General features: G+C 28.7%; 1 protein-coding gene across 2 annotated transcripts; it reads left to right on the top strand.

Annotated features, from left to right (window-relative positions):
* Nucleotides 1-13,987: 13,987 nt before the first annotated feature.
* On the top strand, nucleotides 13,988-39,863 carry LOC119600146 (brain tumor protein). 2 transcript variants are annotated; one of them, XM_037950234.1, is made up of 3 exons: nucleotides 13,988-14,264; nucleotides 33,959-34,159; nucleotides 35,667-39,863. In XM_037950234.1, the coding sequence occupies exon 3, from the start codon at nucleotides 35,813-35,815 to the stop codon at nucleotides 38,933-38,935; it is 3,123 nt and encodes a 1,040-aa protein (XP_037806162.1). In that variant the 5' UTR covers nucleotides 13,988-14,264; nucleotides 33,959-34,159; nucleotides 35,667-35,812; the 3' UTR covers nucleotides 38,936-39,863. The 2 variants fall into 2 exon arrangements, with proteins under 2 accessions (XP_037806162.1, XP_037806163.1); XM_037950235.1 differs by lacking the exon at nucleotides 13,988-14,264 and adding an exon at nucleotides 15,404-15,577.
* Nucleotides 39,864-66,165: the final 26,302 nt, after the last annotated feature.

Below are 66,165 nucleotides of genomic sequence, written 5' to 3'. Positions count from 1 at the left end.
TATAGATTCTGATATCCCTATTGAATATATATAATATATAATAGTACCTAAGCCAATTAGATGCCCTTTTTATCGCAGAAATTTCCGCTTGCAAGATGGTGCATTCATCATTGAGTCATAAAGAGATTTTCGTTCCAAGTTCTTCAATGAGGATTCCACCGCCGACACCTATAGTTGTTTTAGAACCATCTGTATACACATTTAGGCCGTCAACACCTACAGGTGAAGGTTCATTATAATCAGGGATTATGCTTTCTCGTAATGCACGGTTCCGGAATGCAGTAGTCAGAGACATGTTGTAGATTTGGGAAAAGATCAATAATCTTTGCATGACCTCTGGATCTATTTGTGATACTTAATCTGGCTGCAGTACTCATTGCCATTTGTTTAGCAAGGATATCCACAGGAAGACAAATCATCCAACAGATGAACATCTGTTGGATGATTTGTCAAGTGCATGTCACCAGACAATTACACCATACATCATTATCGGCTTAATCACCGCCTCATATAGCCAATGTACATTTCCTGGGTTGATACCCCAATGCAGACCAATAGCCTTTCTACAGACATATGACGCCGTAATAGCTCTTTAAGATCTGGAGTTAATATAAAAACCCCAAGACAACTTCGTATCGAGAATAACACCTAAGTATTTTGCATTATCCGACAGCGTAAGAACCTCGTCGTTTAAACGAAGAAGAGAGAATTGAGGAATTTTGTATTTGCCAGAAAATAATACAAGTTTCGTTTTTCCTGGGTTAACACTGAGAACACAGTTTACGCTCCATGAGCTTATTACCAGTTACCGCTACTGCAACATCGTCAGCGTATCCAACCGTTTTAAACCCTAATGAATCAAGTCTAACTAAGAGTCCATTTATAGCCATATTCCATAAGAGTGGGGATAACATCCCTCCCTGAGGAGTACCCCGTATGGCTCTTTTGCAGATTGTTGTATCACCCAGTGAGGATACAATAATCCGTTGTGATAGCAAGTTCCTCACAAAATTCACAGTGAGTTGGTCCACACCCATCTGAGAGAGGGATTGACAGATGGATGAGGATCTGACATTTTTAAAAGCGCCTTCGATGTCAAGAAAGGCAACTAGAGTGAAATTTCCATAACTCATGTACTTTTCAATATACCCAACCAGGGAATGTAATGCCGTCTCAACAGATTTTCCCCTCATATAGGCATGTTGAGAGTTTGAGAGCAGAGATCTCAGTTCAGTTTTACTTCAGTTCTACTACAGTTAGAATTGTTTTGAACTGAGCTGTGTGCATGAATACTGCTATTCTGGTGACCAACATTGTAATACAGAATGTACATATCTACACAACATTACAACCCGTTGTAATCGTCATCAGTGTCATTAGTGCGTTTATGAAAAATGTAAGGGGAGAAAAAAGAGAGTGTGAGAGTACAAAAAAATTGTTCATAAAAATTACGTACTTATTCAAATGCTTACTTGCATACATATGAATGTATGTATGTATGTATTTTGCACTTAATACAATTTGGGGGAATTCATAGTTTATTTTTACATATTGAATTGAACTCCCTTCCTGGTATTTTGTTGCACCCTTTTCATTATTATTATTTTTTTAATATTGCATCGTTTCGTTCGTTTTTCAGTATTTTAAATTTCTTTTCATTTCAATAAGCCTTATGATGACGCACAATGTCTTTAAACTCTTTGTAACAGTATAATTTATTAGTTCTTGTCAGATTCTTTTACATTTCATGTTGTATGAATATAATTTAAAAAAAAATATGTATATTTAACTAAAGAAATGCATACGAGAAGAAAAACTTGGCTAGGGAAATATGTATTACAGTACTGCATACATGAACATACATATGTATGTATGTGTGTTAAATAAATATGTATGCATTAGTGTAGTAGTTAGTTCCGGTGTTTTTATTTTCTTTACAAGATTTTTTTTATTAAATAAAAGAAAAAATAAAATGAAAAGTGTTGAATCATTTTCTAAAATGCAATTTAACAAAGACTTGTCGACAGTGCATTTTAGTGGCAAGTTATATTCGGGTAGATGAAAAAAGTTTTAGAAAATTTTATTAAATTAAAAATAAGATTTTTAATATTTAGAAGCTCCTTAACTTTACATTTTAAATTAAAAACAATGTGTTGAAAATTATAAAGTTTTAAATCCATTACAAATTAAGCATTAAATTTAAAAGTGTAATTTGTTTTTAAATCAAAAAATGTCTTAATACAGAATCTCTACAAAATTCTAAGTTAGTTTTAGTTCAGTTCTAGTTTAGTTCTAGTTCAGTTTTAGTTCAGTTCTAGTTCTAGTTCTAGTCTAGTCAGTTCTAGTTCAGTTCTAGTTCAGTTCTAGTTCAGTTCTAGTTCAGTTCTAGTTCAGTCTAGTTCAGTTCTAGTTCAGTTCTAGTTCAGTTCTAGTTCAGTTCTAGTTCAGTTCTAGTTCAGTTCTAGTTCAGTTCTAGTTCAGTTCTAGTTCAGTTCTAGTTCAGTTCTAGTTCAGTTCTAGTTCAGTTCTAGTTCAGTTCTAGTTCAGTTCTAGTTCAGTTCTAGTTCAGTTCTAGTTCAGTTCTAATTCAGTTCTAATTCAGTTCAGTTCTAGTTCAGTTCTAGTTCAGTTCTAGTTCAGTTCTAGTTCAGTTCTAGTTCAGTTCTAGTTCAGTTCTAATTCAGTTCTAATTCAGTTCAGTTCTAGTTCAGTTCTAGTTCAGTTCTAGTTCAGTTCTAGTTCAGTTCTAGTTCAGTTCTAGCTCAGTTCTAGTTCAGTTCTAGTTCAGTTCTAGTTCAGTTCTAGTTCAGTTCTAGTTCAGTTCTAGTTCAGTTCTAGTTCAGTTCTAGTTCAGTTCTAGTTCAGTTCTAGTTCTAGTTCAGTTCTAGTTCAGTTCAGTTCTAGTTCAGTTCTAGTTCAGTTCTAGTTCAGTTCTAGTTCAGTTCTAGTTCAGTTCTAGTTCAGTTCTAGTTCAGTTCTAGTTCAGTTCTAGTTCAGTTCTAGTTCAGTTCTAGTTCAGTTCTAGTTCAGTTCTAGTTCAGTTCTAGTTCAGTTCTAGTTCAGTTCTAGTTCAGTTCTAGTTCAGTTCTAGTTCAGTTCTAGTTCAGTTCTAGTTCAGTTCTAGTTCAGTTCTAGTTCAGTTCTAGTTCAGTTCTAGTTCAGTTCTAGTTCAGTTCTAGTTCAGTTCTAGTTCAGTTCTAGTTCAGTTCTAGTTCAGTTCTAGTTCAGTTCTAGTTCAGTTCTAGTTCAGTTCTAGTTCAGTTCTAGTTCAGTTCTAGTTCAGTTCTAGTTCAGTTCTAGTTCAGTTCTAGTTCAGTTCTAGTTCAGTTCTAGTTCTAGTTCTAGTTCAGTTCTAGTTCAGTTCTAGTTCAGTTCTAGTTCAGTTCTAGTTCAGTTCTAGTTCAGTTCTAGTTCAGTTCTAGTTCAGTTCTAGTTCAGTTCTAGTTCAGTTCTAGTTCAGTTCTAGTTCAGTTCTAGTTCAGTTCTAGTTCAGTTCTAGTTCAGTTCTAGTTCAGTTCTAGTTCAGTTCTAGTTCAGTTCTAGTTCAGTTCTAGTTCAGTTCTAGTTCAGTTCTAGTTCAGTTCTAGTTCAGTTCTAGTTCAGTTCTAGTTCAGTTCTAGTTCAGTTCTAGTTCAGTTCTAGTTCAGTTCTAGTTCAGTTCTAGTTCAGTTCTAGTTCAGTTCTAGTTCAGTTCTAGTCAGTTCTAGTTCAGTTCTAGTTCAGTTCTAGTTCAGTTCTAGTTCAGTTCTAGTTCAGTTCTAGTTCAGTTCTAGTTCAGTTCTAGTTCTAGTTCAGTTCTAGTTCAGTTCTAGTTCAGTTCTAGTTCAGTTCTAGTTCAGTCTAGTTCAGTTCTAGTTCAGTTCTAGTTCAGTTCTAGTTCAGTTCTAGTTCAGTTCTAGTTCAGTTCTAGTTCAGTTCTAGTTCAGTTCTAGTTCAGTTCTAGTTCAGTTCAGTTCAGTTCTAGTTCAGTTCTAGTTCAGTTCTAGTTCAGTTCTAGTTCAGTTCTAGTTCAGTTCTAGTTCAGTTCTAGTTCAGTTCTAGTTCAGTTCTAGTTCAGTTCTAGTTCAGTTCTAGTTCAGTTCTAGTTCAGTTCTAGTTCAGTCCTAGTTCAGTCCTAGTTCAGTTCTAGTTCAGTTCTAGTTCAGTTCTAGTTCAGTTCTAGTTCAGTTCTAGTTCAGTTCTAGTTCAGTTCTAGTTCAGTTCTAGTTCAGTTCTAGTTCAGTTCTAGTTCAGTTCTAGTTCAGTTCTAGTTCAGTTCTAGTTCAGTTCTAGTTCAGTTCTAGTTCAGTTCTAGTTCAGTTCTAGTTCAGTTCTAGTTCAGTTCAGTTCTAGTTCAGTTCTAGTTCAGTTCTAGTTCAGTTCTAGTTCAGTTCTAGTTCTAGTTCAGTTCTAGTTCAGTTCTAGTTCAGTTCTAGTTCAGTTCTAGTTCAGTTCTAGTTCAGTTCTAGTCAGTTCTAGTTCAGTTCTAGTTCAGTTCCTAGTTCAGTTCTTAGTTCATTTAGTTCAGTTCTAGTTCAGTTCTAGTTCAGTTCTAGTTCAGTTCTAGTTCAGTTCTAGTTCAGTTCTAGTTCAGTTCTAGTTCAGTTCTAGTTCAGTTCTAGTTCAGTTCTAGTTTAGTCTAGTTCAGTTCTAGTCAGTTCTAGTTCAGTTCTAGTTCAGTTCTAGTTCAGTTCTAGGTTCAGTTCTAAGTTCAGTTCTAGTTCAGTTCTAGTTCAGTTCTAGTTCAGTTCTAGTTCAGTTCTAGTTCAGTTCTAGTTCAGTTCTAGTCAGTTCTAGTTCAGTTCTAGTTCAGTTCTAGTTCAGTTCTAGTTCAGTTCTAGTTCAGTTCTAGTTCAGTTCTAGTTCAGTTCTAGTTCAGTTCTAGTTCAGTTCTAGTTCAGTTCTAGTTCAGTTCTAGTTCAGTTCTAGTTCAGTTCTAGTTCAGTTCTAGTTCAGTTCTAGTTCAGTTCTAGTTCAGTTCTAGTTCAGTTCTAGTTCAGTTCTAGTTCAGTTCTAGTTCAGTTCTAGTTCAGTTCTAGTTCAGTTCTAGTTCAGTTCTAGTTCAGTTCTAGTTCAGTTCTAGTTCAGTTCTAGTTCAGTTCTAGTTCAGTTCTAGTTCAGTTCTAGCTTCAGTTCTAGTTCAGTTCTAGTTCAGTTCTTAGTTCAGTTCTAGTTCAGTTCTAGTTCACGTTCTAGTTCAGTTCTAGTTCAGTTCTAGTTCAGTTCTAGTCAGTTCTAGTTCAGTCTAGTTCAGTTCTAGTTTCAGTTCTAGTTCAGTTCTAGTTCAGTTTCTAGGTTCAGTTCTAATTCAGTTTCTAGTTCAGTTGTAGTATCAGTTCTGAGTTCAGTTCGTAGCTCAGTTCTAGTTCAGTTCTAGTTCAGTTCTAGTTCAGTTCTAGTTCAGTTCTAGTTCAGTTCTAGTTCAGTTCTAGTTCAGTTCTAGTTCAGTTCTAGTTCAGTTCTAGTTCAGTTCTAGTTCAGTTCTAGTTCCAGTTCTGTTCAGTTCTAGTCAGTTCTAGTTCAGTTCTAGTCAGTTCTAGTTTCAGTTCTAGTTCAGTTCTAGTTCAGTTCTAGTTCAGTTCTAGTTCAGTCGAGTTAGTTCTAGTCAGTTCTAGTTCGTTCTAGTCAGTTCAGTTCATTCTAGATTCAGTTCTAGATTCCGTTCCTAGTTCAGTTCTAGCTTCAGTTCTAGCTTCAGTTCTAGCTCAGTTCTTTTATTTTAGTTCCGTTCTAGTTCAGTTCAAGCTTCAGTTCTATCTTCAGTTCTAGCCTTTCAGTTTTCAGTTCAGTTCTAGTTCAGTTCTAGCATTCAGTTCTATCTCAGTTTTAGTTTAGTTCCGTTCTAGTTCAGTTCCTAGTTCAGTTTCTATCTCAGTTCTAGCTTCAGTTTTAGTTCAGTTCTAGTTCAGTTCTAGTTTCAGTTCCTAGTTCAGTTTCTATTTCAGTTCTAGTTCAGTTCTAGTTTCAGTTCTAGTTTCAGTTCTAGTTCAGTTCTAGTTCAGTTCTAGTTCAGTTCTAGTTCAGTTCTAGTTCAGTTCTAGTCAGTTCTAGTAGTTCAGTTCTAGTTCAGTTCTAGTTCAGTTCTAGTTCAGTTCTAGTTCAGTTCTAGTTCAGTTCTAGTTCAGTTCTAGTTCAGTTCTAGTTCAGTTCTAGTTCAGTTCTAGTTCAGTTCTAGTTCAGTTCTAGTTCAGTTCTAGTTCAGTTCTAGTTCAGTTCTAGTTCAGTCCTAGTTCAGTTCTAGTTCAGTTCTAGTGCAGTTCTAGTTCAGTTCAGTTCTAGTTCAGTTCTAGTTCAGTTCTAGTTCAGTTCTAGTTCAGTTCTAGTTCAGTTCTAGTTCAGTTCTAGTTCAGTTCTAGTGCAGTTCTAGTTCAGTTCTAGTTCAATTCTAGTTCAGTTCTAGTTCAGTTCTAGTTCAGTTCTAATTCAGTTCTAGTGCAGTTCAGTTCTTGTTCAGTTTTAGTTTAGTACTTGATCAGTTCTAGTTAAGTCCCAGTTAAGCTCTTAATCCGTTTTAGCTCAGCTTTATTTGAGTTCTAGTTTAGTTCAGTTTTGGCTTTAGTTTGCAACAATTGAATTCAGATTTAATTTTTCAATGATGTTTCAGTTGAACATCCGCTTTACTTCAATCCATACATACATACATATATATCTAAGGACATTAAGCGGTTCTTAATATAACTACGAATACCTCACCCGAAACAATTTAATATTGAAAATATACAAGAAATTGTATTTTTTAAGGTATTTTCAGACTACAATACTGAGTATTAATACTTGTCAAAAATGTTTGTATCATAATACAATTTACTAGTCTAAATATAATTTGTAATTTGATTTTCAAAAATATTACTGATTTTTTTGGCATACGGTCGGTATTCATAAATTTTTTAAAACAATTCAAAAACTTTTTATTTTTAAACGTATTCGGTATGTATTTTATAAATACAATAAAAAACAAACAAAAAGTGTAAAATACATTAAAAATAAGAACGAAAAGTGCATAAATAATTGAAAATTGGATAAAAAATATTACAAATATTATAGTGTAAACATAAAATGTATTTTTCGGATTGATTTTTTGAAAATGCGAATTATTTTCATAATATTTTTAATTTGAAGCGTGTTAATACTCAGTATTGTAGTCTGAAAATACCTTAAAAAGCTATAAAATGAAGTTTTGTCTTGCCCGGCGAAACGTTTCCTTATTAAACACTTCAACCAGTAACATTTACTTTTCATGTCTCTACATTATAATTCTATATCAACAACAAAAGCAGCCAACATAAATTCTACCTTATTTTCATTTTGAAACTTTTATCCACCAGCTCAATAAACATGTCTGAATTCCCTTTCTACAAATATGTACATAACTATGTATGTATATGAACAAAACAAAAAATTCCAAGCCAACAAAAAGAGTTCCCTTCTCCCTCCGTTGTGTCCCATGGAAAAAAGAATCCCTTTAGTTTAAAATTGCTCCTCTCATACCAGACCAGAAAGCTAAAATAACAAAAATATGCAGGCAAGGAAAATAAGAAGCCTGCCACAACCTCACAACCTGGCAACCTTAAGTTTAACGACCTAGGAAATATATATATATTTTTTTTAAATTTTATACATACATATTTTTGTTGTTCTTGTTGCTATTGCTGCTGCTTTTATGTTGTGCATAAAATGCTCTGGTTAGCACTGCATGTTGTCTGCTGCCTTTTGTTGCTGAACCCTTTTTCATTCCATTTTATGTATTATTTTCGCTTTATTTGCTTTTTTGTTGTAGTATTCCCTTCCATTTTATACTTTTCTAGTCATGTAAACACATCCATACATACATGCTTATGTACATCGGAATACAAACAAGTACCCAAGCAGTTTTTGTGTGCAATTCTTTTGAGCAGAATTGAATTCTGCAAAAAGGACCCCTTTAACCTGGCTGTTTGGTACTGGGACTGTGGCTGCAGACTGCAGCACAATAATAATAGCTCTACGGCTGGCTGACTGGCTCTGTACGTGAGTGTTTTTGTATTTGGTAGATCTGAAACTTGTACCGATAAAAAGCAAAAAAATATTCAGCAACTGGATTTGTCATGGTAAAATACAAGAAATGAAATATTTTATTTTTTACTGAGTCATGCTTATTGAGTGTTGAGGTACAGTGGAGGCGATTTGAAAATACATAATTCATAAAATGAAGGTTTGCATGTTATGAAATTGAGTATGTATTGGCAAATTTTGTTGATGTACTACATAGTTCTGTTCAGTTGTAGTTCCGTTATTGATTATTTCTAGTTCAGTATTAGTTCAGTTCTAGTTTAGTTCTAGTTCAGTTATTGATCATTCCTAGTTCAGTATTAGTTCAGTTCTAGTTTAATTCTAGTTCAGTTCTAGTTAAGTTCTGGTTAATTTATAGTTCAGTTCTAGTTAGGTTCTAGTTCAGTTCTAGTTCAGTTCTAGTTCAGTTCTAGATCAGTTCTAGTTCAGCTTTAGTTCAATTCTAGTTCAACCCAAATTGAGTTCTAGTTCAGTTTAAAACACAATTCTAGTTCAGTTCCTTTTCATTTATAAATAGTTCAGTTCCAGTTGACTTCTACTCACATATGTTCTAGTTCAGTTCTGGATCATTTCTACTTCTATTTTTGTAGTTCTAATTCAGTTCTAGTTCATTTCTAGCTCAGTTCTAGTTCGGTTTGACTTCAGTCCTAGTTCAAATTCAGTTCCAGTCCATTTCTACTTCTGCTCTACTTCAGTACAGTTCTAGTTCAATTTTAGTTCAGTTCTAGTTTATTTCTACATATATCAGTTGTAATTTAGTTCTAAGAAGGTCAGTCGTAGTATAGATCTTGTTCAAATATAATTCAATATTTAGTTCAGTTCTAGTTCAGCTTTAGTTTATTTCTAGTTCATCTCTAGTTCAGTGCTAGTTCAGCTCTAGTTCAATTCTAGTTCAACTTAAATTGATTTCTAGTTTAGTTGTAGGTCAGTTCTAGTTCAGTTCTAGTTGATTTCTACTAATGTTCCTGTTCATTTCTACTCTAGTTCTAGTACAGTTCTAATTCAGTTCCAGTTCATTTCTAGTTAATTTCTAGCTCAGTTCTCGTTCGGTTCTACTTCAGTTCTAGTTCATATTCAGTTCCAGTGCAGTTCTATTTCAGTCCTAGTTAATTTATACGTCTGTTCTACATAGTCCGGTTCTTATGCAATTCTAGTTCATTTCTAGCTCATTTATAGTTCAGTTCTAGGTCAGTTGTGGTATAGATATTGCTCAAATCAGATTCAGTTCTAACTCAGTTTTTAGTTGGGTTCTCGTTCAGCTGGTATGCTAGTATTGTTCTATTTCAGTATTATTTTAGTTCTAGTTTAATACTACTAGTTCATGTCGACATTAGTACATTGTCAATTCAAGTTTAGTTCATTTTAAATATAATGTTCAATTCAGTTCTTTGTATTAGTTTAGTTCTACTTTTGCTATAATTCAGTTCTAATTCACTTCTAGTTCGGTTCTAGAACAGTTATAGATCAATTTTAGAAAAGCTGTGGATTATTTCCATTTAATTCGTAGATCGGTTCTGTTAATGTTCTAGTTTCGTATGTCGAATTTCTTTCTAATTATTAGCGAAATATTTTAAGAAATCACTTTGGCAGTAAAAATATTTAATTGTTTCTTCCATGACCGAAAAGATCAACAAACTTTTGGTGCTCAATATGTTTAACAGCAATTATCTACATACTGTTTTACCAAATTCTTTTTCGGGCGGTCCCACCGTCTGATGTGTTATATTTGTATTTGTGTCTGTCTGTCGGATGGTCTGTCCTCAAGTCTGCATACTGTACAAGCACACATACAAAAGAGAGATTTAAAGCAATAAAAGGAATAAAACCTTGAGGCAAATTTTACCAAGGTACGAGTTCAAACAAACTCACAGACAAACACTTTGTTCTGCTCTAGCTGGGCTCTGTCAACGACTAAAGAAAGAACAAGGTAAAATGGTAAAATGTGTGAAGAATGCCTTTTTACAACAATAACAAAAACATACACAAAATTATTGTAGATTTTTATACATACATACGTGCACGGATGGATAAATGGTTGCTGGATGGTTTGGTTATTTGTTTGGCTGGTTGGCTGTCTGACTGGCCCTTTTGTACAACACGGTGAATTCTTTAAGCCTGATTTTCGTTTTTTACTGATTCGTTCTTTCTTTTTTTTTTGTTGTACAATTTTTAATTTTGTTTCGATTTAAAATAAGAAGAGTTTCATCATGGTATGAAATTTGATGATGATGATGGCTTGCAGGTAAAACGTTTCTTTCTTGTTGTTTTATGTTTTCCTTTGTTCTTTTACAAAAATACTACATCTACGGCAACACCACCACCAACAACAGTAACAATTTTTTTTAATAGTTTTAAATGTTTTTGCCGTTTTTATTGTTGTACTGCTGTTGCTAAAAAACCATTGAACTCCCCTTCATTTAAAATGAAATTATTAAATATATTGGGTGTAGTTATAAGTTATTAGCCCTGCTAGTTGTGGTAGGTAAAATTTGCAAAGAGGTACACATAGGTATATACATACTAGGGTTCTATAGACCTGGTCCACACTAGGAAACTTTTGTTGAGAAACTTTTTCTTAATTCTCTTTTGAAGTTTCCTTAATGTCCACAAATAGAAACTTTTGTTTCAGAAACTACGTATTAATTGCATTGATTTGTTGTTGTACGAATGAGAAGAATAACAAAACAAAACAAGTTTCCGAGTACGAGAAACTCCGTACCGCGAGAGAGATGAATGATATTGTTTCTCTTTCTCTCTCACGCAAAATCAAAAGTGTCCCAAAAAAAGTTTCCTAGTGTGGACCGGCAGATAGTTGAAACGAAAAGTCGACTTTTCGACTTCATTTAATTTAAAGTCGACTTTTAGACTTTTCGACTATAAGTATTTTATAAATAGTCGACTTTTCGACTTTTTCAGACTTTTCGACTTTTTCCGACTTTTCGATTTTTTTCGACTTTTTGACTATTTTCGACTTCTTTCGACTTTTTTCGACTATTTTTTGACTTTTTTTCGCGTTTTTCCGACTATTTTAGAGTTTTTTTTATTTTTTTTTTTTTACTTTTTTAAAATTTTCGACTATTTTTGACTTTTTTCTACAATTTTCGAGCTTTCAACTTTTTCCGACTTTTTACGACTTTTCGACTTTTTTCGACTTTCTTCGACTTATCGACTTTTATTAACAAAGTCGACTTTTCGATTTTTTTCACAGACGATAGTCGAGTTATCGACTTTTTTGGAACAAAATAGTCGACTTCGACTTTTCGACTTTTTTCGACAAAAAGTCGATTGTTCGATTATTCGAAAGTCAATTTATAGAACCCTAATACATACATATACCATTTGAAAACAATAAGATTTTATATATTTAATCGATTAGAAAGCCCCAATATCTTTATATATAATTATCTATATATTCGATTTTCTGAGCTGAAAATTTGCTTCAGCTCAATTCTTGTTATATTCCACCATTATTTTACTATTTTAATGAAGACCAGGACCTAGATTTATTTCGGAACACTTCTACTACAATGGAATTCAATAAAAAAAATCGCTTTATTTTTAGATTCTACTGTCCAAAATTAATCTCACTTTCTTATTTATGTTCAGTTTTGAATCAATTCTATAATTTAGTTATAGTTCAGTCCTATATAAGTTTTATTTCCTTTGTAGTTCAGATCTGGATCAGCAGTAGGATTAAGGATTACACCTAAGGTACCACGGTACCTTTTACCAGGAAACAAGGGAAACATTAAGGCATCTCGGTTAAGCCCAGCTTACACAAGTAATTTGATTTAATTTTCCCTTAAAAGTATTACGACAGAGTCTGCAGACATGACTGAGTCCTTTCTAGGTTAGGGTTCTTAGGAGGGTATTAATCATGGTTTTCCAGAGTAAAAACATTTTTCTGGTAATTATGTCATACATCTCGTAGCTTATCTATCTGTTCCATAGCATGTAGTTAATCCTGTTGCGGATCAACCGGTCAACATCAAACAGGTCTAGTTCGAAACTATGGTACAAAAATTCTAGTGGAAATTTTGAAAGTTTTTACTTTTTTCATTTTTGATCAAAGAATGAAAGCTTTGAGTATTCTTGAAATCAGCTCATTATTTTACCTAGCCCCCATACAACTAGATCCATAGTTTTACCTCATATATTGAGCCCATTTTCATAATGGTTGACCTCATTTGACCTTAGTCCTCATACAGAAAATGACTTAAATCTCCATAATTCACTTATAAATACTGGAGCATAAATACCTCAAACAAATTTTATGACCTTTATTATTATTACAAGGATGTAATAAAAGTGTTAGGGTATGTTAAAACTCATTCAGATTAGCCAATTGAAAACTGGGACAATGCTATTTGAGCAGAGAAGTCCAACATTATTTTTTTATTACCTAAAAAGTCCTCCAAACATCCTTATGCAAATTATACGGTCGAATTCCACCATTTTGGTCATGTAATAATATAAAGGCCCACATAACACCCGAAGAAATGTTAAAAACTGGATTCTGAACAAAAGTGCCGCAGTAATTGAGATATTTTTAACACATTTTCCAATATTTTAAACCAATATACAAATACCAGATTTAAATAATATACTTTTAATTTCAAATTAACTGAGGAAGTAGTTCTATTATTCTGACAGCAGCTGTATTAGAAATTATTTTTTAATAGTTGTTGCGGTCTATGCTGTTTGTAGGTTGTCCAAATATAAATAAATATAACTTTTAAAGTGACATTGTTTTCAAAAAAATTTCGAAATCGATTGTAGTACTGTGTTTTATTAAAATTAATCCTAGAGGATCTTCCTAGATCTATAATTTCAAAAAACATTTCTTATGGATTTTTTTAATGTAAACAAAATCGACCTAATTCCAATACTGTTAAAATAAGCGATAACAAATCGAAGATACAATTCATAAATTGTTCGGAAACGTGTCCACAAGTCTACAAGACGCACCATAATTATTTTTTTACAGCCTAAATTCTTATATACGGGGATGTCCACTTAGCTTTCTTGATAGGTGTCTTTATAATCCAATTCTTGAATTATTCCTCCGGGAAGTTTTTTCTAATTATTTAACTTGTAATATAATACAGTCCAAAAAAAAAAAAATATTGAAAAAAGTCGAAACCCGGACACCAGAGAATTTTACATTTATGAAGAATTTAGGAATGCTGAATACGAATCTGGGCTCTTCTTTTTGTATGCCTCATTGACAGACAGGACTTTCAGATGACATAACAGATTTTATCTTTGTTGTTGTTCGAGCTATTATAACGTTGTTAAATGTAGGCAAAAATGGCTATTTTTCATTTCCTAGGGAACGATACCACAAAAACCTGACGTGATAGAGAAATTCGAATATAGCGATGTTCAATCAAAACTATGCTTTGGACTGTATGTTAAAATTTGTAGGTCCGTGTAATTAAACGTTGTATATTGTAACTATAAAATAATTGCTACTAATTTTGTATTCCTTCCATTAAAAGGACACAAAGACAAATATTACATTTACCCCCAATATTTTACTTTTAGGCAAACTCTCAATAAATTCTTCTTCCTCCTGTTCTCTCTCTTACTATGACAAAAACAAATTGTAAAGCTCTTTAGAATTTTGTTAAACGTTTTTTTGTTTTGTTTTTCTTGTTTCTTGAAATGCTCTCTCGCACAAAGAGAATTTACTCTTTGTGTGTTTGTTTTTGAGCTGGCTATATATGAGTACGAATGTGTATGAAAACGTGTGTGTGTTTTTAGTTCTTCATATTATTATATGTGTTGTTGTTGTTGTTTTTACTACTGCTGCTGCTGTTGATGGAGTTCTTTTCAGTGTATTTTGTTGTTGTTGTTTTATGTTCTGTGCTTGGGTTCTTGTTTTTTTGCTGTTCCATCCGTCTGTCTGTTTGGCTGACTGGCTGGTTTTATGTCTATACAACAAAATTTACCATTTTATACATCATTCTGTTGCCGTTCTTCGTGGTCGTCGCGCGTATTTTCATACGCCGTTGTCCGTTGAATTTTGTATAAAAACATTTTTTTGTTGTTTAATCGGCGTCACCCCTACTAAAAAAAAAACTTTACAAAAAAAGTAAAAAACAAAAATTCAAATACAAAAAAACATCAAACAAATTTTAACAACGCTTTTTTTAACCAGAAAAAAAAGCAGGAAATTTATTAAAGTTTAAACTAAAACAAAGATAAAAAATTAAAGAAATTTAGAAAAAAAGGTGAATAAAAAAGTTTTATATTTATAATTTTTGATAAAATTAAAGAAAAATAGAAATATTTATTAAAGTGAAGAAATTTACTAAAGGAAGAGCAATATTAAACAAAAAAGAATTGTTATTAAGTGTTTGAACAAAAAAAATATGGTAACATATTAAGTCTATTAAAAACCTAACAATAACTTAAATATTTTTAATAAAACCCACGAACAAAAGCTAAAGTTAAAAGAAAAAAAACTATTAATTAAAAACAAAACCTTTTCTAAAAGAAACAAATTAAAAACATGGATTATCTTCTGCAGACTTAAAAAAAATTACAGAAAAGTTTATTATGAAAAGAAACAAATTTATAAAATATAAACAAATACTAACAAAAAATACTTAAATTTAGAAAATTTTTTAAACAAAATTTAGTTTTTAAAAAAAAAAATTCTACAAATTATGGCAACTCTTAAAACAAGCTGAAGAAGAAAAAAACTTGTACAGTAAAAATGTATAAATTTTGTATTTGAGTAAGCGTTTGTGTGTTTTCCTTTAATTCTCCTTATTGTTGTTGTGGCTGTTGTCTTTGCTGAAATAAAAAACAAAGTTCTTAACGAAGAAAAAATGAGTAATTTCCTACTTTAACCAACTCTTTGTTTAAAAAAAAAGAAAACTTAAATTCTCTTGTGTTTTTAAAATATTTTGCGTTTGTTTTCTCTTTAATAATTTGTTCTGTTTTTTTTTTATACTCTTCCCCTTAAACATTTGTTTTGTTAATATTTCGCGCAAAATACACAAAAAAAACAAAACATAAAGAAGGAATAACAAAAAAATATAACAACAAAAACTTGAAATAACTGAAATATGAAGAAAAGTATAAAATGAAATAACAAAAAAGCAACAAAAAAAAACCTACACAATTTTTATATTCATGAACTCTGTGTTTGAACCTTTGTGTGTGTGTGTGTTTGTTTGTAGGTATAGGCGTGTGTGTTTTGTTTTTGTTGGTATGATTTAACTGATGTATGGATGGATATGAACTCTACTTGAAAAAAAAAAACACAAGAGCAGAAAGAAAAAACTGTTTTTTAACGTTTTTTCCTTTTTTGCTTTTCTCGTCTTTTTTAGAACTCTGATAAAAAAAACTGCCAAAGAAATAAACTGCTGAATGTGTGGTTTCTTTTATAAATTTTCTTTTGAATTTTATGTTTTTTTCTCTATAAGTGCTGCTTATAATTTAAATTTGTTTAATTTAAAGAAAAAAAGTTTGAAATTTAAATCAGTTTTAATAAATCCCGATAAAAGAACAAAAAAGAAAAGAAATAAACTAAAAGGTGATGTGGTGTGTTTAATAAAATTATGTTTGGTAAAACGTAATTGCGAAATTATTAAAAAAGTTTTAAACAAAAAACATGCTGTTGTAAAGAAGTTTCTGGTGTTTTTTTTTTTAAAGAACTTTTTAAAAAAAAGTTTAAAATTTGCATAAGCATTTAAAAATATTAAAATTTAATTGTTTTTTTACAAATTTTTAATTCTTTTAAAGATTTTTTAAAATATTGTTTATTATTTAGAAAGAACTAATTGTTTATATCAAAAATTTATTAAATTATAAAAAAATCTAATTTGTTTTATAACATTTAAATTTTTTTGTTAAATTTTTAGCTTTTTGTGGTTTTTAGTAATTATTGCCACATTTTTTATTCTAGAACAAGAACTCAATGTTTTTATGCGATTTTTTGCTGTTAATTTAGCGATTTTTACTGATTGTTTTGGGAATTTTGCATATTTTTACTTAAATTTTTAATTTAGTGAACTAAAATATAATGAATATAATAAATATTGCAAAATTTAATGATATTCTTTTTTAAATCTTAATATTTCTTGAAAATTTGTTAAATTTTTAATTCATAATTTATAATAGGTATTTGTTGATGTTAAATTGCAATATTTTTAAAAAATCACCTTAAAATATTTTTTAAAATTAACAATTTTAAAGTATTTTTCCCGTTGTTAAATAAAATTTTGAATAGTTTTTTGTTAAAATTAATTTAGTTCTACTAGAAATTAAGCAAGCAATCAGTTTAAACAGTTTTCAATTTCTTTGAAATTCAAAGGATATTGTTTATAACCCTTTTTCAAACGTTTAAGGAACAAATTTTGACTGAAAAGTAGTTCTAAAAACTTTTTATAAAGGATTATGAATAAGACCCCAAATTTTTAATCTTAAAGGCAATTTCCAAATTCTAAACAATTTTCTAAATACATACATATTTTAAAGCAAAAGTCTTCAATACTTAACATCTTATGTTTTTAAAACCAAAATAGAAAAATTGTTTAAACCTCTTCAATAATTTTTAACCTCAAAATTTCAACTTATTTTTAAATTTAACCTTTACCCATTTAGAATTTTTGGACATTTTAAACATAATTTTGTTTTAAACCCAAACAAGCTTTAAATTAAAAAAATATATGTTAAAGTTTAACTATTTATAAAATTAACAAAATTATAGTGTTTTATAATTTATGCTCATTCTAACTCAATAGGCCTTAATTATAAATTCTAATCAGTTATAAAATTGTATTTCCTTAAACAAACTACATACACGTTTAATGTTGGTTTTTATTTATAAAAAAAAAAAACAAACTTAATAATTGTATTTTTGTTTCGGTTTTAAAGCGGATATGTATAGAATAATTATTTTACTAGCAAAAATATAAAGATTTTTATCTAGATAATTTCTAGAAATTTTCTGGGAAAACAAATTAAATTTTAGCTCAAAAAGTCAATGAATTTAGCAAAATTTCTAAAAATTAGTTTTTTAAATAATAAATAATATAAAGGGTGTGAAGTTAAATTCGTCGGCCAGATACGTCCCACACCACATATGTCAAATACGTTCCACATACTATAAAATTCGTTTTCAAATGAATTAAAATTTATTTTTTAATAAAACGAGCACCAAATAAAATGTTTTTTAAGAAATAAAGTAAAATTATATTAAAATATATTAAAAAAATTAATATATAAAATAAAAATTAGTTAAAATAATTTTATACTCGTCAAATATGGTAGTAAAATATAGAATTTTCAAATGCAAAAAACAGACACTTGGAGAAGACATGAATCGGGGTACCGGCAGAGTGGAAGTAGCCCAGGACTAGTTCTTTCCAAAAACATATAGTTTGTATGCAATTCCAGCTCAGGATAATTTTGGGGTACCGAAAAACTGGAAGTAGCCCAGGACCAGTTCTTTCCAAAAATATATAGTTTATATTTTGCCAAAAATAGTGGAATTTTCAAGTGGCTCCAAAGAGCATTTGGAGAAGACATGAATCGGGGTACCGAAAAACTGGAAGTAGCCCAGGGCTAGTTCTTTCCAAAAATGTATAGTTTATATGCAATTCCAGCTCAGGATAATTTTGACGATTTTTTGAAAAATCATCAAATTTTGCCAAAAATAGTGGAATTTTCAAGTGGCTCCAAAGAGCATTTGGAGAAGACATGAATCGGGGTACCGAAAAACTGGAAGTAGCCCAGGGCTAGTTCTTTCCAAAAATGTATAGTTTATATGCAATTTCAGCTCTGGATAATTTTAACGATTTTTTGAAAAAGCATACAATTTTGCGCAAAATGTAGGTAGTTTCAGGTCGATACTATTATTCTTATTATGAAAAACATTTCAAAAATCAACTTCTGTTGCTCAATATTTGATATTTGATTTGAATTTTCGTTAACAGTTTTTACGTGTAAAAACTTTTGTTAATATTAAATATCACTCAATGAACTCTTTTTAAAGAATTATCTTGACGGCAGTTCAAAATTTCATTTTGTGAATAAATAATGAGAGTGATGGAGGTAGCAAAATATTGTTGTAAGTTAATTTGTTAATTTGTTGTTGGGATCGCCGTTTTAATGTGTTTATGACAGCACAATTTTTTCTTGTGTTTTTTATATTCTCAGGTAATAATAATGTAAAAATAGAGTCCCTTCGACTCTACTTGACCGTTCGCGCGTAGTGAACTACCACGATAACCATTCTTAGGTAATATTTTTCGTATTCGTTGTGAAAATTGAAAAAAAACTCTACAATATCTCAAAAAAAATGAAGCAGAAGAAATTAAAAATTTTAAAAGATTTCATAAAAACACTTGTAATTCTTTGCGAATATTGGGAAATGTCTTAAAAAATTAAAGATTTCACAAAAACTCTAGAACAAGTCGAAAAAAAGTTAAGCTCTTTGTTGAGAAAATTCTCAAAATTCCCTACACAGTTGCTATGGTGTCCGAAGTTTTGACCCTATTTAGGGATCGATTCTTTTATTGATCGTTTATAACAACACAAGTGTTGAGGATTGAAAGGTAATTTTTGTACGTATGTATGAATGTATTTTATGATTTTGTGTAACATATGCTTTTTATGTTTTTTTCAAAAAATCGTCAAAATTATCCAGAGCTGGAATTGCATATAAACTATACATTTTTGGAAAGAACTAGTCCCGGGCTACTTCCAGTTTTTCGGTACCCCGATTCATGTCTTCTCCAAATGCTCTTTGGAGCCACTTGAAAATTCCACTATTTTTGGCAAAATTTGATGGTTTTTCAAAAAATCGTCAAAATTATCCTGAGCTGGAATTGCATATAAACTATATATTTTTGGAAAGAACTGGTCCTGGGCTACTTCCAGTTTTTCGGTACCCCGATTCATGTCTTCTCCAAATGCCCTTTTGATCCACTTGAAAATTCCACTATTTTTGGCAAAATTTGATGATTTTTCAAAAAATCGTCAAAATTATCCAGAGCTGGAATTGCATATAAACTATACATTTTTGGAAAGAACTAGTCCCGGGCTACTTCCAGTTTTTCGGTACTCCGATTCATGTCTTCTCCAAATGCTCTTTGGAGCCACTTGAAAATTCCACTATTTTTGGCAAAATTTGATGATTTTTCAAAAAATCGTCAAAATTATCCTGAGCTGGAATTGCATATAAACTATACATTTTTGGAAAGAACTAGCCCTGGGCTACTTCCAGTTTTTCGGTACCCCGATTCATGTCTTCTCCAAATGCTCTTTGGAGCCACTTGAAAATTCCACTATTTTTGGCAAAATTTGATGATTTTTCAAAAAATCGTCAAAATTATCCAGAGCTGGAATTGCATATAAACTATACATTTTTGGAAAGAACTAGTCCCGGGCTACTTCCAGTTTTTCGGTACCCCGATTCATGTCTTCTCCAAATGCTCTTTGGAGCCACTTGAAAATTTCACTATTTTTGGCAAAATTTGATGGTTTTTCAAAAAATCGTCAAAATTATCCTGAGCTGGAATTGCATATAAACTATATATTTTTGGAAAGAACTGGTCCTGGGCTACTTCCAGTTTTTCGGTACCCCGATTCATGTCTTCTCCAAATGCCCTTTTGATCCACTTGAAAATTCCACTATTTTTGGCAAAATTTGATGATTTTTCAAAAAATCGTCAAAATTATCCAGAGCTGGAATTGCATATAAACTATACATTTTTGGAAAGAACTAGTCCCGGGCTACTTCCAGTTTTTCGGTACCCCGATTCATGTCTTCTCCAAATGCCCTTTTGATCCACTTGAAAATTCCACTATTTTTGGCAAAATTTTATGATTTTTCAAAAAATCGTCAAAATTATCCAGAGCTGGAATTGCATACAAACTATATGTTTTTGGAAAGAACTAGTCCTGGGCTACTTCCACTCTGCCGGTACCCCGATTCATGTCTTCTCCAAGTGTCTGTTTTTTGCATTTGAAAATTCTATATTTTACTACCATATTTGACGAGTATAAAATTATTTTAACTAATTTTTATTTTATATATTAATTTTTTTAATATATTTTAATATAATTTTACTTTATTTCTTAAAAACATTTTATTTGGTGCTCGTTTTATTAAAAAATAAATTTTAATTCATTTGAAAACGAATTTTATAGTATGTGGAACGTATTTGACATATGTGGTGTGGGACGTATCTGGCCGACGAATTTAACTTCACACCCTTAATAATATAAATACCTATAACTCTACTAAAATTTATCTGTTTAACTGAAATTTTATTTTTAATTCATAAATTTTTTTCTCATATTTCTTTAAATATTTCTTATTTGATTTGAATTTTTAAGTATCTGGTATTTATTTTTCATTAATATTTTATTAATATAAATGTCAAAAATTAGAAGATTTTTTAATTTAGATGTTCAAATTTGTTTTTTTTATTATTAAACAAATAAGCATGTTTGTGTTAACATAACAAAAAGACCATTGACTCTTTTTTTTTTTATTCTTGTTCGTTATTTGTAAAGAAATATTAACAAAAAATTTATAATTAAATAAATAAAATAAAAATACGAAAAATAAACACATTTTTTTATCATACAAATACAAAATTATTTTTATAAATTTTGTTGTTGTTATTATTGTTGTGAGTTTGAAAAAAACGTGTTTAATTTATGAGTATTAGAATTAATTTTGCATTTGATTTGAGTTGAGTTGTATGTTATTGTTGTTGTTCCGTTGAAATAAACTTTTTTCAAATATAATGAAATGTTTTCTACTATTTGTGGCAAAATGACGAAGATAAAATTTTATTTCATATAAAATATATATAATTCCCGAAAAATTATGAGTCAGACTTTGTTTAATCAAAAGAGAATTTCCAATAACTTGAGATTTTTATAAAAAAAAACTATTAGAACTTTAAGTGATAAATAAGCTAAAAATAAATTTATAGGGAATCTAATAAACTTTATTTAAATATAAAGTTTACTTAACTAACTTATCAATTTTGTTTAGTTTGTTTAATAATTTGTTTAAATATTGATTTAAGTTCAATTTAAAATAACTATAATAAAGATATGTATACTGAGTCCATTGTTAACCAGAATTAAGTGTTAATTTTAAAAAAGATATTTAGTTTTAAAATAGAAAAGGTTGGTTTATAATGGAAATCAAAAGTTGTTATTAACAACTTCAAGATAAACTTATTAAAAAAGTTCTAATATTTTTCTGATTCATAACTAGATCAGTTCTAGTTTAGTTATAGTTCAGTTTTCCTACAATATTAGTTCAATCCTAGTTCAGTTCTAATTCTTTTCTAGTTCAGTTCAAGTTGAGTTCCAGTTCAAGTACAGTTAGTTCAATATTTCAGTTCAAGTTCAGATCTAGTTTGGTTCTAGTTCAGTTCTATTTCAGTTATAGTTCAGTTTTAGTTCAGTTCTTGTTCAGTTCTTGTTCAGTTTTAGTTCAGTTCTAGTTCTAGTTCAGTTCTAGTTCAGTTCTAGTTCAGTTCTAGTTCAGTTCTAGTTCATTTCTAGTTCAGTTCTAGTTCAGTTCTAGTTCAGTTCTAGTTCAGTTCTAGTTCAGTTCTAGTTCAGTTCAGTTCTAGGTCAGTTCTAGTTCAGTTCTAGTTCTGTTCTAGTTCAGTTCTAGTTCAGTTCTAGTTCAGTTCTAGTTCAGTTCTAGTTCAGTTCTAGTTCAGTTCTAGTTCAGTTCTAGTTCAGTTCTAGTTCAGTTCTAGTTCAGTTCTATTTCAGTTCTAGTTCAGTTCTAGTTCAGTTCTAGTTCAGTTCTAGTTCAGTTCTAGTTCAGTTCTAGTTCAGTTCTAGTTCAGTTCTAGTTCAGTTCTAGTTCAGTTCTAGTTCAGTTCTAGTTCAGTTCTAGTTCAGTTCCAGTTCAGTTCTAGTTCAGTTCTTGTTCAGTTTTAGTTCAGTTCTACTTCAGTTCTAGTTCAGTTCTAGTTCAGTTCTAGTTTAGTTCTAGTTCAGTTCTAGTTCAGTTCCAGTTCAGTTCTAGTTCAGTTCTAGTTCAGTTCAAGTTCAGTTCTAGTTCAGTTCTAGTTCAGTTCTAGTTCAGTTCTAGTTCAGATCTAGTTCAGTTCTAGTTCTAGTTCAGTTCTAGTTCAGTTCTAGTTCAGTTCTAGTTCAGTTCTAGTTCAGTTCTAGTTCAGTTCTAGTTCAGTTCTAGTTCAGTTCTAGTTCAGTTCTAGTTCAGTTCTAGTTCAGTTCTAGTTCAGTTCTAGTTCAGTTCTAGTTCAGTTCTAGTTCAGTTCTAGTTCAGTTCTAGTTGAGTTCTAGTTCAATTACAGTTCAAATTCTGTTCTTGTTCAGGTTCAGTGGAGTTATAGTTCAGTTCTATATCACATTATATGACAGTTTTGATATAATTTGAAAATAATTTTGAATTAATTTGTTTAATATTAAAATTTTTCAAATTTTTGAAGTCAAACTTAAACTACAAAGCTTTTAATTTAATTTTAAAGAATATAAAAAAGGCAAGATTTTAATAAAAAATACTAAATTTTGTGCCAGGCTAATACAAAACTTTTCAATTTACTTGATTTTCAATAAAATTCATATCTATTTTTACCTTGGGAAAAACATAAACGACTCCTTAACTAATTTGTTTGTTGTTCGGAAATAGTATTTTCCCAAAAAAGAAAATCACTCAAGTGTAAATGGTTTAATTTGGTCTATTTTACTACTACTACTAGAACATATCGTTAGAGTAAATTGTTCTCAACTTATTGTACACGCTTCATGCCCAATTTAATCAACGTGCTAAGAAACAATTTAGTTTCCATATTTTCCTCAAAAGGATTAGTAAAAACAAAAAACTAACAACAGGATAATTACATAAACAACAAGTATTTATAAATTTCGTAAGAAATTGTTCAAATTGTTTATATATTCAAATCTTTTAAATCTTTCACATGTTTCTAAGTAATTTATATGGTTTAAAAAAATGTAGTCTTCTCCTTTAGTTATAAAACTAGATATTTCTAGTTTCTTCTATTGTTTACAGTTGTTATTGTTATATAAAATGTTTACTTACAACTTACTAAAGTTACTTGTATTGTTTTTTCCCTTGGCCTTAAGTGAGAAGAAATACAGGTAGAAAACAATATGTGTAAACGTTTAAAGACGAAATAAAAAGATTTCAAAGGATTCACCACAATTACTAAAATAGTTTTCTTGTACAACATAAAAGATTTTTCTAGGAATTAACAAAAAGAAAATAACCATAAGACACACACATACACATACAATTGATGGCTACAAAACAAATAACAATTTCACCGTAAAAACAGGGGGAGAACAATTTTTATGTTGTTTTAAATAACAAATTAAATAGTATAAAGAAATTGTTAACATTTTACTGATAAATGAATTTAATTGTTTCAAATACAATTAATCTTATTTTGGGTTAAGGCTATTAATTCTAAGAAATTGTATTTTATGACTTTTATTTGTACATACAAGAATGAAGTTAGGTAGATAATGAGACATTAATGTTTAAAACATGAGATGAATTTTTTGAATGTCACTGGAAATTTACAGAGTCAAGAAAATCACAAAGTTGAAAACTGGATTACTGTTTTTTTATTTGAAATAATTGACGTTTTTAATGGACTAGTGTAATTTAGAACAGTATTTTAGGGAATATCTTAATTTTCATTTAATTATATTAAAGCTTAAGAAAAATGTTGGAAAATTGGAGAGTTCCTCTTTGTAAAAATCAAGCAATTTTTGAAATATGTAAGTTTGTGTGTTTTTCAAAGTCTTAGTTCAGTTCTAGTTTAGTTCTAGTTCAGTTCTGGTTCAGTTCTAGTTCAGTTTTAGTTCAGTTCTGTTCTAATTCAGACCTAGTTCTAATTCAGTTCTAGTTCATTTCTAGTTTAAATATAGTTCATTTCTTTTTCAGTTCTTGTTTAGTTCTAGTTCTGTTCTAGTTCAGTTCTAGTTAAGTTGTAGTTCAGTTCTAGTTCAGTTCTAGTTCAGTTCTAGTTCAGTTCTAGTTCAGTTCTAGTTCAGTTCTAGTTCAGTTCTAGTTCAGTTCTAGTTCAGTTCTAGTTCAGTTCTAGTTCAGTTCTAGTTCAGTTCTAGTTCAGTTCTAGTTCAGTTCTAGTTCAGTTCTAGTTCAGTTCTAGTTCAGTTCTAGTTCAGTTCTAGTTCAGTTCTAGTTCAGTTCTAGTTCAGTTCTAGTTCAGTTCTAGTTCAGATCTAGTTCAGTTCTAGTTCAGTTTTAGGTCAGTTCTAGTTCAGTTCTGGTTCTAGTTCAGTTCTGGTTCTAGTTAAATTTTAGTTCAGTTCTAGTTCAGTTCTAGTTCAGTTCTAGTACAGTTCTAGTTCAGTTCTAGTTCAGTTCTAGTTCAGTTCTAGTTCAGTTCTAGTTCAGTTCTAGTTCAGTTCAGTTCTAGTTCAGTACCAGTTCATTTCTAGTTCAGTTGTTGTAGAACAGTTTATGAACAATACTTTAACTTAATTCCATTTTAGTTAAAGAGACTTTTTCCAACTTAAATTAAAAAACAAATCATTTGTGGTCAATTTTAGCACTTCATTCCTTAAGACATTTTAAAAACTTCTTAATTAAATTTTATACTCTTTCTGTTTCAACCATCATCTACTTCATAACTTAGTAAATTTAACAACTTTACATACATAAATTATGTATTTTTTTCATTTTACAAAATTTAAGCTTTTTTCATTTTCAAATGTTGTAGTAATTGTTGTTGTTATTTTAGCAGTTATCCTTAAGGGCCATCAACAACAATACATAATGAAATAAAAATGCAAAACCGTTAAATAAGAGGGGGTTTTAGAAAAAAAAAGAAATGAGAATTATGTTGTTGCTGCAAAAAAAAAAATACAATGTAAATTTTTTTATATACAAGATTTAAATTTTTGATTTGAATACGCTACAACACACACACACGCTAACAGCACAACACAATCCAAAATAAAATAAATTATGCATAAATTTATGCTGTTAATGTCCTGGGATTTACAAACAAATAAAGGTGTTTAACGAAAAAAGGTTCCCCCTCTCTCTCGATCTAGACTTTTCGAGCAACAGCAGTCGCCGCAATAACAAAAAAACATATTTTTTATACACATAAAAATTTACCACTTCCTTGTCGTTATGTTTATGTACAAATGCATAAATGTGTGTGTGTGCTTGTGTTTTGTATCTATGTGAATTAAGTCTGCGTTAGTTTGATTTTTTTTATTGCTGCTACTGCTGTTGTTGTGCAGAAAAGTAATTGAACTCTATTTTTAGAATGAACGAATTTTACCTTCCCTTCTAACACACATAGACACACAAATGCACACACTCCCTCTTTTTAATAACATTTTGTATTAGATTCTATCAGTTCCTAAATACATACCCAAATTCACACACATACACACACTAACAACCTGGTATAGTTAAAGGACATTTCGGTACAGTAGGACAGTGCGAAAGAGAGCTGTAAGAGGAAAAGGGGATTTGAAATGTTTAACTGAAATAGCAAAAAAATAAAAGGATTTAGTTGGAAAAGAAAATCATCGGTTGCATTTTTGCTAGATACAGAAATTTTTGTTAAACAAAACAGACATTTACACGTACTTTCCATACGTTGTAGATACATTTCAATAATTCCTTTGAGTGTATTTGTATTTCCTAGGTTTTATTTTGTTCCTGCTGCTACTGTTGGTTGTTTTTGGTGTTGTTGTTGTTAGTGTGAGTACATATTTATTTTCGGTTATTGCCATTTCTCTGATAGTTTACGTTTATTCCTGTTTGTATTCTACATACATTTTGTGGGGAAGAGTACAGTATCGATTGTAAAGATAGCGAGGAGATATTTAGTTATAGTGTTCTTGTAGAAACAAAATTAGAATTTTATTCCAAAGGCTGGTGTATAACTTTGAATTTGACCTCCAAATTTCTAGTCAGATTAGATCTAGTTCAGTTCTAGTTCAGTTCTAGTTCTGTTCTAGTTCAGTTCTAGTTCAGTTCTAGTTCAGTTCTAGTTCAGTTCTAGTTCAGTTCTAGTTCAGTTCTAGTTCAGTTCTAGTTCTAGTTCAGCTCTAGTTCAGTTCTAGTTCAGTTGTAGTTCAGTTCTAGTTCAGTTCTAGTTCAGTTCTAGTTCAGTTCTAGTTCAGTTCTAGTTCAGTTCTAGTTCAGTTCTAGTTCAGTTCTAGTTCAGTTCTAGTTCAGTTCTAGTTCAGTTCTAGTTCAGTTCTAGTTCAGTTCTAGTTCAGTTCTAGTTCAGTTCTAGTTCTAGTTCAGTTCTAGTTCAGTTCTAGTTCAGTTCTAGTTCAGTTCTAGTTCAGTTCTAGTTCAGTTCTAGTTCAGTTCTAGTTCAGTTCTAGTTCAGTTCTAGTTCAGTTCTAGTTCTGTTCTAGTTCAGTTCTAGTTCAGTTCTAGTTCAGTTCTAGTTCAGTTCTAGTTCAGTTCTAGTTCAGTTCTAGTTCAGTTCTAGTTCAGTTCTAGTTCAGTTCTAGTTCAGTTCTAGTTCAGTTCTAGTTCAGTTCTAGTTCAGTTCTAGTTCAGTTCTAGTTCAGTTCTAGTTCAGTTCTAGTTCAGTTCTAGTTCAGTTCTAGTTCAGTTCTAGTTCAGTTCTAGTTCAGTTCTAGTTCAGTTCTAGTTCAGTTCTAGTTCAGTTCTAGTTCAGTTCTAGTTCAGTTCTAGTTCAGTTCTAGTTCAGTTCTAGTTCAGTTCTAGTTCAGTTCTAGTTCAGTTCTAGTTCTGTTCTAGTTCAGTTCTAGTTCAGTTCTAGTTCAGTTCTAGTTCAGTTCTAGTTCAGTTCTAGTTCAGTTCTAGTTCAGTTCTAGTTCAGTTCTAGTTCAGTTCTAGTTCAGTTCTAGTTCTATTTCAGTTCCAGTTCAGTTCTAGTTCAGTTCTAGTTCAGTTCTAGTTCAGTTCTAGTTCAGTTCTAGTTCAGTTCTAGTTCAGTTCTAGTTCAGTTCTAGTTCAGTTCTAGTTCAGTTCTAGTTCAGTTCTAGTTCAGTTCTAGTTCAGTTCTAGTTCAGTTCTAGTTCAGTTCTAGTTCAGTTCTAGTTCAGTTCTAGTTCAGTTCTAATTCAGTTCTAGTTCAGTTCTAGTTCAGTTCTATTTCACTTCTAGTTCAGTTCTAGTTCAGTTCTAGTTCTAGTTCAGTTCTAGTTCAGGTCTAGTTCAGTTCTAGTTCAGTTCTAGTTCAGTTCTAGTTCAGTTCTAGTTCAGTTCTAGTTCAGTTCTAGTTCAGTTCTAGTTCTGTTCTATTCAGTTCTAGTTCAGTTCTAGTTTAGTTCTAGTTTAGTTCTAGTTCAGTTCTAGTTCCAGTCAGTTCTAGTTCATTTCTAATTCAGTTCTATTTTAACCTAACCAAAATTAAAACATATTCCAGTTTATGTCTTAAGCTTACATTTAGGAGCATATAAAAGCTTAATGCATAAGCTCTATTATTTTGCAAATACATATGTACATAAAAACCTTTGTTACCTCTTAATCTTATTTTATTAAGGGAAACGTTCCTTTTATTCCTCCATTGCCCCCTGGGGAAAAGCGTTTTTTATTAGCAATTACATTTTTTAAAGTATTTTTATGAACATAACTGTTTAGACTTAATCCATACAACCATAAGAAGATACATAAATATATTTGTTATTCATACAACTAAAGCAACAGCCAGTTTTTTATAACCTGGCCATAAGAAGAAGAAAAACAGCAATACAACAGGCAAATATTTTATTATGAACAAGGACCCTCTCCACAAAACTGTAACAACACAAACATTCACTACTGTTGAATTGTTTGTATTAAAATGAAATTGCGCAAAATGTTATAATTGTTTTTGTTGTACGTAAGAAGAGATATTGAACCCAACAACAAAATAACAATAGAGAAAAGCAACCGAACAGAAAAAGAATTTTCCAAACTTTTTGCTGTTTGGCTTTTTGTATTTCAACAACTTGCTTTACAACCTGTAGCTTAAAAGCAATTAGACTAAAAACAACTCAAGAGAGTAGAATATGGCAAAAGTATCCTAGAAATAAAAAAAGAGTACTAACAGGATATTATAGAGTAATGTCAAATGCGCAAGTAAACATCTCTACTCTCTCGAAAAGTAAAGAGAAGTTTTTTAAGCTTAACTGCTAACATCAAGAGGGTGTTGTAAGGATTTTATTTGTTAAGGAAAATCTATAGTTTTTTAATCCCTAAAAAAGTATACACACACTTTTAAACAAATATACAATATTTTTATTTTCGTTAAATGTATGTATATTTTTTGCGTCTTTTTATTTTTTTTTGATATGTTAAAAGCAAAGCGGCATTCAACAGTTCGGCTTTGGTATAACAACATATTGTTGCTTATTTTAATGGTTAAGAGCTTTTTATTCTTGTTTGTTTAGGGGGGTGGCACAGGAGTGGGAGTTAAAGATTTTATTTTCCAACATACTTTGGCGTTTAATAACCCTCCAATATTTGCTATCTATATAAGAGTATAGTGAATAAGTGTGTGTGTCTATATCTTTTATAGAATTTATTGTATAAGGGCGGTTTTTTGTTAGTTCTACTGGTTGTTATATATTGCCTACAAGTGGTGGGTGGTTGTTTATAACAGCCCCCTTGTTTTATATTCATTTTTACTGAAAATTTTCAGCAAATAGTAGAAAAAAATACAATTTCATATATATTTAGTGGCGTACGTGATTGTTGTCTCTATGAGTACTAAAACATGCTGCTAGGAACTGTGTAAGTGGATGTAAGGAAAGGTATTAAATCATGATCGAAATAATAGACTTTTTTTTTGGAGAAAGATGATCGTTTTTAGACATAAATCGAATTTTTATAGAAAATAATAAGTTTGTTGAACAAAATACTTTATAATAGGCAGCAAACCTCCTTCTGATCGACTACTTTAAGTCCTCTTTACCTTCAAGGTATCCTCCATTGGATCAACTACTTTGAGTACGAGGGGATAGCTCTGATACATATAATATGCTTATGCAAAGGAACCTTGCGAACAAGCATGGTGTCCTCGACTACGTTGAGTCCTTATTTTTAGGGCTTGATATTATACTTCCTATTCGAAAAGATTGCCGTATTCTCAAACTTCTGAAAGGTGTAAGATTCGCCAAAGAAATCTTTGTTCCCATAACTTTTTTCTGTACTAGGCAGCTAACCTTTTGCTGATTGCACAAATTTATACAAAGGAGTTTTTGCTTCCACTCTAACCGGCTCTCGATATGAGGTAACACTCTTAAGCTTGTTACCTTATATTGCTGTCATTACCTATACAGGATGATCAACATTTCTTATACATTCCTTTAAAGTTAAAACCACCTTCATACAGACGAGAAGTTCTAACACAACGACAACGAATTTCTATAAAATATTAAAGAAAGTTACGACGCGACGCGAGAAATTTCTATAAAAAATTCAATAACCTGACAGAATTTTTATAAAAAATCCAAGTATTTTGTTAATTATACATTTGACTTTACCAAAGTTTACATTTTATTGAAAATCTCTTTAATCTAATTAAAAACTTTTAATACCTTTACAGCACTTTTAATTTTCTTCTACTTAATTTAATTGTATACGTTGAGTACGAATATTGATATGTATTTATGTTTCTTGTTATAGTTGTTGGTGATTTTCCTCTTGCATTAAAACACAATCACGCACACAACGTTTACACCAAACAACAACAAATCATCCATTTCAACTCATCCTTCATCGTCTATACAGTTATTATACTGTTGCTGAGGAGTCATTTGTTATTATTATTTTCTTTTTTGTTTATTGTTGTTTTTGTTATTGTTAAATTCGTTGTTGTCGTCACACACTCTCCTAGGAAATTTGTATAAAAATTTTATTGATTTTTTTTTCTGAGTTCTTTTACCACCACCAACATCTCCAACATCTCACCTCTTCAAATAGTTAAAACAATTCTATTTCTCTCTTTCTGTTATCCATCAAATTTTGTTTATTGTGTGTTGTTGTTGCTATTGTTATTTACAACTTTGTGTGCGTGCGTTCGTTTTGATAAAAACACATTTTTACACTTTTATTTATATTAGTCATTCTTAGGTGTTTGTTTATTTAATTATTATTGTTTTTATTATATTTTATTTTGAATTTTCCTTATTTTTTCTTTACATTTAGTTGTATGCGTGAGTGAGCTTGTGAGTGTGTTAAAAATGAATTTTCCTATTTTTCATGGTTATTTGATGGAAAATGAAATTAAAAATAAAAAAAATTTTCCAAAGTTGTACACGCGAGTGAATATTTTTATATTCTTTTATTTTGTTGGACGATTAATTTGATTATTTTGTCTTGTGCTTGTTAAGGGAAAAATACGTAGTTTTCTTTTACAGGATATTGTTGTTATTAGATTTATAAAATTAACCCCTTAAGGTATAAGGTTACACTTTTGGTTAGATTTTTTTACAATTTTCTAGACTTTCATTAAATTACTCCAAAGAGCGATAGATTTTCTAAGGAAACAACAAGTTAAAGATAAAATTTATATAGGATATTTAAGTTTCTATACAAAATTAAACAAAGAGAACGAATTTTTATAGAAAATTATATTTAGATTCGAGAGAAATTTTAAGAAAGCAACAATTTATTGAAAAATTTAAAAAAACATGCTATTTCTTATAAAATATAACAGATAATAGAAAATAGAGCAATAGAAATTTCAAAAATTCCAAAATTGTTCCCTTAACATTAAAAATATAAAAAAAATCCCAGAAGTATAAAATGTATCACTTAATATTCTTCAAATATTTTAGAATTTTGTTAAACATTTTCTATAGAGAAAAATATTATTTTAATTTTCCAAAATCCTCTATTAAGTTTTCCTTTTTTTTCTATAATTGTCTAAACACCCTCTTTAGAAAAAAAGCCTCTCTTCTCTGGTTAATGTCAATGACCTTTGTGCCAAAACAATAAAATTAGTAGTAGTCCCATTTTGGGGTTAAAAACAGAGAATACGACTCATTCATACGATGAAATGTTGTATGTCGTACCCTTTTTAAAATAGAATTGCCTACTACTATGGTGTTTATATGTACATACTATATAAAAAATATTTTGTTGTAATTGTTGTTATTGTTGTAGTTTTTGCTGTTTATTTTGCATTCACAGTTGTTGTCGTCATCTCAACACTCTGTGCTTTTATATGTGTGAGAGTTTGTATGCGAGATGTTTGTGTAATTGTATTGTTATCACTCTGAAAAATACAAAACAAAGCCCAAAAAACAAACGATAACGCAACAAGAGCAAACGTTTTTCTTTTTTTTTTTTTGTTCTCTTCTCTACAGTTTTCCATTACAATACACTGTTTGAGCCAGTTATGGAAAATTGAGATTTTGAACTGGAGTAGGCTTGACTAAACTAGACTATAGACTAGACTATAGACTAGACTATAGACTAGACTATAGACTAGACTATAGACTAGACTATAGACTAGACTATAGACTAGACTATAGACTAGACTATAGACTAGACTATAGACTAGACTATAGACTAGACTATAGACTAGACTATAGACTAGACTATAGACTAGACTATAGACTAGACTATAGACTAGACTATAGACTAGACTATAGACTAGACTATTGACTAGACTATAGACTAGACTATAGACAAGACTATAGACTAGACTATAGACTAGACTATAGACTAGACTATAGACTAGACTATAGACTAGACTAGACTATAGACTAGACTATAGACTAGACTATAGACTAGACTATAGACTAGACTATAGACTAGACTATAGACTAGACTATAGACTAGACTAAAGACTAGATTAAAGACTAGATTAAAGACTAGACTACAGACTAGACTATATACTAGACTATAGACTAGACTATAGACTAGACTATATACTAGACTATAGACTAGACTATAGACTAGACAATAGACTAGACTATAGACTAGACTATAGACTAGACTATAGACTAGACTATAGACTAGACTATAGACTAGACTATAGACTAGACTATAGACTAGACTATAGACTAGACTATAGACTAGACAATAGACTAGACTATAGACTAGACTAAAGACTAGACTAAAGACTACACTACAGACTAGACTATAGACTAGACTACAGACTAGACTATAGACTAGACTATATACCACACTATAGACTAGACTATAGACTAGACTATAGACTAGACAATAGACAAGACTATATCACTCTGAAAAATACAAAACAAAGCCCAAAAAACAAACGATAACGCAACAAGAGCAAACGTTTTTCTTTTTTTTTTTTTTGTTCTCTTCTCTACAGTTTTCCATTACAATACACTGTTTGAGCCAGTTATGGAAAATTGAGATTTTGAACTGGAGTAGGCTTGACTAAACTAGACTATAGACTAGACTATAGACTAGACTATAGACTAGACTATAGACTAGACTATAGACTAGACTATAGACTAGACTATAGACTAGACTATAGACTAGACTATAGACTAGACTATAGACTAGACTATAGACTAGACTATAGACTAGACTAAAGACTAGATTAAAGACTAGATTAAAGACTAGATTAAAGACTAGACTACAGACTAGACTATAGACTAGACTATAGACTAGACTATATACTAGACTATAGACTAGACTATAGACTAGACAATAGACTAGACTATAGACTAGACTATAGACTAGACTATAAACTAGACTATAGACTAGACTATAGACTAGACTATAGACTAGACTATAGACTAGACTATAGACTAGACTATAGACTAGACAATAGACTAGACTATAGACTAGACTAAAGACTAGACTAAAGACTACACTACAGACTAGACTATAGACTAGACTACAGACTAGACTATAGACTAGACTATATACCACACTATAGACTAGACTATAGACTAGACTATAGACTAGACAATAGACAAGACTATAGACTAGACTATAAACTAGAGTATAGACTAGAAATATGCAACATTCATTAAGGTAGACTATAGACTAGGTTATATACCAGACTATACAATAGACTATAATCTAGACTACAGATTAGACCATAAAATAGATTATGGACTAGACTGCAATCTCTACATTAGCTTATACTATTCTAGTTCAGTCTATAATGTTGTCTAGTCTTTTTTTATATCAAAAACTACTGAATTTTCCACCCCTGGTTTCAACAACTGCTGCTTGTTCTTGTAATGAGTGTTGCATTTTTCAACAAACTTCAAACATTTGTTATTGGATATGTGTATATGTAGTTTTGTTAGAAAACCATTTTGTTGTTGTTAAATTTTCTATTTTTCCTGCTTGTTGTTTTTGTTTTTCTTTTATGTTTTTTTTTTGTTTTGTACGTTTGAAAATTGTTCTAGCCTGTTTTCCCGGGTCGTTTACTGCACAATGCGCATAGTTGAATATTTTTGTTCCTCATTTTTGTTGTTTCCATACTCGTTGTTGTAGTTGTTGGTGTATTCAATATTGTAACTGCTGCCTGACTTGACTTGCCTGCCTGCTGTTGCTTATTTGCTCCTCTGCTGTCTTTTATAGTTTGTTTGAGTTTGTTGTTTGAAGGAAAACCAACAACAACAAGTACATTTACACATACATACACACATTAACAAAAATAAACTACACAACAACAAGGAGGAAAGCAATCAAATACAAATGTCCCAGTTGAAAAATATCCTTTTCATATACAAGACACATGTAAAATTTAATTTTTACACACGGACAGTTTGTTGGTTTGTTAAAACTGAAAAAAAAAAAATTAAGAAAATAAAATAAAAACATGGTGTTACAGTAAATTTATTAAAATTTAAATGGTAAATGTTGTGTTATTTGTAAAAGAAAAACAATTAATTGCTCTTCTTTTTTTACAATTTCCTGAAAATAAAATTTAATTTTTATTCTACCTTAATATTAATTAAATAATTTCTTTTCCTTTAATTACAGGACTTTTTCATATAATTGACTTAATTATAAATGTAAATTTGTGTTGAGAATTTAAACAAAAAAAAAAATACAATAAAAAACAACAAGAAGAAGAAAACAGCAGCAAAATATTATAATATAAATTTTATAACTTCATCACGAAAAATCTCATCATCATATAGCAAACAAAATAGAGAAGAGAAAGAATGTTTAACGAAGAGAGTATGTATAATTAATTTTTTTAATATTGTATGATAAAAACATTAGCGCCTAAACATATACTACACTTATAAATGGATTAATTATCTCATACAACGTGTAATAATTCACAATAATAGAATAACTGCAAAACACACGCAAATTAAAAAAGAAAACAAACAGAAATCTAGTAATATTAATAGATCATTTAAGAACAAACTAGAGGACAAAAACAACAATAATTAATAGAAATATGTTTAATAATAATTTTTGTGACCATAAGGAAAAAAATAAATTTTAACTTTACACAAATAAGGAAAGAAAAACTTAAATAACAGATGGCTTTGTTTTCAGTATTTAAATAAAGTTTTTATAAAAATTAAGGATTCTACTTTATTAACGTGATATTTAAAACGAAGTTTAAAGTGTGTTTAGCTATTAACTTTTTAAATCTATTGAGAACATTTTTATAGAAAAGAGCAATTATTAAAATAAAGTGTTAAATATTTAGAAAGTTCTTAGAATTTTAATGTTGAAAATGGTGCAAATATTGATATAAATTAAAAATATAGCAGAGTGTTTTATACAAATTCATAAGATCGGAAGGTTTTATTTCAAAAAATCAAAATATCGATATTTTTGAAGAAAGTGAATGATTTTTTTCTACAAGTTTAGGAGAACAATAACTTTTTTTTAACATTTCAAGAGAAACGCAGATAATTTAAGAACGCGAAAAAAAATTCTAGAAAAGCTGCAACAATTACAACAATTTTTTATTGAAAATTTAAGAGAGAACGACAAACTTTCTATAGAAATTTAAAAAAAACTACAAATCTTTTATAGAAATTTAAAAAGAGCGACAAATTTTCATAGTAAATTCAAAAGAGCTGCAAATTTTCCCAAAAAACGAAATATTTTCTTTATAGAATACAAAAATTTGCATATTTCATACAGAGAAATGAAGAGAGCGTTATAATTTTTATAAAAAATTTCAGTGAGCAAAATATTTTCTAAAGTAAATCTCAATGAGCGATAGAATTTCTAAACAAAATCAAGAAACCAAAAAAGATTCTATAGGAAATCAAAAAGAGTGATTAAAATCTATAGGAAATAAAGAGAGCAACAAAATTTTTATAGCAAATTTTTATATAAAATATATATGAGATTACGATCGGCTTTCTCTTGGAATTAAAGATTTCTCTTGGAAATAGAGATCAATAAAAGTTCTAAAGAAACTTTAATATATAAACTTTTTCATTCAAAAATCAAAAGAGCGACCATAGTAAATATAGTAACTAAACATGTTTTTCAAAAAATTCCAGATTTTAAACACTATTTCTTAGAAAAATTTATGGAAAACATTGTAAAAAACATTCATATAAGTTAAGTTGATCAATGTCATATCTTTGGAACTAGAAGGCTTACCCCGACTAGACTGAAATATCCGCCTTTTGTTTTATTCAAAATCAAATAATTTTTCCTCTTAATTTCCAATAAATTTAACAAAATTTCTCTCTATTCCACATTTTAGGTATTCTTTTCCGGATTTTCTATTAAAATACAACAAAAACAAACACTCAATTAAAATAAATAAAAGAACAATTTCATTTCGAAGCGATTTTTACAAAACAAAGCGAAAATAAATTCATACAAGATTTTTAAAACGTGTCCAACAAAATGGCCACATCTCCCACACCATCATTAGACTCCATACGTGGTACAAATTCCATTGAATCCTATATTGAACATAATGGTTATCTATCCGATTCACCACTCACATTAAGCGGTTCCTCGCCACCGGTCAGTGACTCAGCCATTTGTGATGATTTCTCAAATGTCGTAGGACAAACAGTTGTGGGACAACATCCTATATCAGCGTCAGTATCATCATCCGCTTCGAGTACATCATCAGCATCGTCCTCTTCGTCATCGTCCTCATCATCGAGTTCGGGTTTAAGTGGTTGTGGCAGTACATCTAGCAGCGCCTCAAGTACATCATCCAATACGGGTGGTGGCGGCGGCGGCGGTGGAGGAGGTGGTGGAGGTCCTGGTGTAATAGGCAGTGGTAAAGGTAGTCCCTGTAATAATCTCTTGGGTACATCGGCAAATGGCAATGTTATAAATGTAACTACGGCAAATGGCACAAGTGCTGCACCACGTTGTACAGCCTGTAAAAGTAAACAATCCGATGCTGTGGCCAAATGCTTTAATTGTGTAAGTTTTTTGTGCGGTAATTGTTGTACAGCTCATGAATTTATGCATTGCTTCAATGGACACAATGTTTGTTTGATTAAGGGTTTTGAAAGTGGAACCACAACACACCCCGGCAGTAATTCACAATTGAGCAGTAATCCTATGGATTTTAAATTCTCCAGTTCTTTGACCATGATGTTGCAGCAACAACAGCAACAACATCAGCAACAGCAGCAACAACAGCAGCAACAACAACAGCATCAACAGCAGTCACAGCAACAATTACAAAAGGCTCCCACACAACAGCCTCTATCGCAGCTGTCAAAGATTGTCTTGAGTTCAGCCGCCGCAGCCGCTGCTGCAGCAGCTGCCGCTTCTTCTTTCAGCAATGATTTGAATTCCAACGATTCCTCGATTATGGGTCAGGAAGATATCTTCTCCAGTATGTTGCCCTCTAGCATGCGTTCATCCCAACAATTGTTACCAGCTTCAATGAGCCAACAACAAATGCAACCCCCACAACAGCCCTTGTATTGTCAGCGCCATAAGAACGAGTACTTAAAGTTCAGCTGTCGTACTTGCTGTACTTTGGTGTGCAAGGAATGTGTTATCTTAGAACACTCCTCGGGCATGCATGAAGTTGAACATGTACAGGAAAATGGCTTGGGTTCATTAAATCAATTAGCCGGCCAGTCTACACCCGAGACAGTATTACAAACTGTTTTAGCTGATTTGCGTGGTAAAGTAGGCGATATTGTCTCTATGGTAGGCAGCCAACAAACACCCGGAGATAATCAAATCCTAAATGGTTCGAAAATTAAAATGCAGTATCAAAAAGCCCACAATGAGGTTAATGAAACCTATCAGTTCTTCTGCTCTATGTTGGATGAAAGAAAACAGGAATTACTTAAAGAATTGGAAAGTCTATACAATGCCAAGATGAATACCCATTCAGCCTGGATACAAAGATCCAAGGAGTTGATTGAAAAGACTTTACAGAGTTGTGATGCTATTGAAAGATCACCCAAGGCTCATTCCATTACCGAAGTTTTAATGTTGCGCAAAACATTGGAATTACAATTACAGGCAGCTATGCAGGAATTACAAATGCCCTTCGAATTGGAATTCATGTCAAATTATCAATCCATACAGGCTGGTGTGCGCAATACTTTTGGCTATATCAGAGCTTCAGCTGGTGATATGGTACAGCAACAGGTTAAACAACCACCCATTGCCAGACCCTCACAGTCTACATCATCATCGTCATCTCATGGTGGTGGCTCTTCGAATAGCAGTGTTACTGGAGGCTCACATTTGCCCGGTGGCTTAGGTTTGTCCGCCAATCTTTTGGAATCTTCTTATTCCAGCAGCTTGTTGGGCAATAGAGCTAGTGTTTTGCAAGCAAACCATAATAGTGGTTCCACTTTTGAGGATTTGATGACCAAACGTTTTAATGCAGCCAATTCCAATAACAACACACCCTTTGTGGGAGTACCCGTTACCAATCCCTATGAGAAATGGAGCAATGGCGGCAGTGACAACTTATTCTCCTCTGCCCAAGATCCTTTCTCCTCCAGTCAAATGCTAACAAATGGTTTGACAGCCAACTCAAACTGTACCACCGTGGCTACTACTAATGCCGGTTTGGCAGCCTCTGCTTTGGCTACCCTAAACATGACTAATGGCAGCGGTTGCTCCAGTTCTGACTCCATCATGGACTTGACTTCCAAATTGCTCTCTGCCACCATCTATCCACCTAAATCACAGATTAAAAGACAAAAAATGATTTATCATTGCAAATTTGGCGAATTTGGCGTTATGGAGGGTCAATTCACCGAACCCAGTGGTGTAGCTGTCAATGCTCAAAACGACATTATTGTGGCAGATACCAATAATCATCGTATACAAATCTTCGACAAGGAAGGTCGCTTTAAATTCCAATTTGGTGAATGCGGCAAAAGAGATTCACAACTTTTGTATCCAAATCGAGTGGCTGTAGTGCGCAATTCGGGAGATATTATTGTAACCGAACGCTCGCCCACACACCAAATACAGATTTACAACCAGTATGGCCAGTTTGTGCGTAAATTTGGTGCAAATATTTTACAACATCCACGAGGTGTTACCGTCGACAACAAGGGCCGTATTATAGTGGTCGAATGCAAGGTAATGCGTGTCATTATCTTTGATCAAAATGGCAATGTTTTGCATAAATTTGGCTGCTCTAAACATTTGGAATTCCCCAACGGTGTGGTGGTCAATGACAAACAGGAAATTTTCATTAGTGACAATCGTGCCCACTGCGTTAAGGTGTTCAACTATGAGGGCCAATATTTAAGACAGATTGGTGGTGAAGGTGTTACCAATTATCCCATTGGTGTGGGCATTAATACCAATGGTGAAATACTTATCGCTGACAATCATAACAATTTCAACTTGACCATTTTCACCCAAGACGGTCAATTGGTTTCCGCCTTGGAATCGAAAGTCAAACATGCTCAATGCTTCGATGTGGCCCTAATGGATGATGGCAGTGTTGTATTGGCCAGCAAAGATTATCGTCTTTACATCTATCGTTATGTGCAAGTACCACCCATTGGTTTGTAAACATGATTTCTTTATTTTTTAACGTATATTTTATATAGAATTTTATATAGAATTTTAAAACAACAACGTACACTTATTATTAATTATTATTATTATTTTTTGTTTTTGTAAGTTATAAAAAAAATGCATTTTTTATTATTATTATTATTACTACTATTAGTTTTTTGATAATGTTATTTATTATTTTTTGAAAATTTTAAAACACAAAACAAAACACGTAAACGAAAAAAAACGTAATTTGAAGAAAAACAAAAACAATATGATGTTAAATGATTGATTTAAGATTTTCATGGTATTAAGTGAAAATCCTTAAACAAAAACACGACTGAGCTTTGTTAAATTTTTTGTTGTAAAGAAAAACTTCTTAAAAAAAAAAGAGTAACAAATTTAGAAAAAAGCTCTTGCTAATGATAAAAAAGCTCTTAAATGCTACAAAAAAATGCTCTCTCTATCACTCTCTATAATTAGTGTTATAAGGCGATAAGTTTTTTTTACTTGTTTGTTAATTTATATAAAAACAACCAACAAATTTTATGAAAAATTTGTGGAATTTTTCTTAAAAAAAACTAATGATGAATTTGAAATCTCTTTGTTTTTTTAATTTAATTTTTTTTATATAAGAAAGTAATAAGTAATTTTGTTGAGCTCAGTTTTTTCTTTTTTTTTGTTATAAAACTTTTAAGCTTCTTCTACTCACTAAGACTACCCGCCCCCTTACTGTCCCTCATTTATTTTATTAATATTTTATTTACACTCTCACTACCCTTTTGACCCCCTTCCCCCTCTCCCCCTGTGTGTCTCATTAACTTGTTTTTATTGTTGAGGTTATTTCCTTTTTTTTAATAAATTGTTTTTTATTTTTACTTTTATTTTATTATTTTTTTTTAATAATTTTAAGCTTAATTATTTCTTTTTTATATAGTTTTTTAAATAAATTTTGTGTATGTAATGTTTTATTAAATTTTTTTTTATAATGGTAAATTTTTTTTGTGTAATTTGTAATTTTATTTTTTCATTTTATGTATTTTCTGTTTGTTATTTTTATTTTTTTTTGGCTGTTTTTTAATGTTTATTTCTTAAATATTTATTATAGATATTTTGTTTGCTTTTTTATGATGAAGAAATTTTTAGAAAAAAAATTTTAAAGAATTTTATTTAATTTAAAGTTTTTATATACTCGCATTAATAATTATTTTCTAAAAAAAAAAAAAAACATTTCATAACTTAAACTTTAATTTATAGTTTATAAAATGTTTTTTTTTTTGTATTCAAATTTATTTATTTCTTTAAATTTTTATAACAAAACTCCTAATGAATTTGTATATTTTTTATAAGTTTTTTACCATTAATTTTAATTTTTTTCTATTTTTTTTTATTTTTGAGTGTTTTATGTTAATTATAAATTTTTTTTTTATTATATATGAACTGAACAATTTTTGTGCGAAGCGAAATAATATAATGATTTTGTTAATTTTTTTTATTATTAAAAAAACAAAAAAATACTATCTAAATAAAACTGTTGATTTTTCTTAAACAAACTTCTTTTTTTTTCAAAATAATTACAAAAAAAAAAAAAAAAAAGAAAATATAATTAATAAAAAAGTTATTAAAAAGCCTAAAAATACCTTTTTTAAACAAACGCTAGAAAAGAAATCTTTAAAGCTAAAAGATTTTTTTTAAACAATTTTTCTCTACTCCTGTTTGGCAATCAGTTTATAAGACTTAACACATAATAATTCTTAAAAGAAATTTTAAAACAAAAACAAATATAACAATTTACAATTAATTGTTTGGTAATTTATTTTTTTACTCTTGAAAAATATTTAAAAAAAACCCTTAAAACAAAACAAAAAACGTTATAAAAAAAAAACTTTTCCATGAATTTACTATTAAAAAGCATTTGTTTCTTTTTTATAAAACAAAAAAAAAAAAACATAATTATAAAACCAACATTTTTTTAATTGTTAATTAGTGAGTTACTCAATTGAAAAAAAAAAAAAACAAAAAATCTTAAACATTAAACATTAAATGATAAAAATAATAAAACAAAAAAATTTTAAGATTTTTTTGTTTACATTTTTATTATTATTTTTTTTTAATAAAAACCATACAATTTTAGCTTTTAATATATTTGCTTAAATATTTATACAATTAAGTGTTTACACAAATTAAACAAAACCCACAAAAATACCCTTATTTTTTTAATTATAATACGTATATATTTAAAGAAAAAATATAAGTTTTAGTAGTAATTTAACCTAAAAAACATATAAAACACAAGAAACAAAACTCTAAAAAGCATAACTGTTCAAATAAAACAATTTAATTTTTTAAATGTTTTATACCTTGTCCAACATTTAAATTGTTAAAGTTTTACAAATTTTAAAAAGTTTTGTATATGTTAAAGTTTATTTGTTCTCATTCCAAAACTGACAAAACTAAAAACTTAAAAACTAAAATAATATTTTGTTTTAAAAATCATTCCATTAAGATCTCAATATCAACAAGTATTTCAAAATAATTCCTTTAAAAATGAAAACAAAACATAAATTCTCTTAAAGAAATTTTATATAATTTGAAAATTTTCTTTTAAGCAACATTTTTACACTCACAAAATTTTGAAATTTCAAACTTTTCCATAAAATTTTCCATATACAGAATACTAGCATTAGATAAAGACAAAATTTCGAATTTTCGAAATCGTACATGTTCTCTTTAAGTTAAAAAACATAAATGAAAACTTAAAACTTTTTTTCGAAATTTTATATTTTCTTCGAACATTTAAGAGCAAAAAATTAAAAAAAATATATTGTTAAAAAAAGTTTTGTTTTAAACATTTTTCGAATTTCGAATCCTTCGAACCTTAAAATACCAATTTTTATCAAATTTCGTTAATTTTATTAAAATATAATCTAATCTTCGAAATCGAATAAGTTTACCAACATAAAAGTACATTTTCAAAATCTTTGAAATTTTCGAAAATTTTAAAAATTTTGCTAAAAACTAATATTCCTTGAATTGTTCGAAAACTGTTTTCTGAACATAAAAGAACACGTTTTTTCTGAATTTGAGATTTTCGAACATTTAATTCCTTAAAGAATCTACACTTTTTTTTAAACTTTTCGAATATTTAAGAACACATTTATCTGAATTTGAGCTTTTACTTAAAGAATTTAAACTTTTTTCAAACTTTTCGAACATAAAAGAAAAAGTTTTTTCTGAATTTGAGCTTTTCGAACATTTAATTCCTTAAAGTATTTTCACTTTTTTCAAACTTTTCGAACATAAAAGAACACATTTATCAGAATTTGAGCTTTTTCTTAAAAAATTTACATTTTTTTCAAACTTTTCGAACATAAAAGAACACATTTTTTCTGAATTTGAACTTTTCGAACATTTAATTTCTTTAAGAATTAAAATAATTTTAATATTGGAACTTTAAAACTACATTTTTATATATAAGAATCTATTAGAATATTCAATGAAATTTCTAAATTTAACATTTTTATTAAAAATGGGCTTGTTAACACAAAATTTACGAATTTAGAAAGTTTTCGAACATTAAATTTTATTAAAAAATTTGACTTTTTATTCTTAAATAAAACATATTTCATAATTATGTTCAGTTTTTTAAGAAATTTTTCAATTTTTGTAAATTTGAATTTTTCGAACATTCAATTTTGTTCAAAAAAAAAAAAAAAAAATAATAATAATAATAATTAATTGAAAGTAGAAGTTACAAAATGCATTTGTTAAGAATATTTTTGATTTAGAAAATTTTCGAATATTGATAAATTTAACGTTTTTCGAACATTGAACAGAAATCTTGTAAATAAAATTTTCAATAGAAATCTTTAAAATAAAATTTCTCAAATTTTTCGAAGATTGAATATTCGAATTTTCGAACATACAATTTTCTCCAAAATCAAATATTTCTAATAATTAGAAGTAATTACATAATTTCGTTGTGATTTTTTTGAATTCGAAATTTTTCGAACTTTGAATATACGAATTTTCGAACATCGAATTTCATTCAAAAACTTCACTCCGTATAAAATTATTTCTTTATTTTGTTAGAATTTTTCGGATTTTGAATCAATTTTCCTCAAAAAGCTTAAGTTTTGAAAAAAATATATTTTTTTTAAATTTCGAAATTCTGCGAATATTGAATTTCTTCAATTTTCAAGTATTTCGAACTTTCAACTTCATGAAAAAAGTAAATTTTTGAAAAAAAGTATAATTTTTTTATAGATTGTTACAAACATTTCTAAAATTTATTTTCGATTTCGAAGTTTTCGAACATTAAATTTTTGATATTCGAATATTTCGAACAAAAAATTTCCAATTTCACTCAAATACTTCTATTGTAGTTAAAAATTGCTTTGAATTTTTTAATTTCAAAATTTTTCGAACATGGAATTTTTATAATTTTCACATATTTTGAACTTTCAAGTTTGTGAAATAGCTGAACTTTTGAAAAAAAGTATAATTTTAATTTCGAAAAATTTTCGGAGATTGAATATTTGAATTTTCAAACATTAAATTTTCTCTAAAAACTTTACTTAACTTTTAATAGAAAATAGTGTTTAAAAAAACATTTTTTTAAATTTCGAAAATTTTCGAACATTAAATTTTAATCAAAAACTTAACTTTTTCTAGCAATTAGAAGTTTTTTTCCATCATTTTATTTGAAGTTTTCTGAGTTCGAAAATTTTCGAATATTGAGTTTAAAATAGAAGTGTGTTAATGTATAGAGAACTTTTTTTAGTTTTAAATTTCAAGAAAAAAAATGTCAAAAAATATTTACAAAACCTGCTAGAAGATGGGCTACAAATTTCAAAATCGTCTTTATTTTTTACAATTTCAGAACTTCTACTTTTTCTTATTAATGTTTGTTTGCTTTTCTTGTGTTTTATTGTTTTTGTCAAGTTCTATTACTACTATTTATATCTCGTAATATATATAATATTTTTATATTTAGCTAAAAAATAATTTAAAAAAACAACAACAAAACCAACAACTAGGGAATAGTTTTAAACTAAAAATTATTATTTTTTATTATTATTATTATTTAATCATAAGCGATTACATTTTTTCTTTAAACCTAAAAAAAAAGAAATTACTTTTCTTCTCACAAAAAAATATGTAGTTAAAATATTATTTTGTATTATTTTTATTTTATTTTTTTTGTTTTGTTCGTAATTAATTAAAAAAAAAGAAATCACACTGCTACTTATTTATATATTTTTGTATTTATCTTGTATTTTGTTAAACTGAATTGAAAGTAAGAAAAAAAAAAGAATGATCCTTTTTAAGTAAAAAAAAAAAATTAATTGTTTTCTATTGCTTGTATTTTGTTTTTTGTATTAAGTTTATTTTTATTATTATTTTTTTTAAATCAATGTTATTATAGTTTGTAATTATGTTTGATTTTTCTTATAAAAAAAAGCATGGCTGGTTTTTCTAATTTTTTTTTTTTATATAAATTAATGTGTTTGTTAAACTTGCCATTTAAAAGAAAAAGAAATACAAATTAAAGTTTACAAAAATTAAAAAAAAAAATTGTAGTAGTTTTGTTTTTTTTTCGATTTTGTTTTGATAATTATTTATTTTTTTAGCAAAAAAATAAGATGAAATTGGAAACATTAGTATAGTTGTGGTAGTTGAATGATATTGAATGGATTGTTTTTAGAATGTTAACTTTTTTGTTCTAAAATCTGAACATAATCTTTAAAGAGGACATCTTTATTAATGACTTTTAGACACTTCACGTTTTAAACCATTAATATTTAGTTGAATATTAAAAAACAAATGTAAATTAGTACCTTTTCTATAAAATTTTCGATTCTAATCGAAATTTTATCCGTTTTTCATAAACACAATCGTAAAGCATTGAATCAAAACAGAATGTTTTTTACTTTTTCTTACGTTTCGGTTTTATATTCAAATACCTTTTCGTATTCCGTTGAGTAACAAATTTTGAAATGCAGAATAGGAATAATTTTGATACAAATTTTAAAAAATCACCCCTATTCGAATCGAAATTTCCACCGTTTGGCAACTTTGGTATTCTGCATTTCGATTCGATGTTCCGTAACTGAAATAACGGTTTACAAAAACGTATCTACGATCGTAATGCAGAATACACACAATCGTAAAGCATTGAAATAAAATGGAATTGCTTCTTCTTTGTGAATATGTATTCGTTTGTGAACGAAAAAAAGTGAAAAGCAAACATATTAGAGGTGAAATTATGATTGGAACCTTCTTCCGATTCCGATTTATTTTAAATTACATGTCACTTTTATTCAACTCTATTCTTTATATCAAAATATGTTTGCTACGATCGTACACGCAATCGTAAAGCATTGCAAGGAAAGAGTATTCACCTCTATTCGGCATTTCAGTTCGAATCGAAAAATTTTCTCCATTAGACAACTTTGGTATTCTGCATTTCGATTCGATGTTCCATCAATGAAATAACAATTTACAAAAACGTATCTACGAGCGTAATGCAAAATACGCACAATCGTATTTTGCAACGAAAAGGCAATTGGCTTCTTTTTTTTTCTTACGATTTCGGTTTTTGTTGGAATACTATCTTTCAATCGTTACGTATCTGAATGCAAGAACGTAATCGAAATTATAGGGGTCGTTGTTGTTATAACAGTAGTCGATAGTGTTCTTTCCTGGGGAAAGAATTTTCGGTTGATACAGCTGTCGCTGGATTGACAATCTTTGGCGGAGTATGGGTCGTTCCGGAACGAAGATCCAATTGTAGTGGGAACGAAAAACAACTATAGGGGTGATTGTTTATTATTTTTCTTACGATTCTTTTTTAGGAATATCCTTTTTCGACCATAGCATCATCGAAATGTAGTAAAGGGCTGATTGCTTCCAAAAATGGCCAGATTTTTTGGAAAATCCTAACTATACACTTAAAAGTAATCAACAAGTTTATTCTGTCTTAACATTGACCTTAACAGAGGATCAAATATCGTGTTTGGTGAGAGTTTTGGCCTTAGAAAACGTTAAGAAAAGTTATAGATGTTATAGATATACAGAATAGTTTTTGTTGTTGTTATACTTGACTTGATTAGATTTGTTGTTAAATCTATTTTATTTCTTGATCTTGAAAAAAGTAACAATACTTTAAAGAAAAGATCAAATGACTTTATTAACATCATCGGAATGATTTCAATAAAATGTAGATATAGCGACTATTTGGAAATACATCACAGCATTGCATCTAATGATTAGTTTGCGATACTGATGCAAATCAGTTGATGTGCCCATAATTTCGATCGGCCTGCTAAAGATGCCATTTAATTTCAAATTTTATATATTTACGACTTAAAGCCTGCATTCCTTTCGTTCTAAATTGTCAGTTTCGTTTCTTTAGAGAGATTATTAAGTCGACATTCGTTATATAGAAAATGGGCAAAATTATTACTCTCCGAATCGGTTCTAGAGAGAATTAGGAGGTAATCTAGAACTTGTTTTCATTTCAAATATTAGTTAGGAACTATAAAGTTTGGACCAGTTTTGAAAAACAGGCTGCAGTGATCAGCAGCACACTTTTGCAAAAGTTTGATGGGCCCATAATTTCGATCGGTCTGATATTGGCCTCTAAAGATCCTATTTAATTTCCCCAATGAACAACCAAATTTTATATATTTACGAATTAAAGCCTGCATTCCTTTCGTTCGAAATTGTCAGCTTAGAAACCGGTTCTTTAGAAGGATTAGTCGACATTCCTTATATAGAATGCAAACAAAATCACTTCTTTAATCAATCTACTTTTTGGGCAAAATTATTACTCTCCCAACTAGTTCTAGGGAGTCTTACGAGGTAATCTAGAAAAAGAATAAAAGTACATAAGTTGTCTTTTGTACTTTTCGGAAGAACGTTTTAAAGTTTTAGATCCAATGCTAGAGAATTAAAACTTCGTTAACGCAAGCGATATTTTATGATACTTTACGATATTGTTAGCTCTTCCATTCTATTTATCAGACTTGGATCTTTGTGGTTCTACCCACCTTTTTATTATTCCAAGAGAACTTATGGAATTCTCTCGCTCATGTTTTTAATTCGGCCATCATTGCATCGAGTTAATTACCTAGAGCTAGCCCCTTTCCCTTTAAAGCAATTTAATTCGCTATTTTATATACATTTTACATTAAGAAGCGAAATAAGTAAAAAAAAAACTTTCGATCAGAATGATATACTAGGACATGCAACTTCACACTTTAGTTAAACTTCAGAATTGAAAGACTATCAGAACCACTTTAGATATTCTGAATGGACAATTACTTTCACAGAAAATAGTTTCATAGCGTATAGGCTATAAAATAAGTCGTTAAAAATAAAATTTTGAACATCGCCTCAAATACCTATAATTATATTGACTTTGTTAGCAATCTTACCCGACAATTCAAACGACTTGAACGATGAGCCTTATAATGATTAAGAGAATATAAAAATTTGATAATCTTTGGACGATTTACATTGAAATGTATATTTGAATATTGTTGTATATATCCACAAGAAATAGAACCACATAATAGAACATTTCCAGTAAAATCGGAGAAATATTAAAGATATTGTGTGATATTTTGGAAACTTGTATTAAATTAGTTTACTTTACTATGAAAAGTTATACACAAACGATGGTATAGCGTAATGCCTTGATCATTAATCGGTGTTTCAAACAAATAACTCGCGAATAACAAATAAAATGATGGCTGTAGTATTCTAGTCCGGATGTTGTGCCTTAGACGACTTCTGAGAGCTACTAATAAGTGAAATTTTTGTTCCCTTGAAATTTTCATTGATCTCGTAGGTAAAATTGCTATTCATTTCCAATAATTCATTTGATTCGCATCAGCTTTTCGTTGTTTAGAAGACTCCCTGTAAAAATATCACGAGGGGAGAAATTTTCATGTCAAAAAAGTTAATGAACGAAAAAAGTGGAACGGAAACATATTTCAAGTGAAATTTTGATTGGAAATAGGTCTATTATTTTACTCTGACTTAAAGCATTGTCTTATTAGAACTCTTCGAACTCTTGAACGTATCTATCGGATTTCGTTTTCTCTAGAAGAACTTATTCGCGAACTAAAATATTGGTATTCAGTGTTCTATAAACTATTGATTTTACGCTTTTTCTGAATTAATATTGATTTGAAAACAAATTTTTAATAAATTCTTGTTCAAATTCTAAAAGTTTCAGAATGGATTCATGATTTAAAACATTCGGAAACAACAATAAAACTTTATCTTTATAAATAACAAATTAGACTGGATTAGTATAGTCTATAATCTGGACTAATATATAGTCTATAGACTAGACTAATTCTGTAGTCTGTACACTGGACTATAGTTTATTCACAGTCTGGATTATACATATTTAACAAAAATTACGCATTTCTCAAAATATTAACTATTTTTAATTAATTTATTTTTATTTTATATAAAAACCAGTCATTTATTTTATATATTAACCAGATATTTAATACATTTATTAATTTATTTATTTTAAATTATATTTAATACATAAATCTCACTAATTTTAGTTTATTTCTTTATTAAAAGTATGAAAAAAAAAACAATTAAAATCTATAAATATTTTCAAGTTTTTAAGTCTATTTCACATTATACGTTTATGTTAAATGTTTCATTTTACATTTTATATTTAAAAAAAAAAAAATAAAATTAAGAAAAATTAAGTTTCTTAATATTGCACATATTAAAACTGTTAGGCACAATTTAAATTAAGTATAAAACAAAAAAGTAATTTAAAAAAATACTAGATATATAAACTATTTTTTAGAAAAGTGTTTAAGTTTTTTTAAATATTTTAATTATTTTTTTTTAACTATAAGTAGTTGTATGTATTATTTAAAAAAAGCAACGGGACACAAAAATATTGAATTCCATTTTTTTTAATTATTATTATTTAAACAGGCTAAAAATAAATTATATATATATTTTTATATATATGACAACAAAAAGAAAATAAAAAACGATAAACTTAAAAAGAAAAGTATAATTAAAATTAATAGAAAGGAAAAAAAAACTTATTTTTCTATGCAAAATAATAACAAAAAAGAAAAGGTAAATGTAGTAGTTTTTTAAATGTTAAATAAATTAGTATTAAAGCAAAAGAAACTAATAAACTTTAATAATATTTAACAAAAAAAAAAATAATAAATAAAAAAGTTACATTACAACAACCACAAGCAAATTATAAAAAAAATATGTGTTTTTGGTTAAAAGTTAAAAAAAATAATAAAACAATATTAAAATGTTTGCCTACAAATTACAAAAAAAAAGTTAATAAGCAAAAGAACAAAGTGTGTTTAGCTCGAAGGACCATTAATGAACAAGTTTTGAAGAAATAGTTTTTCATTAAAATTAAAAAAAAGAAATATTTTAAAGTCCGAAGGACCATTTTAAGCTAAAAATACATTGTTTCTTGGGCAGTTAACTTTTTTTTTTACAACAAAAACAAATAGGACTCTCAGTGACTATTGCAAAACAAACTCGTTTCTTTACTTTAAAAATAAAACAAATAAAAAATAATTAATAATATTTAATAATTACATTCCTCCGCATATCTTGTTAAACAAAACAAAAAAAAAAAAATATAAAATATTATATATTTAAAAAAAAACACCAATTTTCTTCTTTTTAAAATTGTTTATTTTAATGTTAAAAAATGTTTTTTACTAAATTTTGAAAAGCAAAAATATAAAAAATTAAATATAAACTAAATAAAAAAAAAAACTCTTTAAACAAAAACCCAACAACATTTAGACTGTGCTCTCTTTCTAATTAACATTCTTTACCACTCTTTCACTTTTTCTAAACAAATTTTTTTGAAACTGTTTTTAAACTATAACATAACGTTTACATTTGCCACGAATAATAATAATACTAATAAAGAAAAAGAAAAAGCAGCCCCAAGAAAAAAATTCATAAATTTAATAATAATAATAAAAAAATATATTATTAACAGCAACACTTTTTTATATACATACCATACCATACAATAATAATGAAACAATTATGGCCATAATATACATATTGTGCTTTTTATGTGAATGTTAAATATTTAAAATTATAAACAACAAAGTAAAAAAAAAAATAATTAATAATTAATAACAAATAAAAGGGAATTATTGTAGCAATTTATTTATACATAAATATATATATTTATTAATAAAAAAAAAAGAGAAAATCATTAATAAATATTAGAAAATAATTTAAAATAAAATATTTTTAAGTATTTTAAGTTGGAAACAAATTATATTCTATAAAAAATTTCATGTTTTTAAAATTACTCTTTTTTGGTCCTTCGAACCAAAGATCAATATCTTTCTAAAAACTCAAATTTTAAAAGACACTTTTTTACAAAAACAAAAAAAAAATATTCAAATGGTCCTTTGAACCAGAGTTGTTATAAAGAGAAATATGTAATTTAATCTCGTGTTTTGGCAACTCTACAAAAACATCTCTCCCTAAATGCTTAAATTTAAAAAAGACTTTATTTTACAATAAAAAATTATTCAAATGGTCCTTCGAACCAATGTTATTATAGAGAGAAATTTGCAATTTACTCTCTTAATATGGCAACTCAAATAAAACTTCCTCTAAATCATCACATTTCTCTTTCTAATTGCATCAAGTCAAGCAAGCAAGCAAAAAGAGGAATTTTTCTCTGTAAATGCTCCAATAAAAAAAAAAAAATTCCTTTACAATAATAAAATTATTCAAATGGTCCTTCGTACCAAAATTGTTATAGAGACCACAATGTAATTTACTCTTTTTTCTAAAACTTTACATTTCTCTTTCTAAGAGTTCAAATTTTAAAAGACATTATTCTAAAATAAAAGAAATCAATCAAATGGTCCTTCGAACCAAAGTTGTTACATATTTCTCTTTAAATAAACTAATTTTATAACAAAAACACTCAAGTAATATTGTTATAGAGAGAACTATGTAATTTACTACCTTGTTAATCTCTAAAATTTTACATTTCCCTCTTTAAAAGATCAAATTAAAAAAAATGGTTCAAATGGTCCTTCGAGCCAAAGTTGTTACATGTTTCTCTCTAAATGGACAAATTGTATACCAGAAATAGTCAGGCAAAGTTGTTTTCGAGAGAAATTTGTAATTAACCCTCTTGTTTTGGCAACTCAACTAAAACTTTTAAATTCATATTTCACTCTCCAAAATAAACCTGTTTTAAAAATAATAAAGTGATTCAAATGGTCCAAAGTTAGAGAGAACTATGTTATTTACTCTATTGTTTTGGCAAATCAACTAAATCTTCACATTTCAATCTTCAAAAGCTCACATTTTGGAAGACAGTACATAGTTAGATATGATTTAAATGGTCCTTCGTACCAAAGTTTTAAAATATTTCTCTCTAGATGTACAAATTGCATAGCAAATTAGCAGAAAATGTTGGATTAATAAAAAAAAATTGAATTACAAAAATCTTGTTTCTTAAAGTTCTTATATTTTTTGGTCCTTCGAACTACTGAAGACTAGCATGAAGTCGAAAAGAGCGCTGTGAACTAAATTTAAATTATTTTGAATTAAATTTAATTCTAGAAAATGCTCAAAATTGGTGTTTTCACTTTTTTGGCTCTACTAATTTCAGTGGTTTTAGATATCACAAAATGTTCTCTTAAAATGTTTATAAACATTGTTTGGTCCTTCGAACCATAAATAATTAGCAAAATTTCATCTAAAATGTTGGATAAGACACATTTTAAGCTCATTGTACTTTGGTTTATCGTATTACAGAAGTTTTTATAAACTTTTTCTCAAATTTCAGTTACTTTTAGGTCCTACGAACCATCGAGGATGTCTTTTGGATGCAATTCCTTAAACATTTCCAATTAATGTTTGATAGGAATATTATATGCGTTATAATATGAACAAAAAGCATGCTATGAACTACTTTTAATGTATTTTAAATTAAATTTAATTTAATCAAATACTCAAAATTAATTTTCTAATTTCAATGTTTAAAAACAATGTTTGGTCCTTCGAACCATAAATGATTTGCCAAATTTAACCTAAAACTTAGTAAAGAGCACAGTTTTAGCTCATTGTACTTTGGTTTATCGTATTACAGAAGTTTCCTTTAATTTTTATAAACTTCTTTTCAAATTTCAGTTACTTTTTGGTCCTAGGAACCATCGAGGATGTCTTTTGCATGTAATACCTTAAATATTTCCAATCAATGTTTCATAGGAATGTTATATGCGCTATAATATCGCTCGCAAAGGCTTGGCAATGTCAGAGAAAGTGTTTCTTCCTCACCACATGCTCGGCATTTGTTACATTCCGTTGGTCCAATTTGTTGAAGTTGTGATCGTAGTTTTCAGTTCTTTGGTCCACCGAACATTCTGGTTTTTGAAATCATAAAACTTTGATCTTAAAATGTTATTTTTGGTGCTTCGATCCATAAACGAATGAAAAAGCTGGTAAGATAAGAAACCAAACGGTAAAGTACCGCTTTTCGGACCATGAACAACTTAGTAGTATTGGGATAGTAACTGTTGGATTAGTTTGAACTTTCCAACAATTTGACCAACCATTACAAATCTTTTCCATATCTATTATACTTCTGATTGGTCCCTCGAACTAAGGAAGTTATAGATTTGTATATTTATTTTTAAGTTTTAGTCGTTTTTTTTTATAAAAAAGCTGTTTTTAAACACTTTACGCTTTTAACGAACTATATACAATAAAATTAGACACAAAGGATCATATAAAAGTCAAGTTAATTCTAGACATTTATACGGTCCTTCGAACCATAGCATATTTGAAATGCTTGGCTTAATTTCACCAATCATATTTACTATATCTTAATGTAAAGATCTTTCCCCTAAACTAAACTTTTGAAAAATTATTTTACAATTTTTCAATATTTGGTCCTACGAGCCAAGGTTTTTTTTCAACTAATTTCTCCAATAAGTTTTCCTTTTAATATAAAGATCTTGCCTCTCTCCCTCTTGTTAAAGCTTATGAGTTAAACTAAACCTTTTAAACTTCTTTAACAACTTTTCACTATTTGGTCCTAGGCACCATTGTTTTCTTCCCTCCAAAAATTTGTTTCCAACTTATTTTGTATATGTAATATTAAAAAAACACAAATTAAATTAAAAAAAATACAATACACAACTCAATTTAATCTAATCCTTACCACCACATCATGTTTTCAAAATACAACTTTTTTTAATTGTTAGGCTCTGAGAAATGTTACTGTAATAAATTTGCAAAACTCAAATATAAAAAAAGTGAAAGAATTAAATATTTATCTAAAGTATTAAATTAAAAATTATAAAAAAATATATAACTATACTATTTTAAAAGGAAAATTTAAAGAAAAGATATATTTAAATTTTTAACTGTTCTCCAAAAAAAAAAGTTTTTCTTTTTTTTCAATATTTACTATACAAAACATGTTTCATAGAAAGTGAACTGATGAAAAATCCCCCAAAAAGTAATAATAAAGTTATGACCGGTTAATGAAGAAGAAAATAAAAAGTTTGTTGGAAAAAGAAAAAAAAATGTTTAAAAAAAGCACAAAAATTATTAATAAAACATTTCAAAGGGATTAAATGTTATCAAAACAAACAAATGTAGTTTATATTTTTGATAAATGTTGTTAAACAGAAAATAAAAAGTAAACCAAAATTAAACATTTTTCCATCACTATATAAACAATAAAAAGACAAAGGCAAAATTCAAAGAAATAATTAACAAAAACAGTTTATTTTAAAAATATAAGTGAAAAACACGTGAAAAAACGCATATTAGTAATAAATAACCGAAAGTGATGTTTGCATGTGAATGTTAAAATGAAATTTTTAAGCAAAAAAAAAAAATTAACCAAAAGAAAATCATTAATTTCCTTTTCTAAAAAAAAAACACAAAACGCAATAAATATGTATATGAAAATTGTTAACAAGTTGAATAAAGTTTTGCTTACTTTAGGCAAAAATCAAAAAAAGGAAAGAGAATTTGCAAAACAAAGTAAATTTAGCTCTAAATTTAATAAAAAATTTATTTGTTAACCGGATTGCGTGACGTTTTTTACGCAACGCTCTCATTCTGGCTTTACTCTAGCACACAGGCCGAAACTTTATAACAGCTTTACTGAAGCACACAGTATTTTGAATAAAATAAGTCTGAATTGTTGACTTTGAAATAAAGGTTTAAACTATGATATAATCCATCCTATATTAAGAAGGGTTATGCATTATAAGTTGTAACCCAACTCGGTCTAAGGTCTAATGTGATTCCCTACATCATGTATAAAATGATGGAAATTGAAACAGAAAGAAGATATTGAGAAAGTTATAAAATAAGATACAGCTTCGAGACCCTACCTGGTATTCAGATCGCAGATATATGCGAAAAATATTATATCTGAATCCTCGCTGTAGCCTCCATTTGAAAACCCGAATTATACTAGGGGTAAAAATCTTAGCAAATTGTTTGGGTTGCATGCAGCAATACTTTCCAGTTCTTCTTGGAACCTTTTTAGCTGTGATTCTTCATACAAGGACTGTGACAAATAGTCATTTACTAGTAAAAGCTCTAATATAACAATGACCCGTTAAAATCGCTAGCACAGCCCCAACACTACATCTAGGCAAACCAATAACTGTCTTAGTTGCATTTTCAACAAGTTTAGACACTTTACAATTTATTTTTACCAAATCTGTCAGAAAATCGGGGGTTTTACCTTCTAATAACTACAAGTTCCTTTGCTCTTTATATACACTGAAGAGTGCAGAGTCCTGATAGTCTAATTGTTAACAGTATCGTAAGTTCACTTTAGGCATTTCTATCACAACAGACCCCAGAGCCATATGATCCTTTATAATTTCTGTCGCTTACCAGATCGCTTGCAAGACACTGGATTCATCTGGGAGTTTTATATCCAGTAATGTTAATACCGGCACCATTCATCGTGTATCCGTCAGTAAATACTTCACACCTCTCGAACAGTTTATCGGATCCAAAGCATTTGTTTGTATTGGGAAACTCTGTTGGTGTTACCCCAAAGTCTAAACAGTCTGTGGTCTAGTTTGTTGACTAATATATTGACTATTCCATTGACTAGTTGTTGAGTAGTCTATGGACTAGTTTATGTATAGTATATTGACAAGTCTGTGGATAGTCTATTGACAAGTCTGTGGATAGTCTATTGATAAGTCTATGGACTAGTCTATGAACTAGTTTATGAACTAGTCTATGAACTTGTCTATGGACTAGTCTATGGACTAATCTATTGATTAGTCTATGAACTAGTCTATGGACTAATATATTGACTAGTCTATGGAGTAGCCTATTGGCTAGAGCACTGGCTAGTATATGGAACAGTGATAGTTGTGTTAAAATTGAATAACAACCGATGTGTAAATCCAGTCTAGTAACAGGCCTCAATTCCTTCCGATGATATTCATGTACATATGGTAGAAGTTGAGTCCAGTCCCTTCTTCAATACATCCCAGTAGTTTGCTCTCAAGCTAGGTATCTAAATACCTAAAGTTATCCAGAATCAGCTGAAATTTTGCGGGATTTACTCCCAGGCTAGAAATTTTAAATTAAAATCAGCATCTATTGCAATCCTGCCTAGAATTCACAACAACATTCTGAACGGACGATATCTTAGGAAATATTTTTATTGCAAAAATTATATGTTTGTCGTAAAATAAAAGCACAATGCAGCGAAAAATCGAAAATTTTTCAATTTATAGTTGTTTTAAAGTTTGAATTAAGTTATCTCAAAGATCGCCCTATATATAATTTACAATATTTCAAAATATTCAACAGATTTTAAGTTTATCGTAAAATAAAGTTGAAATAAAGCGAAAAATCGTTAAATGTTGAATATATAAATGTATAAAATTTCGTATTAATATATCTCAAAGCGGGAACAAGATATAGCAGAGGTTAAACCTTTATTTGAAAGTCATTAGTGAAGACTTCCAAACGACATGCCAAATGTTCTAAATGAAGGGTACTATACGCTGTTATAACGTCTCCAATATGGCGCAAACTTTAAGCTAAGTTATCTCGAAAACCTGATGTGATAGAGAAGTTATTATGATAGCTTTCATTCTTTACTTTAGCCAGTGTTATTAAAGTAATGGCAACCCTTTGCAAATTCTCTCTAACCTGTTATTTTCTGTCATTTTTTAAAAATTTATAAAAAAAAATTGCGATTTAGCTTTTGAAGCTCTTTTAATTATGTTTATCGTTTTTTAACAATTTTACTTATTATTAGGAATTTATATTAAAAATAATAGTAATTAAAACAAAAATCTAAGTATTACTAGCTTAACATTAATAAAAAAAAAATAGTATTTAATTAAATATTAAGTCAACTAGTAGTATGTTTTTTGTAGGTATTTTATGTATTTTACATGTTATGTACACAATCATATACTTACTTATTAAATATATACATTACATATATATTTATATACATAATACTTATATATACTTATACATACTTATACACTTACATACACACACCAATTTTTTAAAAAGAAAATAGTAACAAAAACAAAGAATTAACCTAAAAAGTTAATTTAAAAAATATTGAAAAAATCCGTCAAAATATTTGAAAAAATAAAACATAAAATAATAATAATTATAAAAAAAAAACATGTTGAGGAATTTTTAAACCAAAAAAACAAAAATATTTAGTATTAAATTAAAAAAAAAACAGATTTTTAAAAACAAACAAATGCTTACGAAAAATAATTGAAAAAAACCAAACAATTTTATAAATAGAGAAAAGTTTAAAAACGTTTTTATTTTTAACTCAAAAAACCAAAAAAAAAAAAAAATAATAATAAAACAAATTAAATTAATTGTTGTTCGAGTAGTATATTTTTTTAAAATCTTGCGCAATTAAAACAAATCAAACAAAAAATTCTCTAAATTCTCTAAATTTCAAATTTCTTACTCCACTTCGACTAACAACTAACTTTCCTTCATACATAACCTACTCATCTTACATCAAATCATCTATATACATAAATATTTACATAAATTCATACATACATTCATTTAATCATTCATTTATTCATTCCTTTAAAATAAATATTAATCAATCCTTACAATCATTTCACATCCCTTCATTTTATAATTATAAAAATTTATTAAAAATAAAACATATTAATAATAATACTGACAAATTAATAATAATACTGACAAAAAACCAAAAACAAAAAAACCGTTGTTAAAATCCTTTTTAGTATGTTGTGTAGTTCGATACTATAAAAAAATCTCTTTATATAAATGTGAATTATTAAAAACTTAAAATCAGACTTCTTCTACACCCTTCACCAACCAACCAACTAACCCATCACCCCACAATTCATCATCAAACACCACTTTATATACATTTTATATATACATTAATATATACTAAAAAAATCATATATATATAATTCACTACTCTTGACTGATTTTTAATATTATAACAAATATATATTAATATAAAAATATAACAAAAAAATTAAAAAAAAATATATAATGTAATATTTTTAATCAAAAAAAATTACAACAAAAAAAATTAAATATGTATTTGTAAATTTAAATGTTACCTATATATTTGTATTGTATTGAAAAAAACGCAAAAAATCTTAAAAAAAAACTATTTTTATATTGAAAAAAATTTCTGCAGAAAAAATACTTATTAAAAATCTATTAATTTTTCCTAAAAAAAAAACGTAATTTTTAAACATTTTTGCTAAGATTTCATTTTTAAAAATTTTATTTTAACATGTTTTCCAAAAATTTCTAAATTAAGTTCAATTCGATTAAGTGTCAAACGACTTAATTCTGAAACAACTTTCACTAGCAATGAAATGTCTAGATTAAGAACTATTCTCTGAATTAGCTATGTAACTAGTTATTTCAACATGGGCTTGACTTTGGAGGTAGTCAATTGACTCTTCAAAGACTAAAACCACTCATAACTTCCACCCCAAATAGACACTTCACCATGCATTAGATAAATTATGGCGGTTTAATTGCACAGACCAACAAACTTCGAAACCCAGAGACCAAAATATACTTTTCTAATGGATCACATCAGGTTTTCCTGATATCGTGTCATAAAGTTTGAAAAGATCTCGTTTTTTTTTGTCATATTTGAGATGCTATAGCAGCTCGTAGAAACCTTGAACGACCAATCTGTTGACTTTAAAACAGATTCGGATTCAGCTAAAAACTTAAAAAAAGTATACTATGGTCTATGGGTTAAAAATTTATTGGACTGCGTTATCAAAATTCTGAAGTTCTCTGCTAAGAAGCAAGTTTCACATGTCTACTGTCTAGATTACATGGGGTGAGAAAAATGACTATTGACCACTTCTTCACAAAATCTCGTTTTTGGTCATATTTCAGATGCTATAACAGCTCGTAGAAACCTTTATTTATAAAATCTGTTATGTCATCTGACTGACCAATCTGTTGACTTTAAAACAGATTCGGATTCAACTAAAAACTTAAAAAAAGTATACTATGGTCTATGGGTTACAAATTTCTTGGCCTGCGTTATCAAAATTCTGAAGTTCTCTGCTAAGAAGCAAGTTTCACATGTCTACTGTCTAGATTACTTGGGGTGAGAAAAATGACTATTGACCTCTTCTTCACAAAATCTCGTTTTTGGTCATATTTCAGATGCTATAGCATCTCGTAGAAACCTTTATTTATAAAATATGTTATGTCATCTGACTGACCAATCTGTTGACTTTAAACCAGATTCGGATTCAGCTCAATACTTTAAAATAGTATACTATAGTCTATGGGTTAAAAATTTATTGGCCTGCGTTATCAAAATTCTGAAGTTCTCTGCTAAGAAGCAAGTTTCACATGTCTACTCTCTAGATTACTTGGGGTGAGTAAAATTACTATTGACTTCCTCTTCACATAAATTGGAGACACTAAAGAGACGATTTACAAAAACTACATTCGTGGTAATTGACCCAATACATACGACATCCAAGAGGTTAGACATTAGTGACAATAACTTTTCTTACAGATTCTTTAAATTCCTTGTCGAAGATCTTTTGACCTTCAGAAGTCAAATTTCAAAAGTTGACAACGAAAACTGTTTCTTAAAGAAATATGTAATTAAATTGTTATGTAAAATTATATTAAAGCTTTTTCCAAAATGTATTTGACACTACTGTTCTGATTATGTCTACTTAGTTTATTTTGTAAGCCCTAAAGTATGCTAATGTTTTTAATTATTTAAAATTTGTGATATTTAAAACAAATTGTGATGCATTGGATGGATGTACCAACAAATCTTGCGAGACAAAAATGTTTAAAAATTATTTTTCTCAATTATATTTTACTTATGGTTTCTACAATTTTAATTTCTATAAATAGAGAATGTAAAATAAAAGAACATCAAACTTATTTCAATAATAATAATATTATCGAACTGAGTTTTAAAGGAACTAGTTCTATGGCACTAGTCATACTTTGGTTCTACACATGTTCAATGGAACGCATACTAGTTCCGAAATAACTTTTATATAAAGTTCTATTATATAGTTTTCAAGGAATCAGTTCTTTGGCACTAGTTATACATTGGTACCAACTAGTTCTGAAACAACCTTTATAAACCAGTTAAATAATAACGAATTCGAAAAAAAATCATTGGTTAAAGAGATGATTTCAGAACCGTTCCATAGAACGATTTTCAAATCTATAACGCTTCTGTAATTTTAGACTATTCATACTTTCTACACTTGTTCAATGGAACGCATACTAGTTCCGACATAACTTTTATGTTAAGTTCTATTATTTGGTTTTCAAGGAATCAGTTCTTTATAACTAATTATACATTGGTACCACACTAGTTCAATGGAACGCAAACTAGTTCTTAAAAACCACTTTTAGGAACCAGTTAAATAATAACAATTTCGAAAAATGATTGGTTATAGAGCTGATGCCAGAACCTTGGAACTATTTTCAAATCTTCTGTAATTTTAGACTCAGATTTTCATATTCATATGTTGGTCTTACACTTGTTCAATGGAACGCATACTAGTTCCGAAATAACGTTTATATAAAGAAATCAGTTCTTTGGCAGTAGTTATAGATTGGTAACACACTAGTTTAATGGATCGCAAACTAGATCCGAAAAACAACTGTTAGGAAACTGTTGAATAAATAATAACAAATTCTAAAAAATAATCGGTGGAACGATTTTAAAATTTATTACACTCCGAAAGTGACAATTTCGAATAAACATCGTTGGTCTCAACTCTAGCACAGGCTGTAAACTAGAGTACAGGCTTAAATCATGCGTTCTAGAATTAGATCTCACAACAATGTTAGATATAACGTTTTCTAGAAGTAATAACGACTCCATTACATAGTTTTCAATAATCTGAATTCCTTGGCTCATTAGCACTCATTCCAGCTAGAACTTCTAATTTTAAACAAATTCTAAATTTGTTTCTGGGAACTATTTCTTAAAGTGCGAAAAATCAGTTCCAGTATTCTTGAAAATATATAGTATCGAGTATTCGTTAACAAGAATGCGCTGCAATTACACTTAATCATATGTGGCCCTAAGCTAAATTATTGAATTACAATCGAAAATTTGTTAAATCATTTTTGGAACGATAAAGGCTCAGAATACATATTCGTAAACGTTGGTCGTAAAAATTGGTTGTCTATATACAATAAGATTCTGATTTTATATTGAATAAATTATCTATTAATTATTCTATAGACTAGTCAATGGACTAGGATATTGACTAGACGATTCACTGGTATATATACTAGTCTGTGGACTAATCTATTGATTAAACTATTAACTAGTCTATGCACAGGCTATTGACGAATCTATGAACTAATCGACTGTCTATTCTACGGATTTGATTACCTAGTCGGTTGACTAGTATATTGACTATTGTATGGACTATTCTGCTGATAAGTATATGGGCTAGACGATTTACTATTCTATGGATTATTCTGTTGAATAATCAATTAGCTAGTCAATTGACTATTAACCAGTCGAAAACTGTCTATTCTATGGACTATTATATTAAGAGGTCTATAGAGTACTTGATTTACTATTTTATGGAATAGTATGTGGACTAGTCGATTGATTATACTGTTGAATAATTAATTATCTAATCAATTGAGTATTAAATAATCGACTGTCTATTCTATGGACTATTCTATTAAGAAGTCTATAGAGTAGTCGATTTACTATTATATGGACTAGTCTGTTGACCAGTCTGTGGACTAGTCGATTTACTATTCTGTGGACTATTCTGTTGAATAATCAAATAGGTAGTCAATTGACTATTAACTAGTTGTCTGTCTATACTATGAACTATTCTATTAAGAAGTCTACAAAGTAGTCGATTTACTATTCTATAGGTTAGTCTGTTGATAAGTCTATGACTGGTCTATTGACAAGTTTATGGACTAGTCTACTGACGAAATTATGGACCAGTCTATTGACAAGTCTATACTATACTAGCCTAGTCTATTGTATAGTCGATAGACTGGTCTAAGACAATTCAATGTCAAAATTGTATGGAGTAGTAAACCTGGTCTATAAACTAATCTATAGATTAATCGGTTGACTAGTATATATACATACAACTAGTCTATTGTCTAGTCTATGGACTAGTCAATTGACTATTATATAATCGACTAATATATAGACTTTTAAGAAGTCTATATATTAGGCGATTTACTATTCTATAGACTAGTCAGTTGATAAGTCTTTGTGGACTAGTCTACTGACGAGATTATGGACCAATCTATTGACAAGTGTTTAGACTTTGGACTTATCTAGTTCTAGCCTATGGACTAGTCTATTGTATAATCGATAGAGTAGTCTATGACAATTCAATGTCAAAATTTTATTGACTATTAAACCTAGTCTATAAACTAATCTATAGACTAGTCGATCAACTAGCATATATATGTACATACAACTAGTCTGTTGTCTAGTCTATAGACTAGTCAGTTGACTATTATATGGACTGTGTTATTAACAAATCTATGGACCAGTCGATTGACTATTCTGTGGACTAGTCTATTGTCAAGTTTGTAGACAATTGACTAGTCGTTTGACAAGTTTATGGATTAGACTATTGACAAGTCTACTCTTTATTATATGTATATGGACTTGTAAATCTAGTCGGTATGTTGACTATTATATTGAAGTAAATTCATAAGTCTATGGTCGAGTCTATGGACTAGTCTATTGACAAGACCATGATCTAGTCCATTGACTAGTGGACGTTTGCACTGGTTTATCTTGTATTTAAAAACGAAAGGAAAATCTTCCGAAATGCAATGTATTTAACATACACAACCGAACATTTTTACTTTCTAAACGAGTTCTAGAGTAATCCACTAGAATCGGAATTTGACAATATAATAACAATAGCTAATTTGCTTAAAATCCGGAAAAGTTGATTAAGTATCGAACGATATAGCTTTTTTTTAATAGATGTGAAACCATCGGATTATCATAACGCATAACCGCTATTCTGAAACTTTTTTTACAATTTCTATTACTAAAACTGTACTATTTTCTTCCACATTCTTTTTCAAATTTCTAACTTTACTTTGATCTCTAATTTAGCTTACTACTTACTTTTAGGCAAAAATTTTAACAAAAAATATTTACTTATAGTATATTAAACAATTTCAAAAATTAGAACTTTTTTTAGTAACAAAAACAAAATGTATTTATTACAAACAAAACGTAAACATCTAGACTGCTTAAATAAATAAAATAAAAAAACACAAACAAAAATCTTTAACAAAAACAAACAATTATTATATAAAAAAAACAGAATAAGTGAAAATACATTATTTTTAATTAAACTTTATCATTTCCAATTGATTTTAAATTAAGAAAATCTTGTGAACATTGAGACTCGTTTAGGGAATTTTTCAAATTCGAAAAATTGAAAAAAAATGAAGCAAAAAAAAATTTAAAAACAAACAAAACTTTTTTAAAAAAAAAAATCTTAAAAACTTTTTTATACAAAACAAACCAAAAACAAACACCATTTTACAACCGCTTTTAAAAACCAAATAAAAACAACAACAATATGGTTAACGGTAAAAACAAAATGTCTTCTTTAATGATATTGAGAATATCTAACTCTAAAAAAAACAAACACAGACAAATACACAAAATTTCTTTCTCCCTCTCTTTCTCTCCCCCTTTCACTTACAACTTACACACGAACTACAAACATAAACGAACACACATACACAAACATAATTAATTAACTAATTATAAAAAGTAATTTAAAGTGAGACTTGATATTAAAAAAAAAAACACACACTTGACACTTTTTTTACTTGCTTAACTACCAAAAATTAATAATACTAATATTTATTTAAAAGTTAAGTTTTTTATATTTTAATTTTTATTTTCTTTAATTTTCTCTAAACATTTTCTATAATTTTATTAAACAAAAAAAAAAAAAAAAAAACAAACAAAAACTTAAACATATTTTTATATGAAACTTGTAGTATTCTTAAAAAAAACATAAAAAAATTAAAAAAAAAATATATTAAATTACTGTTGTTGTTGGCTTTTATATATTACAAAAAAAAAAATAAAATAAAGTAAAATTATTATAAAATAAAAATCATACTTATTATAATTATTATACATTTATATACACTTTGCATTTGTATTTTTATTAAAAACAAAAAACAATTATTATTTTTTTATTTAGTAGTTGTAATTATTAAATATTAAATTTTAAGCATTAAATGTGTAAAACTTAAATAACAATTAAACAAGAAAACAAATCTCTTAATCTAAAAATATATATTTTTTAAGCTGATATAACAACAAAAACAAAAATACAATTAATTATTAAATTAATGAACAACCGCCACCGCTTAGTAATTTTATTACATTTTATTTTATTAAAACAAAAAAATAACTAATTTCTTAAGTCCACCAGAGTGTACTCAAGTGGTTTTTGTTAATAAACATACTTAATAATTTTGTTTTCTTTTTTAATTAATTATTTAGTATTTTTCCCATTTGTTTTTTTTTTCCAATAAGTATTTATTAATTATTTTGTTTTATTATCTTGTTATTAATAGTTAAAAAAAACTGTATGACGTTGTTTTTATTTTTTAATTTAGATTTTATTTTATATTTTTATTATCTAGTAAGCATTTAGTAATGTCTTTTTTTTAGTGATTTTGATTAAATAATTTTGATATATTTTTAATATATTTTAATTGGTTTTTAGTAGCGTTTAAAATAAATTTTTGTAGCATAGTCAGTTCCAAAGAAACTTCAAAATTTTAAAATAACTTTGGTCAGTAATGATAGGTTCAGAATTTAAAAATTTCGGGTTGAACAAAAATTCTTACGCAATAATAGTAACTGTGGTTTAATTACAATAAAAATGGCAATTTAGAAACCAGAGACAAGAGTATACTATACTTTTCTAAAGATTTGAACTCGTCCAATATCTGAATCCAACCTCCCATTACAATAAGTTTCGAGATATGCATACATTATCAGGATAGGCAAAATTGGTACAATTGTACTTTTTTTTGTACAATTCTATATTCAAAAGTATAATAGTACAGCAATGACCCATTTTGTGTAATCTCCCATATTGTTAAGAAACCTGGAAGAGATTACAATCAGACTTTTATCGAATAGTGTACTTTTTAGGATTATTTTCTATATATGATCGGTAAAATTTTATATAATTTTAAGATATTTTAATTCCATTTTAGAATAGAAGTTTAAAGCACTTTTTAGATTTAGTCTATTTTACTTATCTAGGGACTAGTCTATGGAATAGTATACAGACTATTCTATAGACTGGTCTATTATCTAGTCTTTAGAGTATTCTATTGTCTAGTCTATAGACAATTCTGTTGTCTAGATTATAGACCATTATAGTCTTTGGACTAGTGTACGGACTTTTCTATAGATTAGACCATTTACTAGTCTAATCTATAGACTGTCTATTGTATAGACTATAGACTAGTCTATAGTCTAAGCTACAGACTATTAGGTGGTCTATTGTCTAGACTATAAAATAGTCCATCTAGTCTACAGACTAGTCTATTCTATAGAGTTGTCTATTGTCTAGATCATATGAAGATAACAGACTAGTGGACCTATCTTATGACTAAATGTACTTGTTTATGGACTAGTCTAATGACCAATACCAAATACATTTAAAATTATATAAAATTTTTATAATAGACGTTTGAAGCACTTTTTAGGACTAGATTCTTAACTTGTGTAGGGTCTAGTCTATGAATTAGTCGTATACGGACTATTCTATAGACTAGCGTATTATATAGTTTTTAGAAAATTCTATTGTCTCGTCTATAGACAATTATATTGCCTAGTTTAGAGACTATTATAGTCTTTGGACCTGTGTACGGACTATTCTATAGACCAAACCATTTACTAGTCTAATGTCTAACCTATAGACTAGTTTATAACTACAGACTATTGTAGTCTGTAGAGTGATCTATTGTCTAGACTATAAAATAGTCTATTGTCTAGTCTACAGACTAGTCTATTCTATAGAGTTGTCTATTGTCTAGATCATATGGAGATATCAGACTTGTGAACCCATCATATGATTAAATGGACTTGTTATGACTAGTCTAATGACCAATACCAAATACCTTTAAAATTATATAAAATTTTTGTAATAGACGTTTAAAGTAATTGTTAGGACTAGTTTCTTAACTTATCTAGGGACGAGTCTATGAATTAGTCGTTGGACTAGTGTACGGTCTATTCTATAGACTAGACTATAGAGCATTCTATTGTCTAGTGACTAGACAATTCTATTGTCTAGTTTATAGACCAGTCTTTAGACTATAGTATGAACTATTATAGACTAGGTCGTTTCTAGTCAAATGCCTCATCTATAGTCTATAGTCTAATTTACTGGCAGGTTTGTTGGACTAATGAAGCCGGTATAGAGATAGTTTTGCTTCATATTGATGTAAATTTTATAAAACAAATATATTGGGTACGTTTGGAAAATGTTTAATGCTGTTTTGTACACTTTTAATATTCCCCTTGCCGCCCCTGTTTATTTGCTGTCATATTAGAAAACATTTCGAAAATTTAAACTGAAGTTATGTTAGAAGGATAATTCTTTATATTTGAC

Source organism: Lucilia sericata, unplaced genomic scaffold (assembly GCF_015586225.1).
Source record: "Lucilia sericata isolate MDLA Ls3-8-SP2 unplaced genomic scaffold, ASM1558622v1 Contig000105F_arrow, whole genome shotgun sequence".
Classification (NCBI taxonomy): Eukaryota; Metazoa; Arthropoda; class Insecta; order Diptera; family Calliphoridae; genus Lucilia; species Lucilia sericata.
Note: the sequence above shows the minus strand (reverse complement) of the source record. Positions and strands in the feature narration are given on the sequence as shown.

What these genes read in the sequence shown, in the direction of transcription:
- LOC119600146 (XM_037950234.1), top strand. Translation starts at nt 35,813, where the DNA reads ATGGCCACATCTCCCACACCATCATTAGACTCCATACGTGGTACAAAT.